We start from the raw sequence: 60,948 nt of genomic DNA on the forward strand, positions 1-60,948 counted from the left end.
GATTGGTGAGTGTGGGTGAGTGGCACGGGCTGGCAAAGAGATGGGTGTGTGTGGGTGAGTGGCACGGGCTGTAGAAGAGATGGGTGGGTGAGTGGCACGGGCTGGAGAAGAGATGTGTGGGTGAGTGGCACGGGCTGTAGAAGAGATGGGTGAGTGAGGGTGAGTGGCACGGGCTGTAGAAGAGATGGGTGAGTGAGGGTGAGTGGCACGGGCTGAACAAGAGATGGGTGGGTATGGGTGAGTGGCACGGGCTGTAGAAGAGGTGGGTGAGTGGCACGGGCTGTAGAAGAGATGGGTGGTGTGGTTGAGTGGCACGGCCTGTAGAAGAGATGGGTGAGTGGCACGGGCTGGAGAAGAGATGGGTGAGTGGCACGGGCTGGAGAAGAGATGGGTGGGTGAGTGGCACGGGCTGTAGAAGAGATGGGTGAGTGGCACGGGCTAGAGAAGAGATGGGTGAGTGGCACGGGCTGGAGAAGAGATGGGTGAGTGGCACGGGCTGTACAAGAGATGAGTGAGTGGCACGGGCTGTAGAAGAGATGGGTGAGTGTGGGTGAGTGGCACGGGCTGTACAAGAGATGGGTGAGTGGCACGGGCTGTAGAAGAGATGGGTGAGTGGCACGGGCTGGAGAAGATATGGGTGAGTGGCATGGGCTGTAGAAGAGATGGGTGGGTGAGAGGCACGGGCTCGAAGAGATGGGTGAGTGGCACGGGCTGTAGAAGAGATGGGTGAGTGAGTGGCACGGGCTGTAGAAGCGATCGGTGGGTGTGGGTGAGTGGCACGGGCTGTAGAGATGGATGAGTGTAGGTGAGTGGCACGGGCTGCCAAAGAGATGGGTGAGTGTGGTTGAGTGGCACGGGCAGTAGAAGAGATGGGTGAGTGAGGGGCACGGGCTGTAGAAGAGATTGGTGAGTGTGGGTGAGTTGCACGGGCTGGCGAAGAGATGGGTGTGGGTGAGTGGCACGGGCTGTATAAGAGATGGGTGGGTGAGTGGCACGGGCTGTAGAAGAGGTGGGTGTGGGTGAGTGGCACGGGCTGTAGAAGAGATGGGTGGTTGTGGGTGAGTGGCACGGGCTGGAGAAGAGATGGGTGAGTGTCACGGGCTGTACAAGAGATGGGTGAGTGGCACGGGCTGTAGAAGAGATTGGTGAGTGTGGGTGAGTGGCACGGGCTGTACAAGAGATGGGTGAGTGGCACGGGCTGTAGAAGAGATGGGTGAGTGGCACGGTCTGGAGAAGAGATGGGTGAGTGGAATGGGCTGTAGAAGAGATGGGTGGGTGAGTGGCACGGGCTCGAAGAGATGGGTGAGTGGCACGGGCTGTAGAAGAGGTGAGTGAGTGGCACGGGTTGTAGAAGAGTTGGGTGAGTGAGTGGCACGGGCTGTAGAAGAGATTGGTGAGTGTGGGTGAGTGGCACGGGCTGGCGAAGAGATGGGTGTGTGTGGGTGAGTGGCACGGGCTGTAGAAGAGATGGGTGGGTGAGTGGAACGGGCTGTACAAGAGATGGGTGAGTGGCACGGGCTGTAGAAGAGATGGGTGAGTGAGGGTGAGTGGCACGGGCTGTAGAAGAGATGGGTGAGTGAGGGTGAGTGGCACGGGCTGAACAAGAGATGGGTGGGTGTGGGTGAGTGGCACGGGCTGTAGAAGAGGTGGGTGAGTGGCACGGGCTGTAGAAGAGATGGGTGGTGCGGGTGAGTTGCACGGGCTGTAGAAGAGATTGTTGGGTGAGTGTGAGTGGCACGGGCTCTAGAAGAGATGTGAGTGGCACGTACTGGAGAAGAGATGGGTGAGTGTGGGTGAGTGGCACGGGCTGTACAAGAGATGGGTGAGTGGTACGGGCTGTAGAAAAGATGGGTGAGTGTGGGTAAGTGGCACAGGCTGTAGAAGAGATGGGTGAGTGGGTGAGTGGCACGGGCTGGAGAAGAGATGTGTGGGTGAGTGGCACGGGCAGTACAAGAGATGGGTGAGTGGTACGGGCTGGAGAAGATATGGGTAAGTGTGGGTGAGTGGCACGGGCTGGAGAAGAGATGGGTGAGTGGGTGAGTGGCACGGGCTGGAGAAGAGATGTGTGGGTGAGTGGCACGGGCTGTAGAAGAGATGGGTGAGTGAGGGTGAGTGGCACGGGCTGTAGAAGAGATGGGTGAGTGAGGGTGAGTGGCACGGGCTGAACAAGAGATGGGTGGGTGTGGGTGAGTGGCACGGGCTGTAGAAGAGGTGGGTGAGTGGCACGGGCTGTAGAAGAGATGGGTGGTGCGGGTGAGTGGCACGGGCTGTAGAAGAGATGGGTGAGTGGCACGGGCTGGAGAAGAGATGGGTGAGTGGCACGGGCTGGAGAAGAGATGGGTGGGTGAGTGGCACGGGCTGCAGAAGAGATGGGTGAGTGGCACGGGCTAGAGAAGAGATGGGTGAGTGGCACGGGCTGGAGAAGAGATGGGTGAGTGGCACGGGCTGTACAAGAGATGGGTGAGTGGCACGGGCTGTAGAAGAGATGGGTGAGTGGCACGGGCTGTAGAAGAGATGGGTGAGTGGCACGGGCTGGAGAAGATATGGGTGAGTGGCATGGGCTGTAGAAGAGATGGGTGGGTGAGTGGCACGGGCTCGAAGAGATGGGTGAGTGGCACGGGATGTAGAAGAGATGGGTGAGTGAGTGGCACGGGCTGTAGAAGAGATCGGTGGGTGTGGGTGAGTGGCACGGGCTGTAGAGATGGATGAGTGTAGGTGAGTGGCACGGGCTGCCAAAGAGATGGGTGAGTGTGGTTGAGTGGCACGGGCAGTGGAAGAGATGGGTGAGTGAGGGGCACGGGCTGTAGAAGATATTGGTGAGTGTGGGTGAGTTGCACGGGCTGGCGAAGAGATGAGTGGGTGTGGGTGAGTGGCACGGGCTGGATAAGACATGGGTGGGTGAGTGGCACGGGCTGTAGAAGAGGTGGGTGTGGGTGAGTGGCACGGGCTGTAGAAGAGATGGGTGGGTGTGGGTGAGTGGCACAGGCTGGAGAAGAGATGGGTGAGTGGCACGGGCTGTACAAGAGATGGGTGAGTGGCACGGGCTGGAGAAGAGATGGGTGAGTGGCACGGGCTGGAGAAGAGATGGGTGAGTGGCACGGGCTGGAGAAGAGATGGGTGAGTGGCACGGGCTGTACAAGAGATGGGTGAGTGGCACGGGCTGTAGAAGAGATGGGTGAGTGTGGGTGAGTGGCACGGGCTGTACAAGAGATGGGTGAGTGGCAGGGGCTGTAGAAGAGATGGGTGAGTGGCACGGGCTGGAGAAGAGATGGGTGAGTGGAATGGGCTGTAGAAGAGATGGGTGGGTGAGTGGCACGGGCTCGAAGAGATGGGTGAGTGGCACGGGCTGTAGAAGAGATGGGTGAGTGAGTGGCACGGGCTGTAGAAGAGATTGGTGAGTGTGGGTGAGTGGCACGGGCTGGCAAAGAGATGGGTGTGTGTGGGTGAGTGGCACGGGCTGTAGAAGAGATGGGTGGGTGAGTGTCACGGGCTGGAGAAGAGATGTGTGGGTGAGTGGCACGGGCTGTAGAAGAGATGGGTGAGTGAGGGTGAGTGGCACGGGCTGTAGAAGGGATGGGTGAGTGAGGGTGAGTGGCACGGGCTGAACAAGAGATGGGTGGGTGTGGCTGAGTGGCACGGGCTGTAGAAGAGGTGGGTGAGTGGCACGGGCTGTAGAAGAGATGGGTGGTGTGGGTGAGTGGCACGGGCTGTAGAAGAGATGGGTGAGTGGCACGGGCTGGAGAAGAGATGGGTGAGTGGCACGGGCTGGAGAAGAGATGGGTGGGTGATTGGCACGGGCTGTAGAAGAGATGGGTGAGTGGCACGGGCTAGAGAAGAGATGGGTGAGTGGCACGGGCTGGAGAAGAGATGGGTGAGTGGCACGGGCTGTACAAGAGATGGGTGAGTGGCACGGGCTGTAGAAGAGATGGGTGAGTGTGGGTGAGTGGCACGGGCTGTACAAAAGATGGGTGAGTGGCACGGGCTGTAGAAGAGATGGGTGAGTGGCACGGGCTGGAGAAGATATGGGTGAGTGGCATGGGCTGTAGAAGAGATGGGTGGGTGAGTGGCACGGGCTCGAAGAGATGGGTGAGTGGCACGGGCTGTAGAAGAGATGGGTGAGTGAGTGGCACGGGCTGTAGAAGCGATCGGTGGGTGTGGGTGAGTGGCACGGGCTGTAGAGATGGATGAGTGTAGGTGAGTGGCACGGGCTGCCAAAGAGATGGGTGAGTGTGGTTGAGTGGCACGGGCAGTAGAAGAGATGGGTGAGTGAGGGGCACGGGCTGTAGAAGAGATTGGTGAGTGTGGGTGAGTTGCACGGGCTGGCGAAGAGATGGGTGGGTGTGGGTGAGTGGCACGGGCTGTATAAGAGATGGGTGGGTGAGTGGCACGGGCTGTAGAAGAGGTGGGTGTGGGTGAGTGGCACGGGCTGTAGAAGAGATGGGTGGTTGTGGGTGAGTGGCACGGGCTGGAGAAGAGATGGGTGAGTGGCACGGGCTGTACAAGAGATGGGTGAGTGGCACGGGCTGTAGAAGAGATTGGTGAGTGTGGATGAGTGGCACGGGCTGTACAAGAGATGGGTGAGTGGCACGGGCTGTAGAAGAGATGGGTGAGTGGCACGGTCTGGAGAAGAGATGGGTGAGTGGAATGGGCTGTAGAAGAGATGGGTGGGTGAGTGGCACGGGCTCGAAGAGATGGGTGAGTGGCACGGGCTGTAGAAGAGGTGAGTGAGTGGCACGGGTTGTAGAAGAGTTGGGTGAGTGAGTGGCACGGGCTGTAGAAGAGATTGGTGAGTGTGGGTGAGTGGCACGGGCTGGCGAAGAGATGGGTGTGTGTGGGTGAATGGCACGGGCTGTAGAAGAGATGGGTGGGTGAGTGGAACGGGCTGTACAAGAGATGGGTGAGTGGCACGGGCTGTAGAAGAGATGGGTGAGTGAGGGTGAGTGGCACGGGCTGTAGAAGAGATGGGTGAGTGAGGGTGAGTGGCACGGGCTGAACAAGAGATGGGTGGGTGTGGGTGAGTGGCACGGGCTGTAGAAGAGGTGGGTGAGTGGCACGGGCTGTAGAAGAGATGGGTGGTGCGGGTGAGTTGCACGGGCTGTAGAAGAGATTGTTGGGTGAGTGTGAGTGGCACGGGCTCTAGAAGAGATGTGAGTGGCACGTACTGGAGAAGAGATGGGTGAGTGTGGGTGAGTGGCACGGGCTGTACAAGAGATGGGTGAGTGGTACGGGCTGTAGAAAAGATGGGTGAGTGTGGGTAAGTGGCACAGGCTGTAGAAGAGATGGGTGAGTGGGTGAGTGGCACGGGCTGGAGAAGATATGGGTAAGTGTTGGTGAGTGGCACGGGCTGGAGAAGAGATGGGTGAGTGGGTGAGTGGCACGGGCTGGAGAAGAGATGTGTGGGTGAGTGGCACGGGCTGTAGAAGAGATGGGTGAGTGAGGGTGAGTGGCACGGGCTGTAGAAGAGATGGGTGAGTGAGGGTGAGTGGCACGGGCTGAACAAGAGATGGGTGGGTGTGGGTGAGTGGCACGGGCTGTAGAAGAGGTGGGTGAGTGGCACGGGCTGTAGAAGAGATGGGTGGTGCGGGTGAGTGGCACGGGCTGTAGAAGAGATGGGTGAGTGGCACGGGCTGGAGAAGAGATGGGTGAGTGGCACGGGCTGGAGAATAGTTGGGTGGGTGAGTGGCACGGGCTGCAGAAGAGATGGGTGAGTGGCACGGGCTAGAGAAGAGATGGGTGAGTGGCACGGGCTGGAGAAGAGATGGGTGAGTGGCACGGGCTGTACAAGAGATGGGTGAGTGGCACGGGCTGTAGAAGAGATGGGTGAGTGGCACGGGCTGTAGAAGAGATGGGTGAGTGGCACGGGCTGGAGTAGATATGGGTGAGTGGCATGGGCTGTAGAAGAGATGGGTGGGTGAGTGGCACGGGCTCGAAGAGATGGGTGAGTGGCACGGGATGTAGAAGAGATGGGTGAGTGAGTGGCACGGGCTGTAGAAGAGATCGGTGGGTGTGGGTGAGTGGCACGGGCTGTAGAGATGGATGAGTGTAGGTGAGTGGCACGGGCTGCCAAAGAGATGGGTGAGTGTGGTTGAGTGGCACGGGCAGTGGAAGAGATGGGTGAGTGAGGGGCACGGGCTGTAGAAGATATTGGTGAGTGTGGGTGAGTTGCACGGGCTGGCGAAGAGATGAGTGGGTGTGGGTGAGTGGCACGGGCTGGATAAGACATGGGTGGGTGAGTGGCACGGGCTGTAGAAGAGGTGGGTGTGGGTGAGTGGCACGGGCTGTAGAAGAGATGGGTGGGTGTGGGTGAGTGGCACGGGCTGGAGAAGAGATGGGTGAGTGGCACGGGCTGTACAAGAGATGGGTGAGTGGCACGGGCTGGAGAAGAGATGGGTGAGTGGCACGGGCTGGAGAAGAGATGGGTGAGTGGCACGGGCTGGAGAAGAGATGGGTGAGTGGCACGGGCTGTACAAGAGATGGGTGAGTGGCACGGGCTGTAGAAGAGATGGGTGAGTGTGGGTGAGTGGCACGGGCTGTACAAGAGATGGGTGAGTGGCAGGGGCTGTAGAAGAGATGGGTGAGTGGCACGGGCTGGAGAAGAGATGGGTGAGTGGAATGGGCTGTAGAAGAGATGGGTGGGTGAGTGGCACGGGCTCGAAGAGATGGGTGAGTGGCACGGGCTGTAGAAGAGATGGGTGAGTGAGTGGCACGGGCTGTAGAAGAGATTGGTGAGTGTGGGTGAGTGGCACGGGCTGGCAAAGAGATGGGTGTGTGTGGGTGAGTGGCACGGGCTGTAGAAGAGATGGGTGGGTGAGTGGCACGGGCTGGAGAAGAGATGTGTGGGTGAGTGGCACGGGCTGTAGAAGAGATGGGTGAGTGAGGGTGAGTGGCACGGGCTGTAGAAGGGATGGGTGAGTGAGGGTGAGTGGCACGGGCTGAACAAGAGATGGGTGGGTGTGGCTGAGTGGCACGGGCTGTAGAAGAGGTGGGTGAGTGGCACGGGCTGTAGAAGAGATGGGTGGTGTGGGTGAGTGGCACGGGCTGTAGAAGAGATGGGTGAGTGGCACGGGCTGGAGAAGAGATGGGTGAGTGGCACGGGCTGGAGAAGAGATGGGTGGGTGATTGGCACGGGCTGTAGAAGAGATGGGTGAGTGGCACGGGCTAGAGAAGAGATGGGTGAGTGGCACGGGCTGGAGAAGAGATGGGTGAGTGGCACGGGCTGTACAAAAGATGGGTGAGTGGCACGGGCTGTAGAAGAGATGGGTGAGTGTGGGTGAGTGGCACGGGCTGTACAAAAGATGGGTGACTGGCACGGGCTGTAGAAGAGATGGGTGAGTGGCACGGGCTGGAGAAGATATGGGTGAGTGGCATGGGCTGTAGAAGAGATGGGTGGGTGAGTGGCACGGGCTCGAAGAGATGGGTGAGTGGCACGGGCTGTAGAAGAGATGGGTGAGTGAGTGGCACGGGCTGTAGAAGCGATCGGTGGGTGTGGGTGAGTGGCACGGGCTGTAGAGATGGATGAGTGTAGGTGAGTGGCACGGGCTGCCAAAGAGATGGGTGAGTGTGGTTGAGTTGCACGGGCAGTAGAAGAGATGGGTGAGTGAGGGGCACGGGCTGTAGAAGAGATTGGTGAGTGTGGGTGAGTTGCACGGGCTGGCGAAGAGATGGGTGGGTGTGGGTGAGTGGCACGGGCTGTATAAGAGATGGGTGGGTGAGTGGCACGGGCTGTAGAAGAGGTGGGTGTGGGTGAGTGGCACGGGCTGTAGAACAGATGGGTGGTTGTGGGTGAGTGGCACGGGCTGGAGAAGAGATGGGTGAGTGGCACGGGCTGTACAAGAGATGGGTGAGTGGCACGGGCTGTAGAAGAGATTGGTGAGTGTGGGTGAGTGGCGCGGGCTGTACAAGAGATGGGTGAGTGGCACGGGCTGTAGAAGAGATGGGTGAGTGGCACGGTCTGGAGAAGAGATGGGTGAGTGGAATGGGCTGTAGAAGAGATGGGTGGGTGAGTGGCACGGGCTCGAAGAGATGGGTGAGTGGCACGGGCTGTAGAAGAGGTGAGTGAGTGGCACGGGTTGTAGAAGAGTTGGGTGAGTGAGTGGCACGGGCTGTAGAAGAGATTGGTGAGTGTGGGTGAGTGGCACGGGCTGGCGAAGAGATGGGTGTGTGTGGGTGAATGGCACGGGCTGTAGAAGAGATGGGTGGGTGAGTGGAACGGGCTGTACAAGAGATGGGTGAGTGGCACGGGCTGTAGAAGAGATGGGTGAGTGAGGGTGAGTGGCACGGGCTGTAGAAGAGATGGGTGAGTGAGGGTAAGTGGCACGGGCTGAACAAGAGATGGGTGGGTGTAGGTGAGTGGCACGGGCTGTAGAAGAGGTGGGTGAGTGGCACGGGCTGTAGAAGAGATGGGTGGTGCGGGTGAGTTGCACGGGCTGTAGAAGAGATTGTTGGGTGAGTGTGAGTGGCACGGGCTCTAGAAGAGATGTGAGTGGCACGTACTGGAGAAGAGATGGGTGAGTGTGGGTGAGTGGCACGGGCTGTACAAGAGATGGGTGAGTGGTACGGGCTGTAGAAAAGATGGGTGAGTGTGGGTAAGTGGCACAGGCTGTAGAAGAGATGGGTGAGTGGGTGAGTGGCACGGGCTGGAGAAGATATGGGTAAGTGTTGGTGAGTGGCACGGGCTGGAGAAGAGATGGGTGAGTGGGTGAGTGGCACGGGCTGGAGAAGAGATGTGTGGGTGAGTGGCACGGGCTGTAGAAGAGATGGGTGAGTGAGGGTGAGTGGCACGGGCTGTAGAAGAGATGGGTGAGTGAGGGTGAGTGGCACGGGCTGAACAAGAGATGGGTGGGTGTGGGTGAGTGGCACGGGCTGTAGAAGAGGTGGGTGAGTGGCACGGGCTGTAGAAGAGATGGGTGGTGCGGGTGAGTGGCACGGGCTGTAGAAGAGATGGGTGAGTGGCACGGGCTGGAGAAGAGATGGGTGAGTGGCACGGGCTGGAGAAGAGATGGGTGGGTGAGTGGCACGGGCTGCAGAAGAGATGGGTGAGTGGCACGGGCTAGAGAAGAGATGGGTGAGTGGCACGGGCTGGAGAAGAGATGGGTGAGTGGCACGGGCTGTACAAGAGATGGGTGAGTGGCACGGGCTGTAGAAGAGATGGGTGAGTGGCACGGGCTGTAGAAGAGATGGGTGAGTGGCACGGGCTGGAGAAGATATGGGTGAGTGGCATGGGCTGTAGAAGAGATGGGTGGGTGAGTGGCACGGGCTCGAAGAGATGGGTGAGGGGCACGGGATGTAGAAGAGATGGGTGAGTGAGTGGCACGGGCTGTAGAAGAGATCGGTGGGTGTGGGTGAGTGGCACGGGCTGTGGAGATGGATGAGTGTAGGTGAGTGGCACGGGCTGCCAAAGAGATGGGTGAGTGTGGTTGAGTGGCACGGGCAGTGGAAGAGATGGGTGAGTGAGGGGCACGGGCTGTAGAAGATATTGGTGAGTGTGGGTGAGTTGCACGGGCTGGCAAAGAGATGAGTGGGTGTGGGTGAGTGGCACGGGCTGGATAAGACATGGGTGGGTGAGTGGCACGGGCTGTAGAAGAGGTGGGTGTGGGTGAGTGGCACGGGCTGTAGAAGAGATGGGTGGGTGTGGGTGAGTGGCACGGGCTGGAGAAGAGATGGGTGAGTGGCACGGGCTGTACAAGAGATGGGTGAGTGGCACGGGCTGGAGAAGAGATGGGTGAGTGGCACGGGCTGGAGAAGAGATGGGTGAGTGGCACGGGCTGGAGAAGAGATGGGTGAGTGGCACGGGCTGTACAAGAGATGGGTGAGTGGCACGGGCTGTAGAAGAGATGGGTGAGTGTGGGTGAGTGGCACGGGCTGTACAAGAGATGGGTGAGTGGCAGGGGCTGTAGAAGAGATGGGTGAGTGGCACGGGCTGGAGAAGAGATGGGTGAGTGGAATGGGCTGTAGAAGAGATGGGTGGGTGAGTGGCACGGGCTCGAAGAGATGGGTGAGTGGCACGGGCTGTAGAAGAGATGGGTGAGTGAGTGGCACGGGCTGTAGAAGAGATTGGTGAGTGTGGGTGAGTGGCACGGGCTGGCAAAGAGATGGGTGTGTGTGGGTGAGTGGCACGGGCTGTAGAAGAGATGGGTGGGTGAGTGGCACGGGCTAGAGAAGAGATGGGTGAGTGGCACGGGCTGGAGAAGAGATGGGTGAGTGGCACGGGCTGTACAAAAGATGGGTGAGTGGCACGGGCTGTAGAAGAGATGGGTGAGTGTGGGTGAGTGGCACGGGCTGTACAAAAGATGGGTGAGTGGCACGGGCTGTAGAAGAGATGGGTGAGTGGCACGGGCTGGAGAAGATATGGGTGAGTGGCATGGGCTGCAGAAGAGATGGGTGGGTGAGTGGCACGGGCTCGAAGAGATGGGTGAGTGGCACGGGCTGTAGAAGAGATGGGTGAGTGAGTGGCACGGGCTGTAGAAGCGATCGGTGGGTGTGGGTGAGTGGCACGGGCTGTAGAGATGGATGAGTGTAGGTGAGTGGCACGGGCTGCCAAAGAGATGGGTGAGTGTGGTTGAGTTGCACGGGCAGTAGAAGAGATGGGTGAGTGAGGGGCACGGGCTGTAGAAGAGATTGGTGAGTGTGGGTGAGTTGCACGGGCTGGCGAAGAGATGGGTGGGTGTGGGTGAGTGGCACGGGCTGTATAAGAGATGGGTGGGTGAGTGGCACGGGCTGTAGAAGAGGTGGGTGTGGGTGAGTGGCACGGGCTGTAGAAGAGATGGGTGGTTGTGGGTGAGTGGCACGGGCTGGAGAAGAGATGGGTGAGTGGCACGGGCTGTACAAGAGATGGGTGAGTGGCACGGGCTGTAGAAGAGATTGGTGAGTGTGGGTGAGTGGCACGGGCTGTACAAGAGATGGGTGAGTGGCACGGGCTGTAGAAGAGATGGGTGAGTGGCACAATCTGGAGAAGAGATGGGTGAGTGGAATGGGCTGTAGAAGAGATGGGTGGGTGAGTGGCACGGGCTGAACAAGAGATGGGTGGGTGTGGGTGAGTGGCACGGGCTGTAGAAGAGGTGGGTGAGTGGCACGGGCTGTAGAAGAGATGGGTGGTGCGGGTGAGTGGCACGGGCTGTAGAAGAGATGGGTGAGTGGCACGGGCTGGAGAAGAGATGGGTGAGTGGCACGGGCTGGAGAAGAGATGGGTGGGTGAGTGGCACGGGCTGCAGAAGAGATGGGTGAGTGGCACGGGCTAGAGAAGAGATGGGTGAGTGGCACGGGCTGGAGAAGAGATGGGTGAGTGGCACGGGCTGTACAAGAGATGGGTGAGTGGCACGGGCTGTAGAAGAGATGGGTGAGTGGCACGGGCTGTAGAAGAGATGGGTGAGTGGCACGGGCTGGAGAAGATATGGGTGAGTGGCATGGGCTGTAGAAGAGATGGGTGGGTGAGTGGCACGGGCTCGAAGAGATGGGTGAGGGGCACGGGATGTAGAAGAGATGGGTGAGTGAGTGGCACGGGCTGTAGAAGAGATCGGTGGGTGTGGGTGAGTGGCACGGGCTGTGGAGATGGATGAGTGTAGGTGAGTGGCACGGGCTGCCAAAGAGATGGGTGAGTGTGGTTGAGTGGCACGGGCAGTGGAAGAGATGGGTGAGTGAGGGGCACGGGCTGTAGAAGATATTGGTGAGTGTGGGTGAGTTGCACGGGCTGGCAAAGAGATGAGTGGGTGTGGGTGAGTGGCACGGGCTGGATAAGACATGGGTGGGTGAGTGGCACGGGCTGTAGAAGAGGTGGGTGTGGGTGAGTGGCACGGGCTGTAGAAGAGATGGGTGGGTGTGGGTGAGTGGCACGGGCTGGAGAAGAGATGGGTGAGTGGCACGGGCTGTACAAGAGATGGGTGAGTGGCACGGGCTGGAGAAGAGATGGGTGAGTGGCACGGGCTGGAGAAGAGATGGGTGAGTGGCACGGGCTGGAGAAGAGATGGGTGAGTGGCACGGGCTGTACAAGAGATGGGTGAGTGGCACGGGCTGTAGAAGAGATGGGTGAGTGTGGGTGAGTGGCACGGGCTGTACAAGAGATGGGTGAGTGGCAGGGGCTGTAGAAGAGATGGGTGAGTGGCACGGGCTGGAGAAGAGATGGGTGAGTGGAATGGGCTGTAGAAGAGATGGGTGGGTGAGTGGCACGGGCTCGAAGAGATGGGTGATTGGCACGGGCTGTAGAAGAGATGGGTGAGTGAGTGGCACGGGCTGTAGAAGAGATTGGTGAGTGTGGGTGAGTGGCACGGGCTGGCAAAGAGATGGGTGTGTGTGGGTGAGTGGCACGGGCTGTAGAAGAGATGGGTGGGTGAGTGGCACGGGCTAGAGAAGAGATGGGTGAGTGGCACGGGCTGGAGAAGAGATGGGTGAGTGGCACGGGCTGTACAAAAGATGGGTGAGTGGCACGGGCTGTAGAAGAGATGGGTGAGTGTGGGTGAGTGGCACGGGCTGTACAAAAGATGGGTGAGTGGCACGGGCTGTAGAAGAGATGGGTGAGTGGCACGGGCTGGAGAAGATATGGGTGAGTGGCATGGGCTGCAGAAGAGATGGGTGGGTGAGTGGCACGGGCTCGAAGAGATGGGTGAGTGGCACGGGCTGTAGAAGAGATGGGTGAGTGAGTGGCACGGGCTGTAGAAGCGATCGGTGGGTGTGGGTGAGTGGCACGGGCTGTAGAGATGGATGAGTGTAGGTGAGTGGCACGGGCTGCCAAAGAGATGGGTGAGTGTGGTTGAGTTGCACGGGCAGTAGAAGAGATGGGTGAGTGAGGGGCACGGGCTGTAGAAGAGATTGGTGAGTGTGGGTGAGTTGCACGGGCTGGCGAAGAGATGGGTGGGTGTGGGTGAGTGGCACGGGCTGTATAAGAGATGGGTGGGTGAGTGGCACGGGCTGTAGAAGAGGTGGGTGTGGGTGAGTGGCACGGGCTGTAGAAGAGATGGGTGGTTGTGGGTGAGTGGCACGGGCTGGAGAAGAGATGGGTGAGTGGCACGGGCTGTACAAGAGATGGGTGAGTGGCACGGGCTGTAGAAGAGATTGGTGAGTGTGGGTGAGTGGCACGGGCTGTACAAGAGATGGGTGAGTGGCACGGGCTGTAGAAGAGATGGGTGAGTGGCACAATCTGGAGAAGAGATGGGTGAGTGGAATGGGCTGTAGAAGAGATGGGTGGGTGAGTGGCACGGGCTCGAAGAGATGGGTGAGTGGCACGGGCTGTAGAAGAGGTGAGTGAGTGGCACGGGTTGTAGAAGAGTTGGGTGAGTGAGTGGCACGGGCTGTAGAAGAGATTGGTGAGTGTGGGTGAGTGGCACGGGCTGGCGAAGAGATGGGTGTGTGTGGGTGAATGGCACGGGCTGTAGAAGAGATGGGTGGGTGAGTGGAACGGGCTGTACAAGAGATGGGTGAGTGGCACGGGCTGTAGAAGAGATGGGTGAGTGAGGGTGAGTGGCACGGGCTGTAGAAGAGATGGGTGAGTGAGGGTGAGTGGCACGGGCTGAACAAGAGATGGGTGGGTGTGGGTGAGTGGCACGGGCTGTAGAAGAGGTGGGTGAGTGGCACGGGCTGTAGAAGAGATGGGTGGTGCGGGTGAGTTGCACGGGCTGTAGAAGAGATTGTTGGGTGAGTGTGAGTGGCACGGGCTCTAGAAGAGATGTGAGTGGCACGTACTGGAGAAGAGATGGGTGAGTGTGGGTGAGTGGCACGGGCTGTACAAGAGATGGGTGAGTGGTACGGGCTGTAGAAAAGATGGGTGAGTGTGGGTAAGTGGCACAGGCTGTAGAAGAGATGGGTGAGTGGGTGAGTGGCACGGGCTGGAGAAGATATGGGTAAGTGTTGGTGAGTGGCACGGGCTGGAGAAGAGATGGGTGAGTGGGTGAGTGGCACGGGCTGGAGAAGAGATGTGTGGGTGAGTGGCACGGGCTGTAGAAGAGATGGGTGAGTGAGGGTGAGTGGCACGGGCTGTAGAAGAGATGGGTGAGTGAGGGTGAGTGGCACGGGCTGAACAAGAGATGGGTGGGTGTGGGTGAGTGGCACGGGCTGTAGAAGAGGTGGGTGAGTGGCACGGGCTGTAGAAGAGATGGGTGGTGCGGGTGAGTGGCACGGGCTGTAGAAGAGATGGGTGAGTGGCACGGGCTGGAGAAGAGATGGGTGAGTGGCACGGGCTGGAGAAGAGATGGGTGGGTGAGTGGCACGGGCTGCAGAAGAGATGGGTGAGTGGCACGGGCTAGAGAAGAGATGGGTGAGTGGCACGGGCTGGAGAAGAGATGGGTGAGTGGCACGGGCTGTACAAGAGATGGGTGAGTGGCACGGGCTGTAGAAGAGATGGGTGAGTGGCACGGGCTGTAGAAGAGATGGGTGAGTGGCACGGGCTGGAGAAGATATGGGTGAGTGGCATGGGCTGTAGAAGAGATGGGTGGGTGAGTGGCACGGGCTCGAAGAGATGGGTGAGTGGCACGGGATGTAGAAGAGATGGGTGAGTGAGTGGCACGGGCTGTAGAAGAGATCGGTGGGTGTGGGTGAGTGGCACGGGCTGTGGAGATGGATGAGTGTAGGTGAGTGGCACGGGCTGCCAAAGAGATGGGTGAGTGTGGTTGAGTGGCACGGGCAGTGGAAGAGATGGGTGAGTGAGGGGCACGGGCTGTAGAAGATATTGGTGAGTGTGGGTGAGTTGCACGGGCTGGCGAAGAGATGAGTGGGTGTGGGGGAGTGGCACGGGCTGGATAAGACATGGGTGGGTGAGTGGCACGGGCTGTAGAAGAGGTGGGTGTGGGTGAGTGGCACGGGCTGTAGAAGAGATGGGTGGGTGTGGGTGAGTGGCACGGGCTGGAGAAGAGATGGGTGAGTGGCACGGGCTGTACAAGAGATGGGTGAGTGGCACGGGCTGGAGAAGAGATGGGTGAGTGGCACGGGCTGGAGAAGAGATGGGTGAGTGGCACGGGCTGGAGAAGAGATGGGTGAGTGGCACGGGCTGTACAAGAGATGGGTGAGTGGCACGGGCTGTAGAAGAGATGGGTGAGTGTGGGTGAGTGGCACGGGCTGTACAAGAGATGGGTGAGTGGCAGGGGCTGTAGAAGAGATGGGTGAGTGGCACGGGCTGGAGAAGAGATGGGTGAGTGGAATGGGCTGTAGAAGAGATGGGTGGGTGAGTGGCACGGGCTCGAAGAGATGGGTGAGTGGCACGGGCTGTAGAAGAGATGGGTGAGTGAGTGGCACGGGCTGTAGAAGAGATTGGTGAGTGTGGGTGAGTGGCACGGGCTGCCAAAGAGATGGGTGTGTGTGGGTGAGTGGCACGGGCTGTAGAAGAGATGGGTGGGTGAGTGGCACGGGCTGGAGAAGAGATGTGTGGGTGAGTGGCACGGGCTGTAGAAGAGATGGGTGAGTGAGGGTGAGTGGCACGGGCTGTAGAAGGGATGGGTGAGTGAGGGTGAGTGGCACGGGCTGAACAAGAGATGGGTGGGTGTGGCTGAGTGGCACGGGCTGTAGAAGAGGTGGGTGAGTGGCACGGGCTGTAGAAGAGATGGGTGGTGTGGGTGAGTGGCACGGGCTGTAGAAGAGATGGGTGAGTGGCACGGGCTGGAGAAGAGATGGGTGAGTGGCACGGGCTGGAGAAGAGATGGGTGGGTGATTGGCACGGGCTGTAGAAGAGATGGGTGAGTGGCACGGGCTAGAGAAGAGATGGGTGAGTGGCACGGGCTGGAGAAGAGATGGGTGAGTGGCACGGGCTGTACAAAAGATGGGTGAGTGGCACGGGCTGTAGAAGAGATGGGTGAGTGTGGGTGAGTGGCACGGGCTGTACAAAAGATGGGTGAGTGGCACGGGCTGTAGAAGAGATGGGTGAGTGGCACGGGCTGGAGAAGATATGGGTGAGTGGCATGGGCTGTAGAAGAGATGGGTGGGTGAGTGGCACGGGCTCGAAGAGATGGGTGAGTGGCACGGGCTGTAGAAGAGATGGGTGAGTGAGTGGCACGGGCTGTAGAAGCGATCGGTGGGTGTGGGTGAGTGGCACGGGCTGTAGAGATGGATGAGTGTAGGTGAGTGGCACGGGCTGCCAAAGAGATGGGTGAGTGTGGTTGAGTTGCACGGGCAGTAGAAGAGATGGGTGAGTGAGGGGCACGGGCTGTAGAAGAGATTGGTGAGTGTGGGTGAGTTGCACGGGCTGGCGAAGAGATGGGTGGGTGTGGGTGAGTGGCACGGGCTGTATAAGAGATGGGTGGGTGAGTGGCACGGGCTGTAGAAGAGGTGGGTGTGGGTGAGTGGCACGGGCTGTAGAAGAGATGGGTGGTTGTGGGTGAGTGGCACGGGCTGGAGAAGAGATGGGTGAGTGGCACGGGCTGTACAAGAGATGGGTGAGTGGCACGGGCTGTAGAAGAGATTGGTGAGTGTGGGTGAGTGGCACGGGCTGTACAAGAGATGGGTGAGTGGCACGGGCTGTAGAAGAGATGGGTGAGTGGCACGGTCTGGAGAAGAGATGGGTGAGTGGAATGGGCTGTAGAAGAGATGGGTGGGTGAGTGGCACGGGCTCGAAGAGATGGGTGAGTGGCACGGGCTGTAGAAGAGGTGAGTGAGTGGCACGGGTTGTAGAAGAGTTGGGTGAGTGAGTGGCACGGGCTGTAGAAGAGATTGGTGAGTGTGGGTGAGTGGCACGGGCTGGCGAAGAGATGGGTGTGTGTGGGTGAGTGGCACGGGCTGTAGAAGAGATGGGTGGGTGAGTGGAACGGGCTGTACAAGAGATGGGTGAGTGGCACGGGCTGTAGAAGAGATGGGTGAGTGAGGGTGAGTGGCACGGGCTGTAGAAGAGATGGGTGAGTGAGGGTGAGTGGCACGGGCTGAACAAGAGATGGGTGGGTGTGGGTGAGTGGCACGGGCTGTAGAAGAGGTGGGTGAGTGGCACGGGCTGTAGAAGAGATGGGTGGTGCGGGTGAGTTGCACGGGCTGTAGAAGAGATTGTTGGGTGAGTGTGAGTGGCACGGGCTCTAGAAGAGATGTGAGTGGCACGTACTGGAGAAGAGATGGGTGAGTGTGGGTGAGTGGCACGGGCTGTACAAGAGATGGGTGAGTGGTACGGGCTGTAGAAAAGATGGGTGAGTGTGGGTAAGTGGCACAGGCTGTAGAAGAGATGGGTGAGTGGGTGAGTGGCACGGGCTGGAGAAGATATGGGTAAGTGTTGGTGAGTGGCACGGGCTGGAGAAGAGATGGGTGAGTGGGTGAGTGGCACGGGCTGGAGAAGAGATGTGTGGGTGAGTGGCACGGGCTGTAGAAGAGATGGGTGAGTGAGGGTGAGTGGCACGGGCTGTAGAAGAGATGGGTGAGTGAGGGTGAGTGGCACGGGCTGAACAAGAGATGGGTGGGTGTGGGTGAGTGGCACGGGCTGTAGAAGAGGTGGGTGAGTGGCACGGGCTGTAGAAGAGATGGGTGGTGCGGGTGAGTGGCACGGGCTGTAGAAGAGATGGGTGAGTGGCACGGGCTGGAGAAGAGATGGGTGAGTGGCACGGGCTGGAGAAGAGATGGGTGGGTGAGTGGCACGGGCTGCAGAAGAGATGGGTGAGTGGCACGGGCTAGAGAAGAGATGGGTGAGTGGCACGGGCTGGAGAAGAGATGGGTGAGTGGCACGGGCTGTACAAGAGATGGGTGAGTGGCACGGGCTGTAGAAGAGATGGGTGAGTGGCACGGGCTGTAGAAGAGATGGGTGAGTGGCACGGGCTGGAGAAGATATGGGTGAGTGGCATGGGCTGTAGAAGAGATGGGTGGGTGAGTGGCACGGGCTCGAAGAGATGGGTGAGTGGCACGGGATGTAGAAGAGATGGGTGAGTGAGTGGCACGGGCTGTAGAAGAGATCGGTGGGTGTGGGTGAGTGGCACGGGCTGTGGAGATGGATGAGTGTAGGTGAGTGGCACGGGCTGCCAAAGAGATGGGTGAGTGTGGTTGAGTGGCACGGGCAGTGGAAGAGATGGGTGAGTGAGGGGCACGGGCTGTAGAAGATATTGGTGAGTGTGGGTGAGTTGCACGGGCTGGCGAAGAGATGAGTGGGTGTGGGGGAGTGGCACGGGCTGGATAAGACATGGGTGGGTGAGTGGCACGGGCTGTAGAAGAGGTGGGTGTGGGTGAGTGGCACGGGCTGTAGAAGAGATGGGTGGGTGTGGGTGAGTGGCACGGGCTGGAGAAGAGATGGGTGAGTGGCACGGGCTGTACAAGAGATGGGTGAGTGGCACGGGCTGGAGAAGAGATGGGTGAGTGGCACGGGCTGGAGAAGAGATGGGTGAGTGGCACGGGCTGGAGAAGAGATGGGTGAGTGGCACGGGCTGTACAAGAGATGGGTGAGTGGCACGGGCTGTAGAAGAGATGGGTGAGTGTGGGTGAGTGGCACGGGCTGTACAAGAGATGGGTGAGTGGCAGGGGCTGTAGAAGAGATGGGTGAGTGGCACGGGCTGGAGAAGAGATGGGTGAGTGGAATGGGCTGTAGAAGAGATGGGTGGGTGAGTGGCACGGGCTCGAAGAGATGGGTGAGTGGCACGGGCTGTAGAAGAGATGGGTGAGTGAGTGGCACGGGCTGTAGAAGAGATTGGTGAGTGTGGGTGAGTGGCACGGGCTGCCAAAGAGATGGGTGTGTGTGGGTGAGTGGCACGGGCTGTAGAAGAGATGGGTGGGTGAGTGGCACGGGCTGGAGAAGAGATGTGTGGGTGAGTGGCACGGGCTGTAGAAGAGATGGGTGAGTGAGGGTGAGTGGCACGGGCTGTAGAAGGGATGGGTGAGTGAGGGTGAGTGGCACGGGCTGAACAAGAGATGGGTGGGTGTGGCTGAGTGGCACGGGCTGTAGAAGAGGTGGGTGAGTGGCACGGGCTGTAGAAGAGATGGGTGGTGTGGGTGAGTGGCACGGGCTGTAGAAGAGATGGGTGAGTGGCACGGGCTGGAGAAGAGATGGGTGAGTGGCACGGGCTGGAGAAGAGATGGGTGGGTGATTGGCACGGGCTGTAGAAGAGATGGGTGAGTGGCACGGGCTAGAGAAGAGATGGGTGAGTGGCACGGGCTGGAGAAGAGATGGGTGAGTGGCACGGGCTGTACAAAAGATGGGTGAGTGGCACGGGCTGTAGAAGAGATGGGTGAGTGTGGGTGAGTGGCACGGGCTGTACAAAAGATGGGTGAGTGGCACGGGCTGTAGAAGAGATGGGTGAGTGGCACGGGCTGGAGAAGATATGGGTGAGTGGCATGGGCTGTAGAAGAGATGGGTGGGTGAGTGGCACGGGCTCGAAGAGATGGGTGAGTGGCACGGGCTGTAGAAGAGATGGGTGAGTGAGTGGCACGGGCTGTAGAAGCGATCGGTGGGTGTGGGTGAGTGGCACGGGCTGTAGAGATGGATGAGTGTAGGTGAGTGGCACGGGCTGCCAAAGAGATGGGTGAGTGTGGTTGAGTTGCACGGGCAGTAGAAGAGATGGGTGAGTGAGGGGCACGGGCTGTAGAAGAGATTGGTGAGTGTGGGTGAGTTGCACGGGCTGGCGAAGAGATGGGTGGGTGTGGGTGAGTGGCACGGGCTGTATAAGAGATGGGTGGGTGAGTGGCACGGGCTGTAGAAGAGGTGGGTGTGGGTGAGTGGCACGGGCTGTAGAAGAGATGGGTGGTTGTGGGTGAGTGGCACGGGCTGGAGAAGAGATGGGTGAGTGGCACGGGCTGTACAAGAGATGGGTGAGTGGCACGGGCTGTAGAAGAGATTGGTGAGTGTGGGTGAGTGGCACGGGCTGTACAAGAGATGGGTGAGTGGCACGGGCTGTAGAAGAGATGGGTGAGTGGCACGGTCTGGAGAAGAGATGGGTGAGTGGAATGGGCTGTAGAAGAGATGGGTGGGTGAGTGGCACGGGCTCGAAGAGATGGGTGAGTGGCACGGGCTGTAGAAGAGGTGAGTGAGTGGCACGGGTTGTAGAAGAGTTGGGTGAGTGAGTGGCACGGGCTGTAGAAGAGATTGGTGAGTGTGGGTGAGTGGCACGGGCTGGCGAAGAGATGGGTGTGTGTGGGTGAGTGGCACGGGCTGTAGAAGAGATGGGTGGGTGAGTGGAACGGGCTGTACAAGAGATGGGTGAGTGGCACGGGCTGTAGAAGAGATGGGTGAGTGAGGGTGAGTGGCACGGGCTGTAGAAGAGATGGGTGAGTGAGGGTGAGTGGCACGGGCTGAACAAGAGATGGGTGGGTGTGGGTGAGTGGCACGGGCTGTAGAAGAGGTGGGTGAGTGGCACGGGCTGTAGAAGAGATGGGTGGTGCGGGTGAGTTGCACGGGCTGTAGAAGAGATTGTTGGGTGAGTGTGAGTGGCACGGGCTCTAGAAGAGATGTGAGTGGCACGTACTGGAGAAGAGATGGGTGAGTGTGGGTGAGTGGCACGGGCTGTACAAGAGATGGGTGAGTGGTACGGGCTGTAGAAAAGATGGGTGAGTGTGGGTAAGTGGCACAGGCTGTAGAAGAGATGGGTGAGTGGGTGAGTGGCACGGGCTGGAGAAGATATGGGTAAGTGTGGGTGAGTGGCACGGGCTGGAGAAGAGATGGGTGAGTGGGTGAGTGGCACGGGCTGGAGAAGAGATGTGTGGGTGAGTGGCACGGGCTGTAGAAGAGATGGGTGAGTGAGGGTGAGTGGCACGGGCTGTAGAAGAGATGGGTGAGTGAGGGTGAGTGGCACGGGCTAGAGAAGAAATGGGTGAGTGGCACGGGCTGGAGAAGAGATGGGTGAGTGGCACGGGTTGTACAAGAGATGGGTGAGTGGCACGGGCTGTAGAAGAGATGGGTGAGTGGCACGGGCTGTAGAAGAGATGGGTGAGTGGCACGGGCTGGAGAAGATATGGGTGAGTGGCATGGGCTGTAGAAGAGATGGGTGGGTGAGTGGCACGGGCTCGAAGAGATGGGTGAGTGGCACGGGCTGTAGAAGAGATGGGTGAGTGAGTGGCACGGGCTGTAGAAGAGATCGGTGGGTGTGGGTGAGTGGCACGGGCTGTAGAGATGGATGAGTGCAGGTGAGTGGCACGGGCTGCCAAAGAGATGGGTGAGTGTGGTTGAGTGGCACGGGCAGTGGAAGAGATGGGTGAGTGAGGGGCACGGGCTGTAGAATATATTGGTGAGTGTGGGTGAGTTGCACGGGCTGGCGAAGAGATGAGTGGGTGTGGGTGAGTGGCACGGGCTGGATAAGACATGGGTGGGTGAGTGGCACGGGCTGTAGAAGAGGTGGGTGTGGGTGAGTGGCACGGGCTGTAGAAGAGATGGGTGGGTGTGGGTGAGTGGCACGGGCTGGAGAAGAGATGGGTGAGTGGCACGGGCTGTACAAGAGATGGGTGAGTGGCACGGGCTGGAGAAGAGATGGGTGAGTGGCACGGGCTGGAGAAGAGATGGGTGAGTGGCACGGGCTGGAGAAGAGATGGGTGAGTGGCACGGGCTGTACAAGAGATGGGTGAGTGGCACGGGCTGTAGAAGAGATGGGTGAGTGTGGGTGAGTGGCACGGGCTGTACAAGAGATGGGTGAGTGGCAGGGGCTGTAGAAGAGATGGGTGAGTGGCACGGGCTGGAGAAGAGATGGGTGAGTGGAATGGGCTGTAGAAGAGATGGGTGGGTGAGTGGCACGGGCTCGAAGAGATGGGTGAGTGGCACGGGCTGTAGAAGAGATGGGTGAGTGAGTGGCACGGGCTGTAGAAGAGATTGGTGAGTGTGGGTGAGTGGCACGGGCTGGCAAAGAGATGGGTGTGTGTGGGTGAGTGGCACGGGCTGTGGAAGAGATGGGTGGGTGAGTGGCACGGGCTGGAGAAGAGATGGGTGAGTGAGGGTGAGTGGCACGGGCTGTAGAAGAGATGGGTGAGTGAGGGTGAGTGGCACGGGCTGAACAAGAGATGGGTGGGTGTGGGTGAGTGGCACGGGCTGTAGAAGAGGTGGGTGAGTGGCACGGGCTGTAGAAGAGATGGGTGGTGTGGGTGAGTGGCACGGGCTGTAGAAGAGATGGGTGAGTGGCACGGGCTGGAGAAGAGATGGGTGAGTGGCACGGGCTGGAGAAGAGATGGGTGGGTGAGTGGCACGGGCTGTAGAAGAGATGGGTGAGTGGCACGGGCTAGAGAAGAGATGGGTGAGTGGCACGGGCTGGAGAAGAGATGGGTGAGTGGCACGGGCTGTACAAGAGATGGGTGAGTGGCACGGGCTGTAGAAGAGATGGGTGAGTGTGGGTGAGTGGCACGGGCTGTACAAAAGATGGGTGAGTGGCACGGGCTGTAGAAGAGATGGGTGAGTGGCACGGGCTGGAGAAGATATGGGTGAGTGGCACGGGCTGGAGAAGATATGGGTGAGTGGCATGGGCTGTAGAAGAGATGGGTGGGTGAGTGGCACGGGCTCGAAGAGATGGGTGAGTGGCACGGGCTGTAGAAGAGATGGGTGAGTGAGTGGCACGGGCTGTAGAAGAGATTGGTGAGTGTGGGTGAGTGGCACGGGCTGGCGAAGAGATGGGTGTGTGTGGGTGAGTGGCACGGGCTGTAGAAGAGATGGGTGGGTGAGTGGAACGGGCTGTACAAGAGATGGGTGAGTGGCACGGGCTGTAGAAGAGATGGGTGAGTGAGGGTGAGTGGCACGGGCTGTAGAAGAGATGGGTGAGTGAGGGTGAGTGGCACGGGCTGAACAAGAGATGGGTGGGTGTGGGTGAGTGGCACGGGCTGTAGAAGAGGTGGGTGAGTGGCACGGGCTGTAGAAGAGATGGGTGGTGCGGGTGAGTGGCACGGGCTGTAGAAGAGATGGGTGAGTGGCACGGGCTGGAGAAGAGATGGGTGAGTGGCACGGGCTGGAGAAGAGATGGGTGGGTGAGTGGCACGGGCTGTAGAAGAGATGGGTGAGTGGCACGGGCTAGAGAAGAGATGGGTGAGTGGCACGGGCTGGAGAAGAGATGGGTGAGTGGCACGGGCTGTACAAGAGATGGGTGAGTGGCACGGGCTGTAGAAGAGATGGGTGAGTGTGGGCGAGTGGCACGGGCTGTACAAGAGATGGGTGAGTGGCACGGGCTGTAGAAGAGATGGGTGAGTGGCACGGGCTGGAGAAGATATGGGTGAGTGGCATTGGCTGTAGAAGAGATGGGTGGGTGAGTGGCACGGGCTGTAGAGATGGGTGAGTGGCACGGGCTGTAGAAGAGATGGGTGAGTGAGTGGCACGGGCTGTAGAAGAGATCGGTGGGTGTGGGTGAGTGGCACGGGCTGTAGAGATGGATGAGTGTAGGTGAGTGGCACGGGCTGCCAAAGAGATGGGTGAGTGTGGTTGAGTGGCACGGGCAGTAGAAGAGATGGGTGAGTGAGGGGCACGGGCTGTAGAAGAGATTGGTGAGTGTGGGTGAGTTGCACGGGCTGGCGAAGAGATGGGTGGGTGTGGGTGAGTGGCACGGGCTGTATAAGAGATGGGTGGGTGAGTGGCACGGGCTGTAGAAGAGGTGGGTGTGGGTGAGTGGCACGGGCTGTAGAAGAGATGGGTGGTTGTGGGTGAGTGGCACGGGCTGGAGAAGAGATGGGTGTGTGAGTGGCACGGGCTGTAGAAGAGATGGGTGAGTGGCACGTTCTGGAGAAGAGATGGGTGAGTCGCACGGGCTGGAGAAGAGATGGGTGAGTGGCACGGGCTGTACAAGAGATGGGTGAGTGGCACGGGCTGTAGAAGAGATTGGTGAGTGTGGGTGAGTGGCACGGGCTGTACAAGAGATGGGTGAGTGGCACGGGCTCTAGAAGAGATGGGTGAGTGGCACGGTCTGGAGAAGAGATGGGTGAGTGGAATGGGCTGTAGAAGAGATGGGTGGGTGAGTGGCACGGGCTCGAAGAGATGGGTGAGTGGCACGTGCTGTAGAAGAGATGGGTGAGTGGCACGGGCTGTAGAAGAGATGGGTGAATGTGGATGAGTGGCACGAGCTGGACGAGATGTGTGGGTGAATGGCATGGGCGGGAGAAGAGATGGGCTGGTGGGTGAATGGCACGGGCTGTAGAAGAGGTGGGTGTGGGTGAGTGGCACGGGCTGTAGAAGAGATGGGTGGGTGAGTGGCACGGGCTCGAAGAGATGGGTGAGTGGCACGGGCTGTAGAAGAGATGGGTGAGTGAGTGGCACGGGCTGTAGAAGAGATCGGTGGGTGTGGGTGAGTGGCACGGGCTGTAGAGATGGATGAGTGTAGGTGAGTGGCACGGGCTGCCAAAGAGATGGGTGAGTGTGGTTGAGTGGCACGGGCAGTGGAAGAGATGGGTGAGTGAGGGGCACGGGCTGTAGAAGATATTGGTGGGTGTGGGTGAGTGGCACGGGCTGGAGAAGAGATGGGTGAGTGGCACGGGCTGTACAAGAGATGGGTGAGTGGCACGGGCTGGAGAAGAGATGGGTGAGTGGCACGGGCTGGAGAAGAGATGGGTGAGTGGCACGGGCTGGAGAAGAGATGGGTGAGTGGCACGGGCTGTACAAGAGATGGGTGAGTGGCACGGGCTGTAGAAGAGATGGGTGAGTGTGGGTGAGTGGCACGGGCTGTACAAGAGATGGGTGAGTGGCAGGGGCTGTAGAAGAGATGGGTGAGTGGCACTGGCTGGAGAAGAGATGGGTGAGTGGAATGGGCTGTAGAAGAGATGGGTGGGTGAGTGGCACGGGCTCGAAGAGATGGGTGAGTGGCACGGGCTGTAGAAGAGATGGGTGAGTGAGTGGCACGGGCTGTAGAAGAGATTGGTGAGTGTGGGTGAGTGGCACGGGCTGGCAAAGAGATGGGTGTGTGTGGGTGAGTGGCACGGGCTGTAGAAGAGATGGGTGGGTGAGTGGCACGGGCTGGAGAAGAGATGTGTGGGTGAGTGGCACGGGCTGTAGAAGAGATGGGTGAGTGAGGGTGAGTGGCACGGGCTGTAGAAGAGATGGGTGAGTGAGGGTGAGTGGCACGGGCTGAACAAGAGATGGGTGGGTGTGGGTGAGTGGCACGGGCTGTAGAAGAGGTGGGTGAGTGGCACGGGCTGTAGAAGAGATGGGTGGTGTGGGTGAGTGGCACGGGCTGTAGAAGAGATGGGTGAGTGGCACGGGCTGGAGAAGAGATGGGTGAGTGGCACGGGCTGGAGAAGAGATGGGTGGGTGAGTGGCACGGGCTGTAGAAGAGATGGGTGAGTGGCACGGGCTAGAGAAGAGATGGGTGAGTGGCACGGGCTGGAGAAGAGATGGGTGAGTGGCACGGGCTGTACAAGAGATGGGTGAGTGGCACGGGCTGTAGAAGAGATGGGTGAGTGTGGGTGAGTGGCACGGGCTGTACAAAAGATGGGTGAGTGGCACGGGCTGTAGAAGAGATTGGTGAGTGGCACGGGCTGGAGAAGATATGGGCGAGTGGCATGGGCTGTAGAAGAGATGGGTGGGTGAGTGGCACGGGCTCGAAGAGATGGGTGAGTGGCACGGGCTGTAGAAGAGATGGGTGAGTGAGTGGCACGGGCTGTAGAAGCGATCGGTGGGTGTGGGTGAGTGGCACGGGCTGTAGAGATGGATGAGTGTAGGTGAGTGGCACGGGCTGCCAAAGAGATGGGTGAGTATGGTTGAGTGGCACGGGCAGTAGAAGAGATGGGTGAGTGAGGGGCACGGGCTGTAGAAGAGATTGGTGAGTGTGGGTGAGTTGCACGGGCTGGCGAAGAGATGGGTGGGTGTGGGTGAGTGGCACGGGCTGTATAAGAGATGGGTGGGTGAGTGGCACGGGCTGTAGAAGAGGTGGGTGTGGGTGAGTGGCACGGGCTGTAGAAGAGATGGGTGGTTGTGGGTGAGTGGCACGGGCTGGAGAAGAGATGGGTGTGTGAGTGGCACGGGCTGTAGAAGAGATGGGTGAGTGGCACGTTCTGGAGAAGAGATGGGTGAGTCGCACGGGCTGGAGAAGAGATGGGTGAGTGGCACGGGCTGTACAAGAGATGGGTGAGTGGCACGGGCTGTAGAAGAGATTGGTGAGTGTGGGTGAGTGGCACGGGCTGTACAAGAGATGGGTGAGTGGCACGGGCTGTAGAAGAGATGGGTGAGTGGCACGGTCTGGAGAAGAGATGGGTGAATGGAATGGGCTGTAGAAGAGATGGGTGGGTGAGTGGCACGGGCTCGAAGAGATGGGTGAGTGGCACGGGCTGTAGAAGAGGTGAGTGAGTGGCACGGGCTGTAGAAGAGATGGGTGAGTGAGTGGCACGGGCTGTAGAAGAGATTGGTGAGTGTGGGTGAGTGGCACGGGCTGGCGAAGAGATGGGTGTGTGTGGGTGAGTGGCACGGGCTGTAGAAGAGATGGGTGGGTGAGTGGAACGGGCTGTACAAGAGATGGGTGAGTGGCACGGGCTGTAGAAGAGATGGGTGAGTGAGGGTGAGTGGCACGGGCTGTAGAAGAGATGGGTGAGTGAGGGTGAGTGGCACGGGCTGAACAAGAGATGGGTGGGTGTGGGTGAGTGGCACGGGCTGTAGAAGAGGTGGGTGAGTGGCACGGGCTGGAGAAGATATGGGTGAGTGGCATTGGCTGTAGAAGAGATGGGTGGGTGAGTGGCACGGGCTGTAGAGATGGGTGAGTGGCACGGGCTGTAGAAGAGATGGGTGAGTGAGTGGCACGGGCTGTAGAAGAGATCGGTGGGTGTGGGTGAGTGGCACGGGCTGTAGAGATGGATGAGTGTAGGTGAGTGGCACGGGCTGCCAAAGAGATGGGTGAGTGTGGTTGAGTGGCACGGGCAGTAGAAGAGATGGGTGAGTGAGGGGCACGGGCTGTAGAAGAGATTGGTGAGTGTGGGTGAGTTGCACGGGCTGGCGAAGAGATGGGTGGGTGTGGGTGAGTGGCACGGGCTGTATAAGAGATGGGTGGGTGAGTGGCACGGGCTGTAGAAGAGGTGGGTGTGGGTGAGTGGCACGGGCTGTAGAAGAGATGGGTGGATGTGGGTGAGTGGCACGGGCTGGAGAAGAGATGGGTGTGTGAGTGGTACGGGCTGTAGAAGAGATGGGTGAGTGGCACGTTCTGGAGAAGAGATGGGTGAGTCACACGGGCTGGAGAAGAGATGGGTGAGTGGCACGGGCTGTACAAGAGATGGGTGAGTGGCACGGGCTGTAGAAGAGATTGGTGAGTGTGGGTGAGTGGCACGGGCTGTACAAGAGATGGGTGAGTGGCACGGGCTCTAGAAGAGATGGGTGAGTGGCACGGTCTGGAGAAGAGATGGGTGAGTGGAATGGGCTGTAGAAGAGATGGGTGGGTGAGTGGCACGGGCTCGAAGAGATGGGTGAGTGGCACGTGCTGTAGAAGAGATGGGTGAGTGGCACGGGCTGTAGAAGAGATGGGTGAATGTGGATGAGTGGCACGAGCTGGACGAGATGTGTGGGTGAATGGCATGGGCGGGAGAAGAGATGGGCTGGTGGGTGAATGGCACGGGCTGTAGAAGAGGTGGGTGTGGGTGAGTGGCACGGGCTGTAGAAGAGATGGGTGGGTGAGTGGCACGGGCTCGAAGAGATGGGTGAGTGGCACGGGCTGTAGAAGAGATGGGTGAGTGAGTGGCACGGGCTGTAGAAGAGATCGGTGGGTGTGGGTGAGTGGCACGGGCTGTAGAGATGGATGAGTGTAGGTGAGTGGCACGGGCTGCCAAAGAGATGGGTGAGTGTGGTTGAGTGGCACGGGCTGTAGAAGAGATGGGTGGTGTGGGTGAGTGGCACGGGCTGTAGAAGAGATGGGTGAGTGGCACGGGCTGGAGAAGAGATGGGTGAGTGGCACGGGCTGGAGAAGAGATGGGTGAGTGGCACGGGCTGGAGAAGAGATGGGTGAGTGGCACGGGCTGTACAAGAGATGGGTGAGTGGCACGGGCTGTAGAAGAGATGGGTGAGTGTGGGTGAGTGGCACGGGCTGTACAAGAGATGGGTGAGTGGCAGGGGCTGTAGAAGAGATGGGTGAGTGGCACGGGCTGGAGAAGAGATGGGTGAGTGGAATGGGCTGTAGAAGAGATGGGTGGGTGAGTGGCACGGGCTCGAAGAGATGGGTGAGTGGCACGGGCTGTAGAAGAGATGGGTGAGTGAGTGGCACGGGCTGTAGAAGAGATTGGTGAGTGTGGGTGAGTGGCACGGGCTGGCAAAGAGATGGGTGTGTGTGGGTGAGTGGCACGGGCTGTAGAAGAGATGGGTGGGTGAGTGGCACGGGCTGGAGAAGAGATGTGTGGGTGAGTGGCACGGGCTGTAGAAGAGATGGGTGGTGTGGGTGAGTGGCACGGGCTGTAGAAGAGATGGGTGAGTGGCACGGGCTGGAGAAGAGATGGGTGAGTGGCACGGGCTGGAGAAGAGATGGGTGAGTGGCACGGGCTGGAGAAGAGATGGGTGAGTGGCACGGGCTGTACAAGAGATGGGTGAGTGGCACGGGCTGTAGAAGAGATGGGTGAGTGTGGGTGAGTGGCACGGGCTCTACAAGAGATGGGTGAGTGGCAGGGGCTGTAGAAGAGATGGTTGAGTGGCACGGGCTGGAGAAGAGATGGGTGAGTGGAATGGGCTGTAGAAGAGATGGGTGGGTGAGTGGCACGGGCTCGAAGAGATGGGTGAGTGGCACGGGCTGTAGAAGAGATGGGTGAGTGAGTGGCACGGGCTGTAGAAGAGATTGGTGAGTGTGGGTGAGTGGCACGGGCTGGCAAAGAGATGGGTGTGTGTGGGTGAGTGGCACGGGCTGTAGAAGAGATGGGTGGGTGAGTGGCACGGGCTGGAGAAGAGATGTGTGGGTGAGTGGCACGGGCTGTAGAAGAGATGGGTGAGTGAGGGTGAGTGGCACGGGCTGTAGAAGAGATGGGTGAGTGAGGGTGAGTGGCACGGGCTGAACAAGAGATGGGTGGGTGTGGGTGAGTGGCACGGGCTGTAGAAGAGGTGGGTGAGTGGCACGGGCTGTAGAAGAGATGGGTGGTGTGGCTGAGTGGCACGGGCTGTAGAAGAGATGGGTGAGTGACACGGGCTGGAGAAGAGATGGGTGAGTGGCACGGGCTGGAGAAGAGATGGGTGGGTGAGTGGCACGGGCTGTAGAAGAGATGGGTGAGTGGCACGGGCTAGAGAAGAGATGGGTGAGTGGCACGGGCTGGAGAAGAGATGGGTGAGTGGCACGGGCTGTACAAGAGATGGGTGAGTGGCACGGGCTGTAGAAGAGATGGGTGAGTGTGGGTGAGTGGCACGGGCTGTACAAAAGATGGGTGAGTGGCACGGGCTGTAGAAGAGATGGGTGAGTGGCACGGGCTGGAGAAGATATGGGCGAGTGGCATGGGCTGTAGAAGAGATGGGTGGGTGAGTGGCACGGGCTCGAAGAGATGGGTGAGTGGCACGGGCTGTAGAAGAGATGGGTGAGTGAGTGGCACGGGCTGTAGAAGCGATCGGTGGGTGTGGGTGAGTGGCACGGGCTGTAGAGATGGATGAGTGTAGGTGAGTGGCACGGGCTGCCAAAGAGATGGGTGAGTGTGGTTGAGTGGCACGGGCAGTAGAAGAGATGGGTGAGTGAGGGGCACGGGCTGTAGAAGAGATTGGTGAGTGTGGGTGAGTTGCACGGGCTGGCGAAGAGATGGGTGGGTGTGGGTGAGTGGCACAGGCTGTATAAGAGATGGGTGGGTGAGTGGCACGGGCTGTAGAAGAGGTGGGTGTGGGTGAGTGGCACGGGCTGTAGAAGAGATGGGTGGTTGTGGGTGAGTGGCACGGGCTGGAGAAGAGATGGGTGTGTGAGTGGCACGGGCTGTAGAAGAGATGGGTGAGTGGCACGTTCTGGAGAAGAGATGGGTGAGTCGCACGGGCTGGAGAAGAGATGGGTGAGTGGCACGGGCTGTACAAGAGATGGGTGAGTGGCACGGGCTGTAGAAGAGATTGGTGAGTGTGGGTGAGTGGCACGGGCTGTACAAGAGATGGGTGAGTGGCACGGGCTGTAGAAGAGATGGGTGAGTGGCACGGTCTGGAGAAGAGATGGGTGAATGGAATGGGCTGTAGAAGAGATGGGTGGGTGAGTGGCACGGGCTCGAAGAGATGGGTGAGTGGCACGGGCTGTAGAAGAGGTGAGTGAGTGGCACGGGCTGTAGAAGAGATGGGTGAGTGAGTGGCACGGGCTGTAGAAGAGATTGGTGAGTGTGGGTGAGTGGCACGGGCTGGCGAAGAGATGGGTGTGTGTGGGTGAGTGGCACGGGCTGTAGAAGAGATGGGTGGGTGAGTGGAACGGGCTGTACAAGAGATGGGTGAGTGGCACGGGCTGTAGAAGAGATGGGTGAGTGAGGGTGAGTGGCACGGGCTGTAGAAGAGATGGGTGAGTGAGGGTGAGTGGCACGGGCTGAACAAGAGATGGGTGTGTGTGGGTGAGTGGCACGGGCTGTAGAAGAGGTGGGTGAGTGGCACGGGCTGTAGAAGAGATGGGTGGTGCGGGTGAGTGGCACGGGCTGTAGAAGAGATGGGTGAGTGGCACGGGCTGGAGAAGAGATGGGTGAGTGGCACGGGCTGGAGAAGAGATGGGTGGGTGAGTGGCACGGGCTGTAGAAGAGATGGGTGAGTGGCACGGGCTAGAGAAGAGATGGGTGAGTGGCACGGGCTGGAGAAGAGATGGGTGAGTGGCACGGGCTGTACAAGAGATGGGTGAGTGGCACGGGCTGTAGAAGAGATGGGTGAGTGTCGGTGAGTGGCACGGGCTGTACAAGAGATGGGTGAGTGGCACGGGCTGTAGAAGAGATGGGTGAGTGGCACGGGCTGGAGAAGATATGGGTGAGTGGCATTGGCTGTAGAAGAGATGGGTGGGTGAGTGGCACGGGCTCGAAGAGATGGGTGAGTGGCACGGGCTGTAGAAGAGATGGGTGAGTGAGTGGCACGGGCTGTAGAAGAGATCGGTGGGTGTGGGTGAGTGGCACGGGCTGTAGAGATGGATGAGTGTAGGTGAGTGGCACGGGCTGCCAAAGAGATGGGTGAGTGTGGTTGAGTGGCACGGGCAGTAGAAGAGATGGGTGAGTGAGGGGCACGGGCTGTAGAAGAGATTGGTGAGTGTGGTTGAGTTGCACGGGCTGGCGAAGAGATGGGTGGGTGTGGGTGAGTGGCACGGGCTGTATAAGAGATGGGTGGGTGAGTGGCACGGGCTGTAGAAGAGGTGGGTGTGGGTGAGTGGCACGGGCTGTAGAAGAGATGGGTGGTTGTGGGTGAGTGGCACGGGCTGGAGAAGAGATGGGTGTGTGAGTGGCACGGGCTGTAGAAGAGATGGGTGAGTGGCACGTTCTGGAGAAGAGATGGGTGAGTCGCACGGGCTGGAGAAGAGATGGGTGAGTGGCACGGGCTGTACAAGAGATGGGTGAGTGGCACGGGCTGTAGAAGAGATTGGTGAGTGTGGGTGAGTGGCACGGGCTGTACAAGAGATGGGTGAGTGGCACGGGCTGTAGAAGAGATGGGTGAGTGGCACGGTCTGGAGAAGAGATGGGTGAGTGGAATGGGCTGTAGAAGAGATGGGTGAGTGAGGGTGAGTGGCACGGGCTGAACAAGAGATGGGTGAGTGAGGGTGAGTGGCACGGGCTGTAGAAGAGATGGGTGAGTGAGGGTGAGTGGCACGGGCTGAACAAGAGATGGGTGGGTGTGGGTGAGTGGCACGGGCTGTAGAAGAGGTGGGTGAGTGGCACGGGCTGGAGAAGAGATGGGTGAGTGGCACGGGCTGTACAAGAGATGGGTGCGTGGCACGGGCTGTAGAAGAGATGGGTGAGTGTGGGTGAGTGGCACGGGCTGTACAAAAGATGGGTGAGTGGCACGGGCTGTAGAAGAGATGGGTGAGTGGCACGGGCTGGAGAAGATATGGGCGAGTGGCATGGGCTGTAGAAGAGATGGGTGGGTGAGTGGCACGGGCTCGAAGAGATGGGTGAGTGGCACGGGCTGTAGAAGAGATGGGTGAGTGAGTGGCACGGGCTGTAGAAGCGATCGGTGGGTGTGGGTGAGTGGCACGGGCTGTAGAGATGGATGAGTGTAGGTGAGTGGCACGGGCTGCCAAAGAGATGGGTGAGTGTGGTTGAGTGGCACGGGCAGTAGAAGAGATGGGTGAGTGAGGGGCACGGGCTGTAGAAGAGATTGGTGAGTGTGGGTGAGTTGCACGGGCTGGCGAAGAGATGGGTGGGTGTGGGTGAGTGGCACGGGCTGTATAAGAGATGGGTGGGTGAGTGGCACGGGCTGTAGAAGAGGTGGGTGTGGGTGAGTGGCACGGGCTGTAGAAGAGATGGGTGGTTGTGGGTGAGTGGCACGGGCTGGAGAAGAGATGGGTGTGTGAGTGGCACGGGCTGTAGAAGAGATGGGTGAGTGGCACGTTCTGGAGAAGAGATGGGTGAGTCGCACGGGCTGGAGAAGAGATGGGTGAGTGGCACGGGCTGTACAAGAGATGGGTGAGTGGCACGGGCTGTAGAAGAGATTGGTGAGTGTGGGTGAGTGGCACGGGCTGTACAAGAGATGGGTGAGTGGCACGGGCTGTAGAAGAGATGGGTGAGTGGCACGGTCTGGAGAAGAGATGGGTGAATGGAATGGGCTGTAGAAGAGATGGGTGGGTGAGTGGCACGGGCTCGAAGAGATGGGTGAGTGGCACGGGCTGTAGAAGAGGTGAGTGAGTGGCACGGGCTGTATAAGAGATGGGTGGGTGAGTGGCACGGGCTGTAGAAGAGGTGGGTGTGGGTGAGTGGCACGGGCTGTAGAAGAGATGGGTGGTTGTGGGTGAGTGGCACGGGCTGGAGAAGAGATGGGTGTGTGAGTGGCACGGGCTGTAGAAGAGATGGGTGAGTGGCACGTTCTGGAGAAGAGATGGGTGAGTCGCACGGGCTGGAGAAGAGATGGGTGAGTGGCACGGGCTGTACAAGAGATGGGTGAGTGGCACGGGCTGTAGAAGAGATTGGTGAGTGTGGGTGAGTGGCACGGGCTGTACAAGAGATGGGTGAGTGGCACGGGCTGTAGAAGAGATGGGTGAGTGGCACGGTCTGGAGAAGAGATGGGTGAATGGAATGGGCTGTAGAAGAGATGGGTGGGTGAGTGGCACGGGCTCGAAGAGATGGGTGAGTGGCACGGGCTGTAGAAGAGGTGAGTGAGTGGCACGGGCTGTAGAAGAGATGGGTGAGTGAGTGGCACGGGCTGTAGAAGAGATTGGTGAGTGTGGGTGAGTGGCACGGGCTGGCGAAGAGATTGGTGTGTGTGGGTGAGTGGCACGGGCTGTAGAAGAGATGGGTGGGTGAGTGGAACGGGCTGTACAAGAGATGGGTGAGTGGCACGGGCTGTAGAAGAGATGGGTGAGTGAGGGTGAGTGGCACGGGCTGTAGAAGAGATGGGTGAGTGAGGGTGAGTGGCACGGGCTGAACAAGAGATGGGTGGGTGTGGGTGAGTGGCACGGGCTGTAGAAGAGGTGGGTGAGTGGCACGGGCTGTAGAAGAGATGGGTGGTGCGGGTGAGTGGCACGGGCTGTAGAAGAGATGGGTGAGTGGCACGGGCTGGAGAAGAGATGGGTGAGTGGCACGGGCTGGAGAAGAGATGGGTGGGTGAGTGGCACGGGCTGTAGAAGAGATGGGTGAGTGGCACGGGCTAGAGAAGAGATGGGTGAGTGGCACGGGCTGGAGAAGAGATGGGTGAGTGGCACGGGCTGTACAAGAGATGGGTGAGTGGCACGGGCTGTAGAAGAGATGGGTGAGTGTGGGTGAGTGGCACGGGCTGTACAAGAGATGGGTGAGTGGCACGGGCTGTAGAAGAGATGGGTGAGTGGCACGGGCTGGAGAAGATATGGGTGAGTGGCATTGGCTGTAGAAGAGATGGGTGGGTGAGTGGCACGGGCTCGAAGAGATGGGTGAGTGGCACGGGCTGTAGAAGAGATGGGTGAGTGAGTGGCACGGGCTGTAGAAGAGATCGGTGGGTGTGGGTGAGTGGCACGGGCTGTAGACATGGATGAGTGTAGGTGAGTGGCACGGGCTGCCAAAGAGATGGGTGAGTGTGGTTGAGTGGCACGGGCAGTAGAAGAGATGGGTGAGTGAGGGGCACGGGCTGTAGAAGAGATTGGTGAGTGTGGGTGAGTTGCACGGGCTGGCGAAGAGATGGGTGGGTGTGGGTGAGTGGCACGGGCTGTATAAGAGATGGGTGGGTGAGTGGCACGGGCTGTAGAAGAGGTGGGTGTGGGTGAGTGGCACGGGCTGTAGAAGAGATGGGTGGTTGTGGGTGAGTGTCACGGGCTGGAGAAGAGATGGGTGTGTGAGTGGCACGGGCTGTAGAAGAGATGGGTGAGTGGCACGTTCTGGAGAAGAGATGGGTGAGTCGCACGGGCTGGAGAAGAGATGGGTGAGTGTGGGTGAGTGGCACGGGCTGTACAAGAGATGGGTGAGTGGCACAAGCTGTAGAAGAGATGGGTGAGTGGCACGGTCTGGAGAAGAGATGGGTGAGTGGAATGGGCTGTAGAAGAGATGCGTGGGTGAGTGGCACGGGCTCGAAGAGATGGGTGAGTGGCACGGGCTGTAGAAGAGGTGAGTGAGTGGCACGGCTGTTGAAGAGATGGGTGAGTGAGTGGCACGGGCTGTAGAAGAGATTGGTGAGTGTGGGTGAGTGGCACGGGCTGGCGAAGAGATGGGTGTGTGTGGGTGAGTGGCACGGGCTGTAGAAGAGATGGGTGGGTGAGTGGAACGGGCTGTACAAGAGATGGGTGAGTGGCACGGGCTGTAGAAGAGATGGGTGAGTGAGGGTGAGTGGTACGGGCTGTAGAAGAGATGGGTGGGTGTGGGTGAGTGGCACGGGCTGGAGAAGCCATGGGTGAGTGGCACGTGCTGGAGAAGAGATGGGTGGGTGTGGGTGAGTGGCACGGGCTGGATAAGAGATGGGTGAGTGGGTGAGTGGCACGGGCTGTAGAAGAGATGGGTGAGTGGCACGGGCTGTAGAAGAGATGGGTGAGTGGCACTGGCTGTAGAAGAGATGGGTGAGTGGCACAGGCTGGAGAAGAGGTGGGTGAGTGGCACGGGCTGTAGAAGAGATGTGTGAGTGTGGGTGAGTGGCACGGGCTGTAGAAGAGATGGGTGAGTGTGGGTGAGTGGCACGGGCTGTAGAAGAGATGGGTGAGTGGCACGGGCTGTAGAAGAGATGGGTGAGTGGCACGGGCTGGAGAAGAGATGGGTGAGTGTGGGTGAGTGGCACGGGCTGTACAAGAGATGCGTGAGTGGCACGGGCTGTAGAAGAGGTGGGTGGGTGTGTGGTGAGTGGCACGGGCTGTAGAAGAGATGGGTCAGTGTGGGTGAGTGGAACGGGATAGAGAAGAGATGTGTGGGTGAGTGGCACGGGCTGTGGAAGAGATGGGTGTGTGTGGGTGAGTGGCACGGGCTAGAGAAGAGATGTGTGGGTGAGTGGTACGGGCTGTACAAGAGATGGGTGGGTGTGGGTGAGTGGCACGGGCTGTAGATGAGATGGGTGAGTGGCACGGGCTGTAGATGAGATTGGTGAGTGGCACGGGCTGTAAAAGAGATGTGGGTGAGTGGCACGGGCTGGAGAAGAGATGGTGAGTGAGTGGCACGGGCTGGAGAAGAGATGTGAGTGAGTGGCACGGGCTGTAGAAGAGATGGGTGAGTGTGGGTGAGTGGCACGGGTTGTAGAAGAGATTGTTGAGTGTGGGTGGGTGGCACGGGCTGTAGAATAGATGGATGGGTGAGTGGCACGGGCTGTAGAAGAGATGGGTGGGTGTGGGTGAGTGGCACGGGCTGTAGAAGAGATGGGTGAGTGGCACGGGCTGTAGAAGAGATGGGTGAGTGGCACGGGCTGTAGAAGAGATGGGTGAGTGGCACAGGCTGGAGAAGAGGTGGGTGAGTGGCAGGGGCTGTAGAAGAGATGGGTGAGTGTGGGTGAGTGGCACGGGCTGTACAAGAGATGGGTGAGTGGCACGGGCTGTAGAAGAGATGGGTGAGTGGCACGGGCTGGAGAAGAGATGGGTGAGTGTGGGTGAGTGGCACGGGCTGTACAAGAGATGCGTGAGTGGCACGGGCTGTAGAAGAGATGGGTGGGTGTGTGGTGAGTGGCACGGGCTGTAGAAGAGATGGGTGAGTGTGGGTGAGTGGAACGGGCTAGAGAAGAGATGTGTGGGTGAGTGGCACGGGCTGTGGAAGAGATGGCTGTGTGGGTGAGTGGCACGGGCTAGAGAAGAGATGTGTGGGTGAGTGGCACGGGCTGTAGATGAGATGCGTGAGTGGCACGGGCTGTAGATGAGATTGGTGAGTGGCACGGGCTGTAGAAGAGATGTGGGTGAGTGGCACGGGCTGGAGAAGAGATGGGTGGGTGAGTGGCACGGGCTGTAGAAGAGATAGGTGAGTGGCACGGGCTGGAGAAGAGATTGTTGGGTGAGTGTGAGTGGCACGGGCTCTAGAAGAGATGTGAGTGGCACGTACTGGAGAAGAGATGGGTGAGTGTGGGTGAGTGGCACGGGCTGTACAAGAGATGGGTGAGTGGTACGGGCTGTAGAAAAGATGGGTGAGTGTGGGTACGTGGCACAGGCTGTAGAAGAGATGGGTGAGTGGGTGAGTGGCACGGGCTGGAGAAGATATGGGTGAGTGTGGGTGAGTGGCACGGGCTGGAGAAGAGATGGGTGAGTGGGTGAGTGGCACGGGCTGGAGAAGAGATGTGTGGGTGAGTGGCACGGGCTGTAGAAGCGATGGGTGAGTGAGGGTGAGTGGCACGGGCTGTAGAAGAGATGGGTGAGTGAGGGTGAGTGGCACGGGCTGAACAAGAGATGGGTGGGTGTGGGTGAGTGGCACGGGCTGTAGAAGAGGTGGGTGAGTGGCACGGGCTGTAGAAGAGATGGGTGGTGCGGGTGAGTGGCACGGGCTGTAGAAGAGATGGGTGAGTGGCACGGGCTGGAGAAGAGATGGGTGAGTGGCACGGGCAGGAGAAGAGATGGGTGAGTGGCACGGGCTGTACAAGAGATGGGTGAGTGGCACGGGCTGTAGAAGAGATGGGTGAGTGTGGGTGAGTGGCACGGGCTGTACAAGAGATGGGTGAGTGGCACGGGCTGTAAAAGAGATGGGTGAGTGGCACGGGCTGGAGAAGATATGGGTGAGTGGCATTGGCTGTAGAAGAGATGGGTGGGTGAGTGGCACGGGCTCGAAGAGATGGGTGAGTGGCACGGGCTGTAGAAGAGATGGGTGAGTGAGTGGCACGGGCTGTAGAAGAGATCGGTGGGTGTGGGTGAGTGGCACGGGCTGTAGAGATGGATGAGTGTAGGTGAGTGGCACGGGCTGCCAAAGAGATGGGTGAGTGTGGTTGAGTGGCACGGGCAGTAGAAGAGATGGGTGAGTGAGGGGCACGGGCTGTAGAAGAGATTGGTGAGTGTGGGTGAGTTGCACGGGCTGGCGAAGAGATGGGTGGGTGTGGGTGAGTGGCACGGGCTGTATAAGAGATGGGTGGGTGAGTGGCACGGGCTGTAGAAGAGGTGGGTGTGGGTGAGTGGCACGGGCTGTAGAAGAGATGGGTGGTTGTGGGTGAGTGGCACGGGCTGGAGAAGAGATGGGTGTGTGAGTGGCACGGGCTGTAGAAGAGATGGGTGAGTGGCACGTTCTGGAGAAGAGATGGGTGAGTCGCACGGGCTGGAGAAGAGATGGGTGAGTGGCACGGGCTGTACAAGAGATGGGTGAGTGGCACAAGCTGTAGAAGAGATGGGTGAGTGGCACGGTCTGGAGAAGAGATGGGTGAGTGGAATGGGCTGTAGAAGAGATGCGTGGGTGAGTGGCACGGGCTCAAAGAGATGGGTGAGTGGCACGGGCTGTAGAAGAGGTGAGTGAGTGGCACGGGCTGTTGAAGAGATGGGTGAGTGAGTGGCACGGGCTGTAGAAGAGATTGGTGAGTGTGGGTGAGTGGCACGGGCTGGCGAAGAGATGGGTGTGTGTGGGTGAGTGGCACGGGCTGTAGAAGAGATGGGTGGGTGAGTGGAACGGGCTGTACAAGAGATGGGTGAGTGGCACGGGCTGTAGAAGAGATGGGTGAGTGAGGGTGAGTGGTACGGGCTGTAGAAGAGATGGGTGGGTGTGGGTGAGTGGCACGGGCTGGAGAAGCCATGGGTGAGTGGCACGTGCTGGAGAAGAGATGGGTGGGTGTGGGTGAGTGGCACGGGCTGGATAAGAGATGGGTGTGTGGGTGAGTGGCACGGGCTGTAGAAGAGATGGGTGAGTGGCACGGGCTGTAGAAGAGATGGTTGAGTGGCACGGGCTGTAGAAGAGATGGGTGAGTGGCACAGGCTGGAGAAGAGGTGGGTGAGTGGCACGGGCTGTAGAAGAGATGGGTGAGTGTGGGTGAGTGGCACGGGCTGTAGAAGAGATGGGTGAGTGGCACGGGCTGTAGAAAAGATGGGTGAGTGGCACGGGCTGGAGAAGAGATGGGTGAGTGTGGGTGAGTGGCACGGGCTGTACAAGAGAAGCGTGAGTGGCACGGGCTGTAGAAGAGGTGGGTGGGTGTGTGGTGAGTGGCACGGGCTGTAGAAGAGATGGGTCAGTGTGGGTGAGTGGAACGGGATAGAGAAGAGATGTGTGGGTGAGTGGCACGGGCTGTGGAAGAGATGGGTGTGTGTGGGTGAGTGGCACGGGCTAGAGAAGAGATGTGTGGGTGAGTGGTACGGGCTGTACAAGAGATGGGTGGGTGTGGGTGAGTGGCACGGGCTGTAGATGAGATGGCTGAGTGGCACGGGCTGTAGATGAGATTGGTGAGTGGCACGGGCTGTAAAAGAGATGTGGGTGAGTGGCACGGGCTGGAGAAGAGATGGTGAGTGAGTGGCACGGGCTGGAGAAGAGATGTGAGTGAGTGGCACGGGCTGTAGAAGAGATGGGTGAGTGTGGGTGAGTGGCACGGGTTGTAGAAGAGATTGTTGAGTGTGGGTGGGTGGCACGGGCTGTAGAATAGATGGATTGGTGAGTGGCACGGGCTGTAGAAGAGATGGGTGGGTGTGGGTGAGTGGCACGGGCTGTAGAAGAGATGGGTGAGTGGCACGGGCTGTAGAAGAGATGGGTGAGTGGCACGGGCTGTAGAAGAGATGGGTGAGTGGCACAGGCTGGAGAAGAGGTGGGTGAGTGGCAGGGGCTGTAGAAGAGATGGGTGAGTGTGGGTGAGTGGCACGGGCTGTACAAGAGATGGGTGAGTGGCACGGGCTGTAGAAGAGATGGGTGAGTGGCACGGGCTGGAGAAGAGATGGGTGAGTGTGGGTGAGTGGCACGGGCTGTACAAGAGATGCGTGAGTGGCACGGGCTGTAGAAGAGATGGGTGGGTGTGGGTGAGTGGAACGGGCTAGAGAAGAGATGTGTGGGTGAGTGGCACGGGCTGTGGAAGAGATGGCTGTGTGGGTGAGTGGAACGGGCTAGAGAAGAGATGTGTGGGTGAGTGGTACGGGCTGTACAAAAGATGGGTGGGTGTGGGTGAGTGGCACGGGCTGGAGAAGAGATGTGAGTGAGTGGCACGGGCTGTAGAAGAGATGGGTGAGTGTGGGTGAGTGGCACGGGCTGTAGAAGAGATTGTTGAGTGTGGGTGGGTGGCACGGGCTGTAGAAGAGATGGGTGGGTGAGTGGCACGGGCTGTAGAAGAGATGGGTGGGTGTGGGTGAGTGGCACGGGCTGTAGAAGAGATGGGTGTGGGTGAGTGGGTGGTACGGGCTGTAGAAGAGATGGGTGGGTGTGGGTGAGTGGCACGGGCTGGAGAAGCGATGGGTGAGTGGCACGTGCTGAAGAAGAGATGGGTGGGTGTGGGTTAGTGGCACGGGCTGAATAAGAGATGGGTGAGTGGCACGTGCTGTAGAAGAGATTGGTGAGTGTTGGTGAGTGGCACGGGCTGTAGAAGAGGTGGGTGAGTGTGGGTGAGTGGCACGGGCTGTAGAAGAGATGGGTTGGTGGCACGGGCTGTAGAAGAGATGGGTGAGTGGCACGGGCTGGAGAAGAGATGTGTGGGTGAGTTGCACGGGCTGTAGAAGAGATGGGTGAGTGTGGGTGAGTGGCACGGGCTGTAGAAGAGATGGGTGAGTGGCACGGGCTGTAGAAGAGATGGGTGAGTGTGGGTGAGTGGAACGGGCTAGAGAAGAGATTCGTGGGTGAGTGGCACGGGCTGTGGAAGAGATGGGTGGGTGTGGGTGAGTGGCACGGGCTGTAGATGAGATGGGTGGGTGAGTGGCACGGGCTGTAGATGAGATTGGTGAGTGGCACGGGCAGTAGAAGAGATGTGGGTGAGTGGCACGGGCTAAGAGGTGGGTGAGTGTCACGGGCTGTAGAAGAGATGGGTGAGTGTGGGTGAGTGGCACGGGCTGTAGAAGAGATGGGTGAGTGGCACGGGCTGGAGAAGAGATGTAGAGTGAGTGGCACGGGCTGTAGAAGAGATGAGTGAGTGTGGGTGAGTGGCACGGGCTGTAGAAGAGATGGGTGAGTGGCACGGGCTTTAGAAGAGATGGGTGAGTGGCACGGGCTGGAGAAGAGATGGGTGAGTGTGGGTGAGTGGCACGGGCTGTACAAGAGAAGCGTGAGTGGCACGGGCTGTAGAAGAGGTGGGTGGGTGTGTGGTGAGTGGCACGGGCTGTAGAAGAGATGGGTCAGTGTGGGTGAGTGGAACGGGATAGAGAAGAGATGTGTGGGTGAGTGGCACGGGCTGTGGAAGAGATGGGTGTGTGTGGGTGAGTGGCACGGGCTAGAGAAGAGATGTGTGGGTGAGGGGTACGGGCTGTACAAGAGATGGGTGGGTGTGGGTGAGTGGCACGGGCTGTAGATGAGATGGGTGAGTGGCACGGGCTGTAGATGAGATTGGTGAGTGGCACGGGCTGTAAAAGAGATGTGGGTGAGTGGCACGGGCTGGAGAAGAGATGGTGAGTGAGTGGCACGGGCTGGAGAAGAGATGTGAGTGAGTGGCACGGGCTGTAGAAGAGATGGGTGAGTGTGGGTGAGTGGCACGGGTTGTAGAAGAGATTGTTGAGTGTGGGTGGGTGGCACGGGCTGTAGAATAGATGGATGGGTGAGTGGCACGGGCTGTAGAAGAGATGGGTGGGTGTGGGTGAGTGGCACGGGCTGTAGAAGAGATGGGTGAGTGGCACGGGCTGTAGAAGAGATGGGTGAGTGGCACGGGCTTTAGAAGAGATGGGTGAGTGGCACAGGCTGGAGAAGAGGTGGGTGAGTGGCAGGGGCTGTAGAAGAGATGGGTGAGTGTGGGTGAGTGGCACGGGCTGTACAAGAGATGGGTGAGTGGCACGGGCTGTAGAAGAGATGGGTGAGTGGCACGGGCTGGAGAAGAGATGGGTGAGTGTGGGTGAGTGGCACGGGCTGTACAAGAGATGCGTGAGTGGCACGGGCTGTAGAAGAGATGGGTGGGTGTGTGATGAGTGGCACGGGCTGTAGAAGAGATGGGTGAGTGTGGGTGAGTGGAACGGGCTAGAGAAGAGATGTGTGGGTGAGTGGCACGGGCTGTGGAAGAGATGGCTGTGTGGGTGAGTGGCACGGGCTAGAGAAGAGATGTGTGGGTGAGTGGTACGGGCTGTACAAAAGATGGGTGCGTGTGGGTGAGTGGCACGGGCTGTAGATGAGATGCGTGAGTGGCACGGGCTGTAGATGAGATTGGTGAGTGGCACGGGCTGTAGAAGAGATGTGGGTGAGTGGCACGGGCTGGAGAAGAGATGGTGAGTGAGTAGCACGGGCTGGAGATGAGATTGGTGAGTTCCACGGGCTGTAGAAGAGATGTGGGTGAGTGGCACGGGCTGGAGAAGAGATGGTGAGTGAGTGGCACGGGCTGGAGAAGAGATGTGAGTGAGTGGCACGGGCTGTAGAAGAGATGGGTGAGTGTGGGTGAGTGGCACGGGCTGTAGAAGAGATTGTTGAGTGTGGGTGGGTGGCACGGGCTGTAGAAGAGATGGGTGGGTGAGTGGCACGGGCTGTAGAAGAGATGGGTGGGTGTGGGTGAGTGGCACGGGCTGTAGAAGAGATGGGTGTGGGTGAGTGGGTGGTACGGGCTGTAGAAGAGATGGGTGGGTGTGGGTGAGTGGCACGGGCTGGAGAAGCGATGGGTGAGTGGCACGTGCTGAAGAAGAGATGGGTGGGTGTGGGTTAGTGGCACGGGCTGAATAAGAGATGGGTGAGTGGCACGTGCTGTAGAAGAGATTGGTGAGTGTTGGTGAGTGGCACGGGCTGTAGAAGAGGTGGGTGAGTGTGGGTGAGTGGCACGGGCTGTAGAAGAGATGGGTTGGTGGCACGGGCCGTAGAAGAGATGGGTGAGTGGCACGGACTGGAGAAGAGATGTGTGGGTGAGTTGCACGGGCTGTAGAAGAGATGGGTGAGTGTGGGTGAGTGGCACGGGCTGTAGAAGAGATGGGTGAGTGGCACGGGCTGTAGAAGAGATGGGTGAGTGTGGGTGAGTGGAACGGGCTAGAGAAGAGATTCGTGGGTGAGTGGCACGGGCTGTGGAAGAGATGGGTGGGTGTGGGTGAGTGGCACGGGCTGTAGATGAGATGGGTGGGTGAGTGGCACGGGCTGTAGATGAGATTGGTGAGTGGCACGGGCTGTAGAAGAGATGTGGGTGAGTGGCACGGGCTAAGAGGTGGGTGAGTGTCACGGGCTGTAGAAGAGATGGGTGAGTGTAGGTGAATGGCACGGGTTGGAGAAGAGATGGGTGAGTGTGGGTGAGTGGCACGGGCTGTAGAAGAGATGGGTGAGTGGCACGGGCTGGAGAAAAGATGTAGAGTGAGTGGCACGGGCTGTAGAAGAGATGAGTGAGTGTGGGTGAGTGGCACGGGCTGTAGAAGAGATTGTTGAGTGTGGGTGAGTGGCACGGGCTGTAGAAGAGATGGGTGTGTGTGGGTGAGTGGCACGGGCTAGAGAAGAGATGTGTGGGTGAGTGGCACGGGCTGTAGAAGTGATGGGTGTGGGTGAGTGGGTCGTACGGGCTGTAGAAGAGATGGGTGGGTGTGGGCGAGTGGCACGGGCTGGAGAAGAAATGGATGGGTGTGGGTGAGTGGCACGGGCTGGATAAGAGATGGGTGAGTGGGTGAGTGGCACGTGCTGTAGAAGAGGTGGGTGAGTGTGGGTGAGTGGCACGGACTGTAGAAGAGATGGGTTGGTGGCACGGGCTGTAGAAGAGATGGGTGAGTGGCACGGGCTGTAGAAGAGATGGGTGAGTGGCACGGGCTGGAGAAGAGATGGGTGAGTGTGGGTGAGTGGAACGGGCTAGAGAAGAGATGTGTGGGTGAGTGGCACGGGCTGTGGAAGAGATGGGTGGGTGTGGGTGAGTGGCACGGGCTGTAGATGAGATGGGTGGGTGAGTGGCACGGGCTGTAGAAGAGATGGGTGTGGGTGAGTGGGTGGTACGGGCTGTAGAAGAGATGGGTGTGGGTGAGTGGCACGGGCTGGAGAAGCGATGGGTGAGTGGCACGGGCTGGATAAGAGATGGGTGAGTGGGTGAGTGGCACGTGCTGTAGAAGAGATTGGTGAGTGTGGGTGAGTGGCACGGGCTGTAGAGATGGGTGAGTGTCACGGGCTGTGGAAGAGATGGGTGAGTGGCACGGGCTGTAGAAGAGATGTGGGTGAGTGGCACGGGCTAAGAGGTGGGTGAGTGGCACGGGCTGTAGAAGAGATGGGTGAGTGTAGGTGAATGGCACGGGTTGGAGAAGAGATGGGTGAGTGTGGGTGAGTGGCATGGGCTGTAGAAGAGATGGGTGAGTGGCACGGGCTGAAGAAGAGATGGTGAGTGAGTGGCACAGGCTGTAGAAGAGATGGGTGGGTGTGGGTGAGTGGCACGGGCTGTAGAAGAGATGGGTGTGGGTGAGTGGGTGGTACGGGCTGTAGAAGAGATGGGTGAGTGGGTGAGTGGCACGTGCTGTAGAAGCGATCGGTGAGTGGCACGGGCTGGATAAGAGATGGGTGAGTGGGTGAGTGGCACGTGCTGTAGAAGAGATTGGTGAGTGTGGGTGAGTGGCACGGGCTGGATAAGAGATGGGTGAGTGGCACGTGCTGGAGAAGAAATGGGTGGGTGTGGGTGAGTGGCACGGGCCGTAGAAGAGATTGGTGAGTGTGGGTGAGTGGCACGGGCTGGATAAGAGATGGGTGAGTGGCACGTGCTGGAGAAGAAATGGGTGGGTGTGGGTGAGTGGCACGGGCTGAATAAGAGATGGGTGAGTGGCACGTGCTGTAGAAGAGATTGGTGAGTGTTGGTGAGTGGCACGGGCTGTAGAAGAGGTGGGTGAGTGTGGGTGAGTGGCACGGGCTGTAGAAGAGATGGGTTGGTGGCACGGGCTGTAGAAGAGATGGGTGAGTGGCACGGGCTGGAGAAGAGATGTGTGGGTGAGTTGCACGGGCTGTAGAAGAGATGGTTGAGTGTGGGTGAGTGGCACGGGCTGTAGAAGAGATGGGTGAGTGGCACGGGCTGGAGAAGAGATGGGTGAGTGTGGGTGAGTGGAACGGGCTAGAGAAGAGATGTGTGGGTGAGTGGCACGGGCTGTGGAAGAGATGGGTGGGTGTGGGTGAGTGGCACGGGCTGTAGATGAGATGGGTGGGTGAGTGGCACGGGCTGTAGATGAGATTGGTGAGTGGCACGGGCTGTAAAAGAGATGTGGGTGAGTGGCACGGGCTAAGAGGTGGGTGAGTGTCACGGGCTGTAGAAGAGATGGGTGAGTGTAGGTGAATGGCACGGGTTGGAGAAGAGATGGGTGAGTGTGGGTGAGTGGCACGGGCTGTAGAAGAGATTGTTGAGTGTGGGTGGGTGGCACGGGCTGTAGAAGAGATGGGTAGGTGAGTGGCACGGGCTGTAAAAGAGATGGGTGGATGTGGGTGAGTGGCACGGGCTGGAGAAGAGATGGTGAGTGAGTGGCACGGGCTGTAGAAGAGATGGGAGAGTGTGGGTGAGTGGCACGGGCTGTAGAAGAGATTGTTGAGTGTGGGTGGGTGGCACGGGCTGTAGAAGAGATGGGTGGGTGAGTGGCACGGGCTGTAAAAGAGATGGGTGGATGTGGGTGAGTGGCACGGGCTGTAGAAGAGATGGGTGTGGGTGAGTGGGTGGTACGGGCTGTAGAAGAGATGGGTGTGGGTGAGTGGCACGGGCTGGAGAAGCGATGGGTGAGTGGCACGTGTTGGAGAAGAGATGGGTGGGTGTGGGTGAGTGGCACGGGCTGGATAAGAGATGGGTGAGTGTGGGTGAGTGGCACGGGCTGTAGATGAGATGGGTGAATGTGGGTGAGTGGCACGTGCTGTAGAAGAGATGGGTGAGTGGGTGAATGGCACGGGCTGTAGAAGGGATGGGTGAGTGGCACGGGCTGGATAAGAGATGGTTGAGTGGCACGGGCTGTAGAAGTGATGGGTGAGTGTGGGTGAGTGGCACGGGCTGTAGAAGAGATTGGTGAGTGTAGGTGAGTGGCACGGGCTGTAGAAGAGATGGGTGGGTGTGGGCGAGTGGCACGGGCTGTAGAAGAGTTGGGTGAGTGTGGGTGAGTGGCACGGGCTGTAGAAGAGATGGGCTGGTGGGTGAGTGGTACGGGCTGTAGAAGAGGTGGGTGAGTGTGGGTGAGTGGCACGGGCTGTAGAAGAGATGGGTGAGTGGCACGGGCTGGAGAAGAGATGGGTGAGTGTGGGTGAGTGGAACGGGCTAGAGAAGAGATGTGTGGGTGAGTGGCACGGGCTGTGGAAGAGATGGGTGGGTGTGGGTGAGTGGCACGGGCTGTAGATGAGATGGGTGGGTGAGTGGCACGGGCTGTAGATGAGATTGGTGAGTGGCACGGGCTGTAAAAGAGATGTGGGTGAGTGGCACGGGCTAAGAGGTGGGTGAGTGTCACGGGCTGTAGAAGAGATGGGTGAGTGTAGGTGAATGGCACGGGTTGGAGAAGAGATGGGTGAGTGTGGGTGAGTGGCACGGGCTGTAGAAGAGATTGTTGAGTGTGGGTGGGTGGCACGGGCTGTAGAAGAGATGGGTAGGTGAGTGGCACGGGCTGTAAAAGAGATGGGTGGATGTGGGTGAGTGGCACGGGCTGGAGAAGAGATGGTGAGTGAGTGGCACGGGCTGTAGAAGAGATGGGAGAGTGTGGGTGAGTGGCACGGGCTGTAGAAGAGATTGTTGAGTGTGGGTGGGTGGCACGGGCTGTAGAAGAGATGGGTGGGTGAGTGGCACGGGCTGTAAAAGAGATGGGTGGATGTGGGTGAGTGGCACGGGCTGTAGAAGAGATGGGTGTGGGTGAGTGGGTGGTACGGGCTGTAGAAGAGATGGTTGTGGGTGAGTGGCACGGGCTGGAGAAGCGATGGGTGAGTGGCACGTGTTGGAGAAGAGATGGGTGGGTGTGGGTGAGTGGCACGGGCTGGATAAGAGATGGGTGAGTGTGGGTGAGTGGCACGGGCTGTAGATGAGATGGGTGAATGTGGGTGAGTGGCACGTGCTGTAGAAGAGATGGGTGAGTGGGTGAATGGCACGGGCTGTAGAAGGGATGGGTGAGTGGCACGGGCTGGATAAGAGATGGTTGAGTGGCACGGGCTGTAGAAGTGATGGGTGAGTGTGGGTGAGTGGCACGGGCTGTAGAAGAGATTGGTGAGTGTAGGTGAGTGGCACGGGCTGTAGAAGAGATGGGTGGGTGTGGGCGAGTGGCACGGGCTGTAGAAGAGTTGGGTGAGTGTGGGTGAGTGGCACGGGCTGTAGAAGAGATGGGCTGGTGGGTGAGTGGTACGGGCTGTAGAAGAGGTGGGTGAGTGTGGATGAGTGGCACGGTCTGTGGAAGAGATAGGCTGATGCGGTACGGTGTCGGGATCGGCTTCTGTGGAGGAGGCTCGTGAAGGACGACACTGCTGCTGCTGCTGCTCCTGGGGGCAGTGCCAGGCTAGGTGCACCTCGAGGCTACTGGGCGACGCTCACAACAACGAGCGGAGCTCCGGGCGGATGAAACGGTGAAGTTGGCACAGTAGGGGGCACGGGTGGTGCATCGGCCAGTCATCTCAGGCGGTCGACCCATGGCACCTACTGGGTCTGTACCGTGACCTGCACCTAGCCTGGCACAGCAGTCAACCCATGGCACCTGCTGGGTCTGCCACGTGACCTCCTCGTGCACCTAGCCTGGCACAGCAGTCAACCCATGGCACCTGCTGGGTCTGCCACGTGACCTCCTCGTGCACCTAGCCTGGCACAGCAGTCAACCCATGACACCTGCTGAGTCTGTCCCGTGACCTCCTGCACCTAGCCTGGCACAGCAGTCAACCCATGGCACCTGCTGGGTCTGTCCCGTGACCTCCTGCACCTAGCCTGGCACAGCAGTCAACCCATGGCACCTGCTGGGTCTGTCCCCGTAACCTCCTTGCAGTCACGAATGAGTAAGCCCAGCGTCTCGATGAGCTGTGACTTCTCGTCCCCGTTGCCCGCTGAAAGCTCTAACGGAGAGGCGAAAGCCCTCCACGTAGAGGCTATCAATTCTAGATTTTATTTATTTTTACACACCACGTGACAATAGCGAATAGAACCACAAAGAGTATGGATCCTTGCAGTCACGAAAGCTTCGAATCTAGAATTGATAACCTCTACGTGTCACAGCTCATCGAGACGCTGGCCTTACTCATTCGTGACTGCAAGGATCCATGCTCTGTGTGGTTCTATTCGGTAAAGTCACCACGTAGTAGGTAAAAAAAAGTAAAATCTAGAATTGATAGCCTCTACGGCGAGGGCTTTCACCTCTCCGTTAGAGCTTTCAGCGGGCAACGGGTCAAAAAGTCACAGCTCATCGAGACGCTGGCCTTACTCATTCGTGACTGCAAGGATCCATGCTCTGTGTGGTTCTATTCGGTAAAGTCACCACGTAGTAGGTAAAAAAAAGTAAAATCTAGAATTGATAGCCTCTACGGCGAGGGCTTTCACCTCTCCGTTAGAGCTTTCAGCGGGCAACGGGTCAAAAAGTCACAGCTCATAGAGACGCTGGGCTTCCTCAAAAGATGCCACGACCGACCACATGGCGTTTTTTTTGGTGTCCTCCCACACAGCGACCTGGGCTTGGCCGTCTTCACTCCAACGCCGTCCTCTGGACAGTCCGGTCCCTTCGCCTGATGAAGGGCCGTTTGCGTTGCGGCCGAAAAGTCGCGATTTTTGTTACTTTATTTTTGTTTTACCCACCACGTGACCTCACCGAATAGAACCACACAGAGTATGGATCCTTGCAGTTACGAATGAGTAAGCCCAGCGTCTCGATGAGCTGTGACTTCTCGTCCCTGTTGCCCGCTGAAAGCTCTAACGGACAGGCGAAAGCCCTCCCCGTAGAGGCTATCAATTCTAGATTTTATTTATTTTTACCCACCACGTGACTTTACCGAATAGAACCACACAGAGTATGGATCCTTGCAGTCACGAATGAGTAAGCCCAGCGTCTCGATGAGCTGCGACTTCTCGTCCCCGTTGCCCGCTGAAAGCTCTAACGGACAGGCGAAAACCCTCCCCGTAGAGGCTATCAATTCTAGATTTTATTTATTTTCACCCACCACGTGACTTTACCGAATAGAACCACAAAGAGTATGGATCCATGCAGTCACGAATGAGTAAGCCCAGCGTCTCGATGAGCTGTGACTTCTCGTCCCCGTTGCCTGTTGAAAGCTCTAACGGAGAGGCGAAAACCCTCCACGTAGAGGCTATCAATTCTAGATGTTTTTACCCACCACGTGACTTTACCGAATAGAACCACACAGAGTAAGGTGGCGTTACCCCCGCTGCTTTGCGAGCGGCTGCCCGATTGGCCGCCGGCTGTCGAGGGATGCGGAACGACCCCCCGGGGGGTCCCGGAAACCGCCGGAGGAGGCGCCGGAGGAGGCGCCGGGGGAGGCGCCGACCGCCGCCTCGGCGGAGGGTGGCGTCCGCCCACGGCCGCCCGGGCCCGCGGGCACGGGTTCAAAGGGCGAGTCGGCGGGACTAAGTGACCCGCCGACGGAGAGGGCGGGTGGCCAGCCGCTGCCCGGCCCCGCTGTTGGGAGCGTCGCTCCCGTTGCTGCTGCTGCTGCTGTTGTTGCTGTTGCCGGAAGGGCGACTGCCTCCAAACTGCCCCAGCGGCCCTCAAGGTGCACCTAGCCTGGCACTGCCCAGCAGCAGCAGCGTCCTTCACGAGCCTCCTCCTCCTCATCATCCTCCTCATCATCCTCCACAGAGGCCGATCTTGACACCGCTGGTACCGGTTCATCGGTTCCACAACAACAACAACCACCGCCGTTCGCCACTAAGTGGCGGTGACGTCACCACGACGCTTGTGCCAGGCCACGTGCACCCATAAGAGATGGGTGAGTGTGGGTGAGTGGCACGGGCTGTAGATGAGATGGGTGAATGTGGGTGAGTGGCACGTGCTGTAGAAGAGATGGGTGAGTGGGTGAATGGCACGGGCTGTAGAAGGGATGGGTGAGTGGCACGGGCTGGATAAGAGATGGTTGAGTGGCACGGGCTGTAGAAGTGATGGGTGAGTGTGGGTGAGTGGCACGGGCTGTAGAAGAGATTGGTGAGTGTAGGTGAGTGGCACGGGCTGTAGAAGAGATGGGTGGGTGTGGGCGAGTGGCACGGGCTGGAGAAGAGATGGGTGTGGGTGAGTGGCACGGGCTGGATAAGAGATGGGTGAGTGGGTGAGTGGCACGGGCTGTAGAAGAGTTGGGTGAGTGTGGGTGAGTGGCACGGGCTGTAGAAGAGATGGGCTGGTGGGTGAGTGGTACGGGCTGTAGAAGAGGTGGGTGAGTGTGGATGAGTGGCACGGTCTGTGGAAGAGATAGGCTGATGCGGTACGGTGTCGGGATCGGCTTCTGTGGAGGAGGCTCGTGAAGGACGACACTGCTGCTGCTGCTGCTCCTGGGGGCAGTGCCAGGCTAGGTGCACCTCGAGGCTACTGGGCGACGCTCACAACAACGAGCGGAGCTCCGGGCGGATGAAACGGTGAAGTTGGCACAGTAGGGGGCACGGGTGGTGCATCGGCCAGTCATCTCAGGCGGTCGACCCATGGCACCTACTGGGTCTGTACCGTGACCTGCACCTAGCCTGGCACAGCAGTCAACCCATGGTACCTGCTGGGTCTGTCCCGTGACCTCCTGCACCTAGCCTGGCACAGCAGTCAACCCATGGCACCTGCTGGGTTTGCCACGTGACCTCCTCCTGCACCTAGCCTGGCACAGCAGTCAACCCATGGCACCTGCTGGGTCTGTCCCGTGACCTCCTGCACCTAGCCTGGCACAGCAGTCAACCCATGGCACCTGCTGGGTCTGTCCCGTGACCTCCTGCACCTAGCCTGGCACAGCAGTCAACCCATGACACCTGCTGAGTCTGTCCCGTGACCTCCTGCACCTAGCCTGGCACAGCAGTCAACCCATGGCACCTGCTGGGTCTGTCCCGTGACCTCCTGCACCTAGCCTGGCACAGCAGTCAACCCATGGCACCTGCTGGGTCTGTCCCCGTAACCTCCTTGCAGTCACGAATGAGTAAGCCCAGCGTCTCGATGAGCTGTGACTTCTCGTCCCCGTTGCCCGTTGAAAGCTCTAACGGAGAGGCGAAAACCCTCCCCGTAGAGGCTATCAATTCTAGATTTTATTTATTTTCACCCACCACGTGACTTTACCGAATAGAACCACAAAGAGTATGGATCCTTGCAGTCACGAAAGCTTCGAATCTAGAATTGATAACCTCTACGTGTCACAGCTCATCGAGACGCTGGCCTTACTCATTCGTGACTGCAAGGATCCATACTCTGTGTGGTTCTATTCGGTAAAGTCACCACGTAGTAGGTAAAAAAAAGTAAAATCTAGAATTGATAGCCTCTACGGCGAGGGCTTTCACCTCTCCGTTAGAGCTTTCAGCGGGCAACGGGTCAAAAAGTCACAGCTCATAGAGACGCTGGGCTTACTCATTCGTGACTGCAAGGATCCATGCTCTGTGTGGTTCTATTCGGTAAAGTCACCACGTAGTAGGTAAAAAAAAGTAAAATCTAGAATTGATAGCCTCTACGGCGAGGGCTTTCACCTCTCCGTTAGAGCTTTCAGCGGGCAACGGGTCAAGAAGTCACAGCTCATCGAGACGCTGGGCTTACTCATTCGTGACTGCAAGGATCCATACTCTTTGTGGTTCTATTCGGTAAAGTCACGTGGTGGGTGAAAATAAATAAAATCTAGAATTGATAGCCTCTACGGGGAGGGCTTTCGCCTATCCGTTAGAGCTTTCAGCGGGCAACGGGTCAAAAAGTCACAGCTCATAGAGACGCTGGGCTTACTCATTCGTGACTGCAAGGATCCATGCTCTGTGTGGTTCTATTCGGTAAAGTCACCACGTAGTAGGTAAAAAAAAGTAAAATCTAGAATTGATAGCCTCTACGGCGAGGGCTTTCGCCTCTCCGTTAGAGCTTTCAGCGGGCAACAGGACGAGAAGTCACAGCTCATCGAGACGCTGGGCTTACTCAAAAGATGCCACGACCACATGGCTTTTTTTTTGGTGTCCTCCCACACAGCGACCTGGGCTTGGCCGTCTTCACTCCAGCGCCGTCCTCTGGACAGTCCGGTCCCTTCACCTGATGAAGGGCCGCTTGCGTTGCGGCCGAAAAGTCGCGATTTTTGTTACTTTATTTTTGTTTTACCCACCACGTGACCTCACCGAATAGAACCACAAAGAGTATGGATCCTTGCAGTCACGAATGAGGAAGGCCAGCGTCTCGATGAGCTGTGACTTCTCGTCCCCGTTGCCCGCTGAAAGCTCTAACGGAGAGGCGAAAACCCTCCCCGTAGAGGCTATCAATTCTAGATTTTATTTATTTTTACCCACCACGTGACTTTACCGAATAGAACCACAAAGAGTATGGATCCTTGCAGTCACGAATGAAGGCCAGCGTCTCGATGACCACTTCTCATCCCGTTGCCTGTTGAAAGGTGAAAACCCTCCCCGTTAGAGGCTATCAATTCTAGATTTTTTTTACCCACCACGTGACTTTACCGAATAGAACCACACAGAGTAAGGTGGCGTTACCCCCGCTGCTTTGCGAGCGGCTGCCCCATTGGCCGCCGGCTGTCGAGGGATGCGGAACGACCCCCCCGGGGGGTCCCGGAAACCGCCGGAGGAGGCGCCGGGGGAGGCGCCGGGGGAGGCGCCGACCGCCGCCTCGGCGGAGGGTGGCGTCCGCCCACGGCCGCCCGTGCCCGCGGGCACGGGTTCAAAGGGCGAGTCGGCGGGACTAAGTGACCCGCCGACGGAGAGGGCGGGTGGCCAGCCGCTGCCCGGCCCCGCTGTTGGGAAGCGTCGCTCCCGTTGCTGCTCCCGTTGCTGCTGCTGCTGCTGTTGTTGTTGCTGTTGCCGGAAGGGCGACTGCCTCCAAACTGCCCCAGCGGCCCTCAAGGTGCACCTAGCCTGGCACTGCCCAGCAGCAGCAGCGTCCTTCACCAGCCTCCTCCTCATCATCCTCCTCCTCATCATCCTCAACAGAGGCCGATCTTGACACCGCTGGTACCGGTTCATCGGTTCCACAACAACAACAACCACCGCCGTTCGCCACTAAGTGGCGGTGACGTCACCACGACGCTTGTGCCAGGCCACGTGCACCCCGAGTCCACACAGAGACACCGACTCAGCCACGCGCAGTGCACAGGGAGTTTAATGTAGCAGCACCTCCACACACAGACAAAGATCCCCCAGGTAGCCTCTTGCAGATTTGTAGGGGCTGGTGCTGTGAGTAGTATCAGCAGTGTCTATGTACTACACACACCACACACAAAGATCCCCCAGGTAGCCTCTTGCAGATTTGTAGGGGCAGGTGCTGTGAGTAGTATCAGCAGTGTCTATGTACTACACACACCACACACAGCTCCCCCAGGTAGCCTCTAGCAGGGCTGTAGGGGCAGGTGCTGTTAGCTAGCGAGTAGCAGCAGCAGTGTCTATGTACTACACACACCACACACAGGCAAAGCTACCCCAGGTAGCCTCTTGCAGATTTGTAGGGGCAGTGTCTATGTACTACACACACCACACACAGGCAAAGCTACCCCAGGTAGCCTCTAGCAGGGCTGTAGGGGCAAGTGCTGTTAGTAGCGAGTAGCAGCAGCAGTGTCTATGTACCACACACACCACACACAGGCAAAGCTACCCCCAGGTAGCCTCTAGCAGGGCTGTAGGGGCAAGTGCTGTTAGCGAGTAGTAGCAGCAGTGTCTATGTACTACACACACCACACACAAAGCTACCCCAGTTAGCCTCTAGCAGGACTGTAGGGGCAAGTGCTGTTAGCGAGCACCTATGAAGGCCGGAACGGTACACGAGGGGGTGAGTGGCCAGCACCACGCCCGGCCGCCTTTGTCTCCCCAGTGGCGATGTTTACACACCGCACCAGGTACTCATTGGAGGCCGAGTCGACCTAGGGGAGGCCCAGGACCGGTTCAGATAATCGTCACCGGCGTTGGCAGTGAGCGGGAATCGAACCCAGGTCGACAGGTTCATAGCGCAACGTTAACCACTACACCACCGCACACCCAAACACTCACACACATACACTACACACACACTCACGTACACACACATACACTACACACACACTCACGTACACACACATAACACTACACACACAACACTACACACATACACACACATTACACACACTACACACACTAACAAACACTTACACACTAATACACACACAAAGATAAAAATCCCCCGTATAGCCTTAACAGCCTGTAGGGGCAAGTGCTGTTAGCGAGCACCTATGAAGGCCGGAACGGTACACGAGGGGGTGGGTGGCCAGCACCACGCCCGACCGCCTTTGTCTCCCCAGTGGCGATGTTTACTACACACCGCACCAGGTACTCATTTGAGGCTGAGTCGACCTAGGGGAGGCCCGGGACCAGTTCAGATAATCGTCACTGGTGTTGGCCGTGAGCGGGAATCGAACCCGGGTCGCCAGGTTCATAGCGCAGCGTAGCGCTAACCGCTACACTACCGCTCCCCACACACATACACTACACACACACTCACACACATACACTACACACACACTCACGTACACACACTACACACATACACCCACACACAAACACTAACTTACTCACACACTCACATACACAACCACAAACACTGCACACACACTAATATGCACACACACAAACTCCACCACCACCTCCACCAAACTCCACCACCAACTCCACCACCACCGCCTCCACCACCAACTCCACCACCACCACTGCCTCCACCACCACTGCCTCCACCACCACCGCCTCCACCACCACCGCCTCCACCACCACCAACTCCACCACCGCCAACTCCACCACCACCACCGCCTCCACCACCACCAACTCCACCACCACCAACTCCACCACCACCAACTCCACCACCACCACCACCGCCTCCACCAAACTCCACCACCGCCTCCGCTTCCGCGTGTCCACTCCACCATACCGCCCCCCCCCTCTCCGCTACACGTGAGTCTGTCTCTGTGTGAGTCTCTGTGTGTCTCTGTGTGAGTCTCTGTGTGTCTCTGTGTGAGTCTCTGTGTGTCTCTGTGTGAGTCTGTCTCTGTGTGAGTCTGTGTGTGTGAATCTGTGTGTGTGTGAATCTGTGTGTGTGTGAATCTGTGTGTGTGAGTCTGTGTGTGTGTGAATTCTGTGTGTGTGAGTCTGTGTGTCTCGGTGTGTCTCTGTGTGTGAGTCTGTGTGAGTCTGTGTCTCTGTGTGAGTCTGTGTGTGTGAATCTGTGTGTGTGTGAGTATGTGTGTCTCTGTGTGAGTCTGTGTCTCTGTGTGTCTCTGTGTGTCTCTGTGTGAGTCTGTCTCTGTGTGTGTCTGTGTGAGTCTGTGTGTCTCTGTGTGAGTCTGTCTCTGTGTGAGTCTATGTGTGTCTGTGTGTGTCTGTGTGAGTCTGTGTGTCTCTGTGTGAGTCTGTCTCTGTGTGTGTCTGTGTGAGTCTGTGTGTCTCTGTGTGAGTCTGTCTCTGTGTGAGTCTATGTGTGTCTGTGTGTGTCTGTGTGAGTCTGTGTGTCTCTGTGTGAGTCTGTCTCTGTGTGAGTCTATGTGTGTCTGTGTGTGTCTGTGTGAGTCTGTGTGTCTCTGTGTGAGTCTGTCTCTGTGTGAGTCTGTGTGAGTCTGTGTGTGTCTGTGTGAGTCTGTGTGTCTCTGTGTGAGTCTGTGTGTGTCTGTGTGAGTCTGTGTGAGTCTGTCTCTGTGTGAGTCTGTGTGTGTGAATCTGTGTGTGTGTGAATCTGTGTGTGTGTGAGTCTGTGTGTCTCTGTGTGAGTCTGTGTGTGTGTGAGTCTGTGTGTGTGAATCTGTGTGTGTGTGAATCTGTGTGTGTGTGAATCTGTGTGTGTGAGTATGTGTGTCTCTGTGTGAGTCTGTGTCTCTGTGTGTCTCTGTGTGAGTCTGTCTCTGTGTGAGTCTGTGTGTCTCTGTGTGAGTGTGTGTCTCTGTGTGAGTCTGTGTGTGTGTCTCTGTGTGAGTCTGTGTAAGTCTGTGTGTCTCTGTGTGAGTCTGTGTCTCTGTGTGAGTCTGTTTGTGTGAATCTGTGTGTGTGAGTATGTGTGTCTCTGTGAGTCTGTGTGTGTGTGTGAGTCTCTGTGTGTCTCTGTGTGTCTCTGTGTGTGTGTGAGTCTCTATGTGTCTCTGTGTGTCTCTGTGTGAGTCTGTGAGTCTCTGTGTGTCTCTGTGTGTCTCTGTGTGTGTCTCTGTGTGTGTCTCTGTGCGAGTCTGTGTCTGGGTGTCTCTGTGTGAGTCTGTGTGTGTCTCTGTGTGTGAGTGTCTCTGTGTGTCTCTGTGTGTCTCTGTGTGTGTCTCTGTGTGAGTCTGTTTGTGTGAATCTGTGTGTGTGAGTATGTGTGTCTCTGTGAGTCTGTGTGTGTGTGTGAGTCTCTGTGTGTCTCTGTGTGTCTCTGTGTGTGTGTGAGTCTCTATGTGTCTCTGTGTGTCTCTGTGTGAGTCTGTGAGTCTCTGTGTGTCTCTGTGTGTCTCTGTGTGTGTCTCTGTGTGTGTCTCTGTGCGAGTCTGTGTCTGGGTGTCTCTGTGTGAGTCTGTGTGTGTCTCTGTGTGTGAGTGTCTCTGTGTGTCTCTGTGTGTCTCTGTGTGTGTCTCTGTGTGAGTCTGTGTGTGTGTGTGAGTCTGTGTGTCTCTGTGTGAGTCTGTGTGTCTGTGTGTCTCTCTGTGTCTCTGTGTCTCTCTGTGTGTCTCTGTGTGTCTCTGTGTGTGTCTCTGTGTGTCTCTCTGTGTCTCTCTGTGTGTCTCTATGCGTGTCTCTGTGTGTCTCTGTGTGCGAGTCTTTCTCTCTGTGCGAGTCTGCGTGGCGGTTGTTTTTGTTGTTGTTGTTGTTGTTGTGTCGCGAGTGGAGCTGCACGCCGCTCATTTCCCCGCCCCGGCGACGTCCACCCCGGCGGCGTCCACCACGGCGGCGTCCACCACGGCCCCCAGCCTGTGGTCGACGTTGGACTCCCCGCGCAGGGCGCACCACAGCAGCAGGGCCGCCAGGCCGCCGCTCAGCAGCGCCGCTCGCCACGCCGGCTGCTCCTGGCCACGGCCGAAGCTCCTCGCCACCGCCCAGCGGCTGGGGGAGCCGGGCCCACCCAGGAACGGCAGCGGGGCGTCGTCCCGCACGGCCGCGGTGGTGGTGGTGAGCGGTGTGGTGGTGAGCGGTGTGGTGGTGGTGGTGGTGAGCGGTGTGGTGGTGGTGAGCGGTGTGGTGGTGAGCGGTGTGGTGGTGGTGGTGGTGAGCGGTGTGGTGGTGGTGGTGGTGAGCGGTGTGGTGGTGGTGGTGAGCGGTGTGGTGGTGACGGTGAATGGTGTGGTGGTGGTGAGCGGCGTGGTGGTGGTGGTGGTGGTGAGCGGTGTGGTGGTGGTGGTGAGCGGCGTGGTGGTGGTGGTGGTGAATGGTGTGGTAGTGAGCGGTGTGGTGGTGGTGGTGGTGAGCGGTGTGGTGGTGGTGGTGGTGGTGAGCGGTGTGGTGGTGGTGGTGGTGAGCGGTGTGGTGGTGGTGGTGGTGAGCGGTGTGGTGGTGGTGGTGGTGAGCGGTGTGGTGAATGGTGTGGTGGTGGTGAGCGGTGTGGTGGTGGTGGTGGTGAGCGGTGTGGTGGTGGTGGTGGTGGTGAGCGGTGTGGTGGTGACGGTGAATGGTGTGGTGGTGGTGAGCGGTGTGGTGGTGGTGGTGGTGGTGACTCTTCGGCCGCTCGCTCCTCGCTGCGACCCCTCATCCACTGCCGTGTGGAGGCTGCGCTGGCGACGCCTTGCAGCAGCAGTGGGGGGGGAGGAGAGAGAGAGGGGGAGGAGGGAGAGTAGGGGGAGTGAATACTCTGTGTCTCAACCGGTCCCACAGACTCACACAGAGACACACACAGAGACTCACACAGAGACACACAGAGACTCACACAGACACACAGACTCACACAGAGACTCACATACTCACACAGAGACTCACACAGAGACACACAGACACACAGACTCACACAGAGACACACAGACTCACAGAGAGACACACACAGAGACACACAGAGACTCACACAGTGACTCACACAGAGACTCACACAGAGACACACACAGAGACTCACACAGAGACACAGACTCACACAGTCTCACACACACACAGTCTCACACTCACACACTCTCACACACAAAGACTCACACACACAAAGACTCACACTCACACAGACCCACACAGAGACACACAGAGACTCACACAGAGACTCACAGACTCACACAGAGACACAAAGACTCACACAGAGACCCCTAGACTCACACAGAGACACACAGACTCACACAGAGTCACACACAGACTCAGAGACTCACACAGAGACACACAGACTCACACAGAGTCACACACAGACTCAGAGACACACAGACTCACACGGAGACACACAGACTCACACGGAGTCACACAGACTCACACGGAGACACACAGACTCACACGGAGACACACAGACTCACACGGAGACACAGAGACTCACACAGAGACACACAGACTCACACAGAGACTCACAGACTCACACAGAGACTCACAGACTCGCACAGAGACACAAAGACTCACACAGAGACCCCTAGACTCACACAGAGACACACAGACTCACACGGAGACACACAGACTCACACGGAGACACACAGACTCACACGGAGACACACAGACTCACACGGAGACACACAGACTCACACAGAGACACACAGACTCACACAGAGACACACAGACTCACACGGAGACACAGAGACTCACACAGAGACACACAAGACTCACACAGAGACACACAGACTCACACAGAGACACACAGAGCCACACAGACTCACACAGAGACTCACAGACTCACACAGAGACACAAATACTCACACAGAGACCCCTAGACTCACACAGAGACCCCTAGACTCACAGAGACACACCGACTCACACAGACTCACACAGAGACACACAGACTCACACGGAGACACAGAGACTCACACAGAGACACACAGACTCATACAGAGACACACAGACTCACACAGAGACACACAGAGACACACAGACTCACACAGAGACACACAGACTCACACAGAGACACACAGAGACTCACACAGACACACACAGACTCACACAGAGACAAAGACACACAGAATCACGGAGAAAGACTCACACAGAGACACAGAGACTCACACAGAGACACACAGACTCACACAGAGGCACACAGAGACACAGACTCACACAGAGACACAGACTCACACAGAGACTCACAGACTCACGGAGAAAGACTCACACAGAGCCACAGACTCACACAGAGACACAGACTCACACACACAGACACACACACAGACTAACACACACATACTCACACACACAGACCGTCTCGCACACACACAGACACACAGACAATTTCGCATACAGACAGTCTCATACACACACACACAGACTCGCACACACACAGACTCACACAACAACAACCGCCATTCACCACTAAGTGGCGGTGACGTCACCACGACGCTTGTGCCAGGCTATGTGCATCCTGAGGCCACGTGAAGTGTCGAACGCCCGCTGGCAGGAGGTCACGGGGCAGACCCAGGTGCCACGGGTCGACTGACTGAGATGACTGGCTGATGCACCACCTGTGCCCCCTACTGTGCCAACCTGCTGTGCTTTAGCCACCCGGCGCTCCGCTCGTTGTTCTGAGCGTCGCTCCTCCGCCCTCCGTTGTTGTTGGAGGGCGACTGCCTCCAACTGCCCAGTAGCATCCTTCACGAGCCTCCTCCACAGAGGCCGATCTTGACACCGCTGGTACCAGTCATCGGCAAGTCCACTCAGCTCCACGTCCTCCTGTACCACATCACTCCATCTCTTCTCTAGCCCGTGCCGCGCCCGCTTAGCCCCCTCAATCCGGCCAAACAAAAGCTGTTTCGGCATGCGGTGGCTGGGCATGCGGGCTACATGACCCAGCCATCGCAGCCTTGCCTGCCGGAGGAGCTCACCGATTGGACCCTGCCCAGATCTTTCAAGGATTTGTGAGCTCCTCACACAATCCAGTCTGGTTAAACCCAGGATGGATCGTAGGCAGGATAGCCTAAATGTTTCTAACCGGCAAAGATGTTCCATTAGGGGGGTCCACGTTTCGCAAGCGTAGAGAAGGGAGGGAACGACCGTGGCCGAGAGAACCTGAAGCTCAGTGCGGAGCGACAGACCAGGTAGCTTCAACACAGCGTTACGCAACCGATGAAACGATATTGCCGCTCGACTGATTCAGAGTGAGACCTCTGCTGTTAAACTGGAGCCAGTCATAAGCACACTGCCCAGGTATGGGAAACTCTCCACTCTCTCCACAACTGCCCCATCACGGATTGGGAGTTGTGGGGGTGGAGTGTCCGATGGTACAAAATACCCAGGCAGGTGCTTAGTTTTGGTGGGGCTGATGGTAAGGCCCCACCTCTTAGTGGCACGCTCCAGTCTCAGCAGCAGCGTCTCCAACTCCTCCTCTGACTGAATGAGCAGCTATTACCAAATAATCGGCATACATAACGTGGTTGAGCAATAGGGAGCCATCCCTTGACCGCACCCGGGCATCGATTAGCCTCCCATTATATCTGTACCATATGGAGATTCCCCCGGTACAGCTATTGAAGGCTTCACGAACTACGTGGTCAAAATAGATGTTAAATAATGTGGGAGCCAGAGAACATCCCTAACACACACACAGACTCACACAGTCTCTCACACACACACACACACAGACTAACACACACAGACTCACACACACACAGACTCACACACACACAGACTCACACACACACAGACTCACACACTCACACACAGACTCACACACACACAGACTCACACACACACACTCACACACACAGACTCACACACACACACAGACTCACACACACACACAGACTCACACACACACAGACACACAGACTCACACTCACACACAGACTCACACACACAGACTCACACACACACACAGAGGCCCGTAGACTCTCCCATACGCGCGCACAGACACGGACGCCGCTTGCTTCTTAGCGACCCGCCGGGCCCGCAGTGGGCTCGAATCCCCGCAGCAAATTCAGGCGAGACCGAGGCTTCGGCCTGAACGCCACCCGAGGTGTCTCACCTGACGCTGTAGGCGCAGTTTTTCGTCACCAACGCTCGAGCAGCTCTCGTCAGGAGCCCCAGGCGACCGACGGCGACGGCCGACATGACGATTCGATTGAACAAAAACAAATTAAAAAGAAATCCCGAACTATCGATCGCTTAATGAACCCGGAGGGGCGAAGCTTGCGAAGACCGCCTGGGATTGATAGCGCCGTGGGTGATGGGGGGTGGGGGTGGTAACGCGCCACAGCGATTGGTTGGCGATCGGTCACGTGCGGCGGGTGGGAGGGGAGTATGCTCGCGGGCCACCAATGTCGTGGCGAGGATTTTTATTTATTTATTTTAGACGTCTAGCTATCTTCCGGAAGCAGTCTTCCGTCCGTTTTTGTGTGAGGCTGTCATCTTCCGGAAGATCTCTTGCCTGCTTCCAGAAGATCTCTTGCCTACTTCCGGAAGATCTCTGCCTTCTACCGGAAGATCTCTGCCTTCTTCCGGAAGATCACTGCCTTCTTCCGGAAGATCTCTGCCTTCTACCGGAAGATCGCTGCCTTCTACCGGAAGAT

At 58.3% G+C, this 60,948-nt stretch overlaps 1 protein-coding gene across 1 annotated transcript; it reads right to left on the reverse strand.

Moving 5' to 3' along the window:
- Nucleotides 1-52,460: 52,460 nt before the first annotated feature.
- LOC142906920 (uncharacterized) lies at nucleotides 52,461-60,647 on the reverse strand. The gene is made up of 3 exons (XM_076055647.1): nucleotides 60,405-60,647; nucleotides 54,062-57,070; nucleotides 52,461-53,988 (listed from the first exon to the last, which is right to left on the reverse strand). Exons 1-2 carry the CDS (start codon nucleotides 60,488-60,490, stop codon nucleotides 56,194-56,196), a joined length of 963 nt encoding a protein of 320 aa, XP_075911762.1. The 5' UTR covers nucleotides 60,491-60,647; the 3' UTR covers nucleotides 52,461-53,988; nucleotides 54,062-56,193.
- Nucleotides 60,648-60,948: the final 301 nt, after the last annotated feature.

The sequence above is a fragment of the Petromyzon marinus genome, chromosome 72, assembly GCF_048934315.1.
Source record: "Petromyzon marinus isolate PM22_M1 ecotype Great Lakes invasive population chromosome 72, UKy_Petmar_22M1.pri1.0, whole genome shotgun sequence".
Taxonomy (NCBI): Eukaryota; Metazoa; Chordata; class Hyperoartia; order Petromyzontiformes; family Petromyzontidae; genus Petromyzon; species Petromyzon marinus.

What these genes read in the sequence shown, in the direction of transcription:
- LOC142906920 (XM_076055647.1), bottom strand. Translation starts at nt 60,490, where the DNA reads ATGTCGGCCGTCGCCGTCGGTCGCCTGGGGCTCCTGACGAGAGCTGCT. An exon ending in AACTGCGCCTACAGCGTCAG is followed by an intron (nt 57,071 to 60,404) that starts GTGAGACACCTC and finishes TGCTGCTGCAAG; the next exon opens with GCGTCGCCAGCGCAGCCTCC.